The 72,089-nt window shown below is 40.4% G+C and overlaps 1 pseudogene; it reads right to left on the bottom strand.

The window, feature by feature from the left end:
- Nucleotides 1-19,228: 19,228 nt before the first annotated feature.
- Nucleotides 19,229-66,876, bottom strand: LOC149164641 (hyperosmolality-gated Ca2+ permeable channel 1.8-like; annotated as a pseudogene).
- Between the last annotated feature and the right edge of the window lie 5,213 nt (nt 66,877-72,089).

The raw sequence follows: 72,089 nt of genomic DNA, 5'->3' as shown, positions 1-72,089 counted from the left end.
AGGTGGTCTATAAAAGAAAGAACACAAGGCCGAGGAATCGTTGGACCAGACTAGGATTATCGTAAAGCTAGATTTTGTGTACCTTGGTGGGCCTAGGAATCCTCAACCAGTGAATGGCAAGATATATGGTAAATGCTAGAGGTGTGTTCCCTCAATCAGGCCTAGGAATCCTTGACCGATGAATGGCAGGATATATGATAAAGGGTGGAGGGTGGAGTCTTGATTAGGCCTAGGAATCCTTGACTGTTGTATGGTAGGATATACCATATAGCCTAGAGACTAGGAGATGAGTAAATTTCTCATGATGTAGGTGGAGGAATTTAGTGGCATCCATTCTTGTTTAGGGCCTAGTGATCTAGTGGGGATTGTGGTAAAGCCTAAGGAAACTTGGTTTGGTTTTTTTTTGAGTCCCACATTTATGCTTGGAATATGGCACATGGGTGAGTGGTTGAAATAAATATTTGGTTCAGCCAATCTATGATCGGGTGGTTCATGAAAGTCCCAAACCTAGTTCTTTTTTTCATTCATTAATAAGATCTCTTTCTCCTTGGTATTTCATGTGTAAATGTATTGGCTTATATGTGAATTTTATGGTTGTTCTATGCTTGTTATTTTTGTTTGTTATATGTTGGTTGTGAGTATGATTTATGATATACTTGACGTATGTCTCTCATCATGTTTTGATTTGCAAATAAATGTACAATGAATATATCACCTAATAGATAATAATGCAACTATTGTGATAAGGAAACAATGCTTCTTTACGAATCTCCGATAAGTATGAGACCCCTATGCTCAAATCTATTGTTATGACCTGTAGTTTACATATCTGTGGCATGTTTGACAAAATTCCTATCATGGATAGTAGGGATCAAGTCAATTCATTGATCAATTTTTGCATTAGTACCTTTGTTTCAATGTTATTTATCATTTCTTAAAGTTTCACAAAGTTCTTAGATGTGGCCTCAGTCCTGGCCCTGAAAAAGTGGCATAGAATCTGGGGTCGCTGGCTCAGAACTAGCTGAAGAAGTCCTCAGTCGTTGGCATGCAATTACTTTGGGAGAAACTGTAAGGCCTTATCTGCATGCATGACTTGTCATGGGAGTGAATAGGGGTTTATATTAGTGAAATTCCAAGTTGTCTCATGGGTTGGTCTCCTAGAAGGGTTGGTTGGCTCCTGAAGGTTCTGTAGCATGTGTGGAAGGTCAAATTGGTTTGGTGTTGTCATTTTCACTTCCTTAACTATACATGGGGAGTTGAATCACATCATAGTAGCCTCTCGTCACATTTTTACCCCAGTGAACATGTTATAGAGTGGTATCAGAGCATGGTTCAACACTTGGACTAAATGGGCAGAATGTGTTTATCATGCATAGATGTCAGTTGTGTATGCATTCTTTATGTTTGTGGGCTATGTGCTTATTGTGTATACATGGTGGTGGTCATTGTTTCCATTGTGTCGCCATGTGGAAGTTGATGATGTTTTTGTTAGGATGTGTTTGTCATGTATGCATGTCAGTGTCTATATGTGGTTATGCATGCATTGTCATGGTTATAGTTGTCATGCATGAGGTCATTGTAGGAATTTTAGGTCAGCATGATGTTGTTTGTATGGTATGATGTTGATGTGTGGGTTGAGATAGAGCAGATCATTAAAGTGAAGTTGTGGCATGAGACTTCAGGGTGAGAGCATATCGTCATATAGGTTTGTATGTTTGGAATTCAGGTATATGGTTAATGGTTGTTATAAGCATTAGGGTTACTTATATGCTTTTCATTCTATTTTTATTGTAGATACATGTATGATAAATGTTAGTTAATCAGTGTAGTCATATGCACATGTCAGCCACATATGCATTCTTTATGTTTGTGGGCTATGTGGTTATTCTGGATGCATGGTGGTGGTCATTGTTTCCGTTGTGTCGCCATGTGGAAGTTGATGATGTTGTTGCTAGGATGTGTTTGTCATGTATGCATGTCAGTGTCTATATGTGGTTATGCATGCATTTTCATGGTTATAGTTGTCATTCATGAGGTCATTGTAGGAATTTTACTTCATCATGATGTTATTGGTATGGTATGGTGTTGATGTGTTGGTTGAGATATAGTAGATAATTAAAGTGAAGTTGCATCACGAGACTTTGGGGTGAGAGCATGTCGTCATATAGGTTTGTATGTTTTGCATGCAGGTATATGGATGGTTGTTATAAGCATTAGGGTTACTTATATGCTTTTCATTCTATTTTTATTGTAGTTACATGTATGATAAATGCTAGTTGATCAGTGTAGTCATATGCACGTGTCAGATAGTCATGAAGGATAGTAACTTGTTATTATATGCATTGTTGTCATATGCATGATGGTTGTGGTTATTACAGTTGAGGTATTGATGTTATTATGTTTTGTTCTAATTTGGATTGACCTATGTAGATGATTATGGTTATAACATTTAGTTATGAGTTAATATTTTGTGATACTATGTCACACTAATCTAGACTGATTGTGCATATGTGATTGTTATGCCGAATGACAATTGTTTATGAGCTTATGAGGTGAACATGTTCGGTAGTTATTGTCATGGATATCATGACCTTATTTATGTTTTAGTTGATGTGTTTTGAAATTATATTTTGATAATCTAGATTGATTTTGTAGACAAGAAATACTCCCGTAAGATACATTAAGGTTGAGTTTGTTTATGTCATATGTTTGGTATTTGAATGTTTGACTATGTCGTTTATTTGGTGTTTGAGTGATTGGTGTCTATTATGTCATCTATTTTTTTTCTGAATGTTTGATTAATTGCATGATATGAGTATGTGTCTATAAGATTTCCTAAAGGAATGGTCTTGTTTAAAGATGATTGTACCAATTGATATGTACTTGAGTGTAAGTATGTGATAATTGTCGCATTATGTATTATGACTGATGAAGGTGAGTTGATTGTTGATGATGAAATGGTTGGTAAACTTGGTAAAAGTTTATTTCAATTAATAGACATGATGTTTTGATCCTTGGAACATATGATTGACATGTATGACCAGTTGCAGGAAACATACTTGGTATTCGCATGAGAAGGTAATAGTTGATTTGTTTATATAACTATCCATTGGTTTAGATGTGACAGTACATAGTAAGACTCAATTTCAACAAGGTAAAGGTAAAATAAAGGAATTTGGTGAGAATTCCTTTGGCTATGCTTGGAAACCACAATTCGAAATGAATGAATGCTTTGAATACAAGAAGTCTTATTAACCTATATTTTGTTTGATATTACGTGGATATAAGTTATATTCCTAAACATGTATTTGACATATACATTAAGTTGGTTTTCATCTATGTTTGGATTCATCAAGGGAATGGAGTCCCTTGATAGATGATATATGTATGATTTTAGTTACAGGTCAGCGTGTTGCGTACAACAAGGTAAGGTAACCAATGTATTGTTATATTTATTTATACACTAACAATTATGTGTTTATGAGAGTATGATGCATGGAAAAAGAGACTTCCATGGAATCTTAAATAACTGGCTCAGGTTGAATTTCCCTTGGCGGAATTGGGAACCCATGGGGTTGTGTTGGGAGCGGGATCCCCCAAGGGCAGTTTTGGGGCTAAAAGCCCATGTTTTAGTCAAGGTTTTGTAATATTATTGTAAAGACTCCACATTTTGTGGTCACAGAGCGCGAAGGTATTATGTGTCACAAAGGGTAGTCTGCCCTTAGTTTTGTAAAGTAAAGTCAGCTGTAAGAGGTCTACCCATGGTTCGCGAACCTATAAAAAGAGCTAAGCTCTAAGTAGTTAGAGGCATAAATCGATCAATGGAACGAAGAAGAGAGCCATCACTTTAGAGCAAGAAGTCTAAATCTTTGGTTGTAGCGTAGGTAAAGGCTCTGCAGCTGAGTACACAGAGGCCTAGGGTAGAAGTGCACAGCTGAGTGCGTGGACCCCTGCAGCTGAGTGCGCAGGGTGAATAAAGTTTGTAATACTTGGAAGATATTAGTAAAAGGAGTTATTTTACAATTTCTGTCTATTTGTCCTATTGAAGGGTTTGGATATTTTGTGTATGAATTTCCTTTATTATGCTTATATGATGCACGAATGAATGCAATTACATTGAATAATTGAACGCAATCATGAATATCTGCTTACGTGGTGATAACTTTAAGTAGTTGAAAATATAAGAAAATCACTTAGGATAATTGAGGAATCTGCACGGCTCACTTCCATAGTAGCGTGAAAGTACCTGAGCCATAGGTTAGGGTTGCACGAAGGCCAACTGTATACTTTCGTGAAGGAATTGAAGGCCGGAGTAAAGGGTTTGTCTTACAAGCCCTAGAGCGAGATTACTTGCATGAAGGCAGGGATAGAGAGACTAAACGACATCACAACCATCTCAAGGGTGTGTAAACTTGGTTCCAACATCCACCCATACTCTTTTGGGTGAGACTTTGGTCCACGCTCCACGGGCTGATGGTGAAAGGACTAGTAGTGTAGGGATTTGTTTGGCTAATTAACGATGAACGTGGGTCAAGCCCCCTCAAGCCAACAAATGGTTCCATTGCCAGGACCGGAATATGCATAAGAGATGTGTGATGTCGTATTACTAGAATCAAACTAAGACGGAGATTGGAGACTGGTTGGATAGAAATATCCACAAATTCGTGGAACAGGAGAACAAAATCCCGCGACTGACAAAGGAACAGTGGTTGGACCGGTACCTATATACAGAGATCCATGAGATCTTTTTCTACTCTTTCCCTATTGAGCTATACGAGTGGATCGTGAAGCTAGCAGATAGCCAAGGAAGGTGGAAACTTGATGGTCCTATTGTGTGAATCCCAGAGCTAGTGCGAAGGTTGGAAGCATTAGAGGATAAGATCGCCCGCGCTGTCGATGATTGGCTTGATCATATCATAGGAGGATTTATGACTAAATTCGTGGTCGACACCTCAGTCAGCTATAGCGAGGCAGAGTGATGCTTTTTCAAAGGACCACGAGGTAAGTACGTAAAATCTTTGAATACTTGGATTAAAATGTTTTTGTGTGAAAAATGGGTTATGCAGCTACCTTGATGTTCGGGACTACGCGAAGCGGAAAAACTTACAGGAACAAAGGAAATAAGGGCCCGAAGTATAGCCCCTTGATTTCACCTCTGCGAAGAGATGAATAAGGGATAATGAAGGTTTCTCCATGAAGTGTTATCCAATTAATAAGACAAGCATTCCCATGAATACCACCTCTGCCCACACCACCTCTGACTTCACCACCATCACCTCCGACTTCGTCCGTACCACCTCCACCTCCACCTCCACCGCGATTCAGTATGGCGAACACTGTGAAGTTTCCTTTGTTCAAAGGCTTGGGAAATGAGGACCCGGACTAATTCTGGTTCATTGTGAGGGTTGTATGGGAAGCTCAGGGTGTTACAAATGATCATATAAAGAAGGCGAAACTGGTTAGTGCTCAACAAGATCATGCGCTAACCTGGTATATTAAGTACTCTAACGATAACCTGAATGTTGGAGTAGCAGACATCCAGGCAGCACTAAATAGGGAATTTAGTAGGCCTAAGTCTGAGGTGCAGTCGATTGTGGGATTCAAAGAGATCATGATGCAAATAGGATAGACACCTTGGGAACTAGATCAGAGGCTGAAATGTACAATCCATGAATCCAACCTGAATTTGAAAGATGGACAACATCGTGAGTGGTTTGTGGATTCGCTACTACCACACTTAAGGAGTGCACTGTCGCAACAGAAGATAACAACTCAGGAAGAGGCCTTGGAGATTGCCATGAGACTACATGAGACTCTGATGTAAGATCCTAATCTAGGAGTTCAGCAGATCCATGCAGAGTTGAAGAACCTGTGCCTTGAGATGCAAAGTCTGAAGCAGGATAGGATGGTTCGTCCAAAGGTACGCGAGGAGGTATGGTGCTTGAAATGTAAGATTTAGGGTCATGACAAAGACCATTGCCCGATCTTTGAAAATTACCTTGTAGGAGATGGACCGGTGCCTTTATGGCCAGAAGCTCAAGTAGGACCTAGCGCGGGGCCTGCCTTATGGTGTGTTGTCTGTCAGGTAGCCAGAAAACATGCCACAGATAATTGTCACTTGCTACAGAAGTATGTACAAGCACAGAAATAGTTGGTTTGCAACTTTTGTAGGTCAGTAGGACATGATGAGCATACTTACAGGAGCTATGAATTGATGATGGATAGAACTCCTGCCTACAGGGTTTAGACTGAAACACGGCCCCTTGACCAAATTGCAGGGATGGTGCGAATAGGATTTTAGGGGCGTGGACGAGGCCGAGGTGGAGGAGGACTTAGTACAGGTCGAGGACAGTTGATTTGATACAATTGTGGAGGGCCAGGACACTATGCCTGCAATTACACTAATCCAACGCATCCGTCGTGCAAATATTGCATGTTGTTTGATCATGAGATGGAAGATTGTCCTACACTGATAGCTAGGGAACGTGACAAAGGGGCGCTACCACCTCCACCGACTTAGAACCTACAGATGATGAGATCTGAACCATGTGAGGAAGATCCAAATGTAAATATAGTACTCAGAAGTGGAATCGCGATGGGAGATGACAAAGAGAAACAACCAGAAGATAGTACATGGGTTTGCAAAGCCCCGATGAAAGAGACTGAGTTTGATTTGGAGCACGTTCATGAAGCATTCATGGAAGCTAAAAAGAGCTTTGTTGAGGCCTCCACCTCAGGAAGCAAGGATAAGCCTGTGCTGGAGATGGATCCCTCTATGCTCACAACTTTCCTGGAAACCTATATGAAGTTACTGTGCGACGTAAGGCTATGAAAGGGTTACAAGAACTCATCAATAGATGTGATGGGACCACGCCAGGTGAGTCGCGCATAGTACGAAATATTGGCAAGCACAAAACAAGGACGGGATGGGAGATGAGACTGACCGCACAAATAGGAGAGTATGAATTGGATCAGGCCATTTTGGACCTCAGGTTAGATGCAAATGTCCTACCAAAGCAGAATTTGGAGATAATGGGGAGACTTGCACTACAATGGTCTCCGATTCAGCTAAGGATGGAAAATCAATAGAAAATCATCCCCATGGGGCGGCTGCAGGGGGTGACCATGGATATTGAGGGAGCGAGCGCACTGGTTGATTTTGAAGTAATAGAGATAGTGGATGACAACAATCCCTACCCTGCGCTCTTGGGAATTGACTGGGCTACTGATATGAATGGGGTAATCAATCTGAAGAAGCGAAAGATCTTTGATAAGAAATAGCTGCGCATAATAATACCCCTCGATCCTGCTAAAGGATCGCGATATACTGAGCTTGTCCGTGATTATGAGAGTGATGACGACCTGGACTGTATTTATAAGATAACAGCGGGAGACCAAGATTGGTTGAATCCCATTGCGGATGGAAGAATTATGTGGGATCGCGAGAGTTCCTACACTTCAGACTCCGACGAAGAAATAGAACGCTGGTAGAATCTTACATAAAGTAACTACGTTGAATTACAACATGATGACCCGGTCGTTGTACTGTGTTTCATCAGAGGTAAGAAATCTGGCTAATTATGATGGTCTAAATGAGGTAGATATCTTTTTGGATGAATTTGAAAGGGAGGTACTAGAAAAGAAGCGCTTCCAAGCCTTGGACTGGGCACTACGCACTACGCCCAAAAGATGGTGGGGTACACACAAGGGAAGCTTTGATGATTGGTTCAAATGTAGGAGGATGATGAGAACATGATTTGGGAAGCCTAAGATGCAATTGACAGATGATTATGATGGGCAAAATGATCCGTGCACACATCTAGCCAAATGGACGCAGGCTTATGGGGAAAAGCCCTATCCTGAGTGGGTGCACCTGTTCTATCATACCCTGGATGTTATCCCAATGAATTGGTATATAGAAACAGAGCTCTGCCATGGGATAGGTGAATGGGATATCCTGCACGAAGGATTCATGATGACATTCAGTTTTGAGGATGGGTTTGACAGTATTGATGAAGCGCTACAAGAGGTGAAAGCAGCCAACTTTAGGATACCGCAGGATCCTTTAGACCTGATTCAGCCTAAATGGGCTACTTAGGTGAGTCACGCGCTCGAATTTTATAATGTAACTGCTGAAGATGAGGATGAGGATTCATGGAAGATTAACGTTCCAGAAACAGAAGGCCACCGAGAGGTTTAAGGACCGCAGATTGAGAACCTTGACATAACCGTGCCAGTGAAAATGAAACAAGTGAACATTGGTATGGAGGAAAAACCTAAATTCGCAAAGATTAGAGACTATTGGGGATGCGATAGTGAATAAGGTCACTGGATTTCTTCATGAATACCAGGACTTATTCCCTACTAGGTTTACAGATCTGAAAGGAATAATCAGAGACCTATGGGTGATGAAGATCATGTTAAAGCTCGACGTGAAGCCAATTAAGCAGAGGCCATACCACCTAAATCCTAAATACAAGGAGAAGGTCTGCTTAGAGCTATACAAAATGCTAGCAGTGGGCATCATTGAGCCTGTGGAAGAATCTGATTGGGTAAGCCAAATGGTGGTGCAAGAGAATAAGCAGAAGGATGAAATAAGGATATGCGTGGATCTCAGAAAATTGAATGATGCTTGCGTGCACGATCCTTTCCCGACTCCATTCACGGATAAAGTGTTGGACAATGTAGGTGGCTAGGAAGTAAATTCCTTTACTGATGGGTTCTCTGAGTACCACCAAATCAAAATCATACCAGAGGATAGGAGCAAGACAACCTTCACGATGGATTGGGGTTGTTTCCAATACACTCTAATGCCGTTTGGATTCAAAAATGCGCCTGCAATATTTTCGCGCATGGTTGTTGCGGCATTCAAGGAATTTATTCATAAGTTCCTAGAGGTATATTTTGATGATTGGACTATATTTGGGTTGGTTAAATGCCATGTAGAAAGCTTGCGTTTGATGCTGGATACTTGTCGAAGATACCATATCGCGCTCAATCTTAAGTAGTGTTTGTTTTGTGTTCGTTTTGGGAACCTATCGGGGCATGTGGTTTGTAGACAAGGACTAATGGTAGACCCCGCGAAGATTGAGGTGATACTGAACTTGGGAGCACCAAGGAGTGTGAAATAGCTACGCGCTAATTTGGGACATATGGGATATTACAGAAATTTTATCAAAAGCTATGCCCAGATCACCGTGCCGATGGAAAAATTGCTAAAGAAAGATGTCACGTTCTACTGGAACGATGACTGTAAGAAAAGCTTGGATATATTGAAAGAAAAGATGGTTATCACGCTGATTCTAGTCTTCCCGTACTTGAAGAAAGAGTTTCATGTACATGTCAACGTGTCATGTATAGCACTGGGGGCAGTACTAACATAGGATGGCAGTGAAGGCTTGGACCATCCTATCATGTGCGCAAGTCGCAGATTATCCAAAGAAAAGAAGAACTACTCTACCACTAAACACGAGGGGCTAGCTATGGTGTATGCACTCCAGAAGTACCGGCACTACTTGCTAGGAGGCCATTTTAAGATGTATACGGATCACTCCATGCTGAAGTACCTAGTCAATAAGCCTGTGTTGGGGGGGCGAATCTGCAGATGGCTCTTATTGTTCCAAGAGTACGATTTTGAAGTTGTTATGAAGCTGGGACGATTGAATGCAGGACCAGACCATCTGTCATGCATCGAAATAGGGGAGGAACCTACTAACTTGGAAGAAGGATTTCTTGACACACAACTATTTGCATTGCGTGTCATGGATGGTCATTTCAAGGATATAATACACTTCCTAACAACAGGAACTGCACTAGAAGGATACTTTGTCCAGTAAAAGAAGGCATTAGTGGTGCATGCGACAGATTTATCTGTCATTGTTGGGAATCTATACAAGATGAGGACCGATGAGATATTGTGATGGTATGTACCTGAGTTAGAACGAAGCAGCATCCTCGCGGACACTCATGGGGGTGTCGCAGGAGGACACTATGCAGGGAAAGCAACCACGCACAGTGTAGTAGCAGACTGCACATAGTTGTTTGAACAGTCGTTTGAGGTCCTGACTGGCTTGCAGGAGGACCCAAACATCCAGAGGCTCAAAATGGAAGCGCACGAACTCCAACAGTGCGATGACGAAGTAAATGGCACAGCGCACACTATCATGATGACACAGAGGTTAGCCAAGCAGCTGAAGGAACAGGTGGACGTAGTGCTACACAAGGAAGCAGTGTTGAAGGCATGACTCAAGCCCTAGCTGGAGGAAGCTTATGTGGTTACAGGAAACATTGATGACAAGATTGCAACTCTACAAGCGATGCAACAACAACTTCAGGCCGACAGGCAGGGGCAGTAACTAAGAAGACAATCGAAGATGCAAAGCAGGAAGCAGCTCAGTGCACAACCGAAGTTGTGGTCATCAGGGTCGAGCTGGATGAGCTTCATGCAAAGATCTTCGTGTCTACCAAGTGACTCGAGGGTGAGTCATGATGTTTGTGTTGGGGGCCTGTTGGGAGCGGGATCCCCCAAGGGAAGTTTTGGGGCTAAAAGACCATGTTTTAGTCAACTTTTTGTAATATTATTGTAAGCACTCCGCATTTTGTGGTCGTGGAGTGCGAAGGTATTATGTGTCACAAAGGGTAGTCTGTCCTTAGTTTTGTAAAGTAAAGTCAGCTGTAAGAGGTCTACCCATGGTCCGCGGACCATGGGATTGTATAAAAAGAGCTAAGATCTAAGTATTTAGAGGCATCAATCGATCAATGGAACGAAGATTAGAGTCATAGCTTTAGAGCAAGAAGTCTAAGTCTTGGGTTGTAGCATAGGTAGAGGCTCTGCAGCTGAGTGCATAGAGGCCTAGGGTAGAGGTTCGCGGCTGAGTGCGCGGACCCCTGCAGCTATGTGCACAGGGTGAATAGAGTCTATATTACTTGGAATATATTAATAAAAGGAGTTATTCTGCAATTTCTATGTATTTGTTCTGTTGAAGGGTTTGGATATTTTGTGTATGAATTTCCTTTATTATGCTTATTGATGTGCGAATGAATGAAATTATATTGAATAATTGAACGCAATCACAAATATCTGCTTACACGGTGATAACTTTAAGTAGTTGACAAGATAAGCAAATCACTTAGGATAATTGAGGAATCTACATGGCTCGCTGTCATAGCAGCATGAAAGTACCTGAGCCACAAGTTAAGGCTGCATGAAGGCCAACTGTATACTTTCGCAAAGGTATTAAAGGTCGGAGTAAAGGGTTTGTCTTACAAGCCCTAGAGCAAGATCACTTGCGTGAAGGCAGGGATAGAGAGACCAAACAACATCACAACTATCTAAATGGTGCGGAAACTTGGTTCCAACATCCCCCCATACTACTTCGGGTGAGACTTCAGTCTACACTTCACGGGCTGATGCCGAAAGGGCCAATACTGTAGGGATTTGTTTGGCTAATTAACGTTGAACCTGGGTCAGGCCCCCTCAAGCTAACAGGTTGAGTCATGGTGTTTTTTGCTAGTTTGTGCCTTCGGTATTTTGTGATTTGTTTGAGCTTGATTTATGGGTTTTTATTGTGTCTGGTGCAAGGCCTTACCACTTTGTTTGTGGTGTCATATTCTTATTAGTTTTCCATGGTTTTCTTCTTGTTTGTTTCTTGTTCTTTCCTTTTATGTTTTGATGGTCTTGGGATTTGGTTGGGGAAGGAGGACGGTTATTGGAGTTTGGGAAGAGTTGAATGAAACTCTACAGGTAATGTAAGACCCATACGAAGTCGGTGCATGTATAAGGGCGGCTAAAGGAAAGAATGTGACAACTAGTTGGATTGGCTAGGTCCATTAGGATAAATGGTCAGTGGAAGTATAGTCATGAGAAAGGTAACAAGAAAGGTAAAGTAAATGGATTTGAAGTGTCAAATATCTTGGCTAATTTGGGAACTCTTATTCTCAATGTTGTGCATGTTGTGCACGGATAAAGGGAGTTCTCTTAACCTTGACCTTATGATATTTGGTAATTATGTTGTGATCATGATTATGTTGATATATATATATATGTATACATGTATGCATCTATGTCATTCTCTGACACGGTGGTCATAGATCATGGTTGTTTAATGCTAATGTTTATTTGTATATATGTATGTATACATGTATGTCGTTGTCTGACAGGATCATGATTTTTTTATGCTAATGTTTATATATATGTATGTATCTATGTATCTATGTCACTATCTCACAAGGTTATCTGAGATCATTCTTGTGGAGGAATGATTGCTCATGCATGTGAATGGCATGAAAGAGGTTCCTGGTCTTATGGGGAATCAAGTGGGAAGAGTAGCCTTGAAAAAATTAGGAGGTCAGTATCATGTGGATATGAATTGATATTATTTGTTTGTACTATGTCTATGTTTAGGTTATGGACAGGCTATGTTGAGGGATACATCAGCGGAATGAAAGCAATATGATCTGCGACATGCTGGGACAACCATGGATGGTGGAAAGAAATTGGAAGCAAGGTTTCTTGGTAGAGACAACGTGGTTTTGGATGTGCAGTGCTACTGTTGTGTATATTTTGTGAATATTGTATATTCAGTTATTGTACCTATGTTGTTGTCTATCTATTGTATATATCGTGTTTTGTGTATATTGCATATGCAGTGTTGGGTATAGATGGTACTATGTGCATGTTGGATATGTGGTGTTGTGTACATATCATATTGTGAGAATGTTCGATATGTTGTGTTGTGTGCATATGGTGTTGTGCGCATGTTGGATATGCGGTGTTTTGTACATATGGTGCTATGTACATGTGGTGTTGTGTACATGTTGTACATGTGGTGTTATGTACATCTGGTGTTGCGTGCATGATTGCACATGTGGTGTTATGTGTAGGTGGTGTTGTGTATATGTGGTGTCGTGTACATGTCATGCATGTGGTGTTGTGCACATGTGGTATTATGTACATGTTGTACAGGTGGTGCGGTGTACTTGTGGTGTTGTGTACATGTTGTGCAGGTGGTGTTGTGTACATGTGGTACTGTGTACATGTGGTACTATGTACATGTTATGTTCTACCTTCGAAGACAACCTCTGGCTGAGGAGAGATTAGTGCCTAAGACATTTATTTAAAACTATGATAAAATAAGTTTGTTGTCCCATTGTTTTAAAACCCCAGAAATTATAATTATAAAGACAATGCCTCTTAATCTTCAATGGGAAAAACAATCATCCAAAGTGGCCTTCTGATGCTGAATACAATTTAAATGAAAGGGTAGTTTGAAAGGATAGTGGAAAGACTTAAAAAATAGGCTGCTTAATGCAGAATTTTTGTCTTTAACTTTAGAGGAAATATGTAATTAGCATGGAATGATATATAGAAAAGAGGAGCACATAATTAAGGTACTTTTAACTTTAACTCACAGAAATCTGATTTTTCGCAGAACTGTAAAATTAAAGGTCAGCAACTTCATTACTCTCTTCTATGAAGGAAAACATAAAATGAAAATAACAGGAAGCACATTTTGTACTCAACATGTGTCTAGAATCACTTGGAAATATTTATTCAAATCCACATGAAGATAGAGAATACAAGTAGTTTTTGCTTCTGAGGTTCAAAACTTGGAAGCCTCACTTCTCTTTCTAAATTGATTTTACACAAAATTTCAAAAGGGCAGTTAAGAAATTGTCAACTGCCAAAACTGTTAACTTCCTAAACTACTTTGGAATTAATATTTCTTTCGAACATTACATTTTGAAAAGAGAAAACATAAATACATCATTTCAAAAATATCTAAAAAGAAATTGTTCCATGATAGGTGGCGGATGGGTACGATCACACACGATGACAGAGCAATGGAAAAATGGATACACGGCGCCCGTTCTCGCTTGCTGAGGTAATATGGGGATAGACCTCTGTACGAAGGAAATCCTATGGAGCCCCCCCGTAACCATTATGAACCGTTGATTTGCAGTCAAAATAGATCTTGAAAATTCTTTGTGGAGGCACTCAGAGAGTTAACCGTCGGGCATGTACTGTCATCGGGTTTGCTCCATCCGATGGGTCCTGCTCACTTTCTATATCATGCCCAAAAATATAAACAACATTTAAAATTTTTGGCTTTGGCGTTGCCGACTTTGGTGTATGGGGACCCATCTGCTTTAATCTTAAGTATGCATTAAGATTTAACTACTGCAGCTTAATCCACCATTATAAATTAATCAAAATTCCAAATCAAAATTCTTTGCCTTTTGATTTTATTTTTCTTTTGATTTATTTTTTTGATATATATACATTGTATTTTGAACACAGAAAATTAAAATGAGCTACAACATCTGGCTCCACCTTGGGATAATGTTTTAAAAGAAAACATTAAGAGCCGCAGATTAGTGCCCTCACCTTGGGCATGGAGTCAAAATTATAGCTTGAAACATTAAAATGAAGAGCTCACAGAATATTCAAAATGATCAAACTGGTATATACAATGAAGAGATAAAATGAAATCAGTGTTGAGAGTAGTGTTTCAAATACTGCCCATTGACTGGCAATTGCAACAGTTCACCATCCAAATTTCCAAAATGAAAGTGTTATTGGTTCTGACTCATGCTATTCTAAAAGGACCAAACCATAAAGGATCAAACTTGCCATGTTTTCCTTTATCTTCTCTCACATCCCATCGAAAAACCAAATCTCCAAGTTGAAAAAGAATATCTCTGGCCTTTCTGTCAAATATTAACTTCATTTTTTCTTGGTAATTGATTATATTCTCCATTACTTTCTCCCTGTTTTCATTCAATTCCATAACAGGTTTCACTAACTAGCTAGGAAATAAAGTAGTTTCTCCATATACTAACTAAAAAGGAGATTTTCCAGTCGACCTCCTAGTAGTAACCCTATTTTCCCATAAGGAAAACTTCAGCATTGAATCCTAGTTCCTCTGATTCTCCGCAATAGCTTTCTTGAGTATCTTCATCAAGGCTTTATTTGAGTATTTTTCTAGACCATTCCCTTAGGAGTGATAGGTGGTAGAATGGGAGAGTATCACATTATATTTCTGGCAAAAATCAATTAGCTTTGTAGATCGGAAAACCTTAGCATTATCTGCTACTAACGTTTTTGGACAACCAAACATGCTGAAAATATTTTCTTCCAAAAATTTAATTATAACTGAATCATTAGCCCTCCTTGTTGGTACAAATTCTACCCATTTAGTAAAATAATTTGTACCTAACAAAATCCATCTATGTTGTCCAATAGAAAGTGTAGATTTATCTCCCTTATAAAACCTAGACCCCATTGTCTAAAGGGTTCCCCCACAAACACAGCGATCAACGGTAATGGTGATAATTTCTTCTTTTCAGCAAATATTTAGCACTTTTGACAACTTCTCACAAGTCCATAAACATCAGAAAACAAAGAGGGCCAAAAGAAACCAGCCTTCAAGATCTTATGTGTTGTAACCTTCCAAGTGTAGTGACCACCACAGAGGCATCCATGATATTCATTTACAACTTCTATAGTTTCTCCTTCTATTAAACAAAGCAATAAAATACCAGTTGGATCTCTCCAATACAACTTTGCATTTGTTATTACATACTTTTGAGCTTTGACTCTCAGAGCTTTATATTTTTTTCTATTTAAAGAAGAAGGACAACTAAGGAAACACATATAATAAAAAATTTCTTTATACCACCGAGAACAAATATACTTGTATTGAATTATGTCATCAGGCTCTTTATTCTTACCCTTCTCTTCTTTTGTCTTGGATTCAGCATCTTCAGCCAGCAAATTAATTCCCACAGCTTGATGATTAGCTTCTATAAATATTTTTTCTAATCCTTGTCCTTTCACCAGCTTAGTTGGCTTGATGTCCAAATCATATTCCTGTATTTTTGCAATCAAATTTCCTCTTTTCCCATCGCTATCACTTTGAGTCAACACATATTTGACAGCAGCATTAGGAACATAAGTAGTAATCTGAGATTGAATAATATAAACTCTAAAAGCCTTTAGTGCTTTTACTAAATCATAGCCTTGTTTCTCCATAATATTATAATTCAGCTCTACGTCCCTTAACACCCTATTGAAGAATGCTATAGGTTGCTCCATATTTTCCTTATTTCTTTGCAAAAGTACTGTTACAAGAGTAAAAGGAGAGACAAATGAGAATATGTAGAAAGGATTTTGATAATCAGGACTCACCAATACAGGGGATTCTTGAAAGGGTTCCTTGATCCTAGTAAAATATGGTCCACTTGACTTATGCATCCTTTTTCAACATGTCAAAAATTTCCTTAAGAATTTCTTGAAGTTGCGGCCCACTTGACTTATGCATCCTTTTTCAATATGTCAGCAATTTCCTTAAGAATTTCTGCTTAACTTGGGACAAGCCTTCCTAAAAAAATTATCTTTCCCAAAAAACTTTGAATATCCTTTTTTCTCCTCGGCAAAGGTATGTTTTTAATTTCTTCTACTCTTTTTAGATCTATCCTAAACCCTTCTTTAGATACAATATGGCCAAGTAATTTTCCTTCTTTTAAAGCAAAATGAGATTTCTTGGGGTTTAAGGATAAGCCATACCTTCTGGATTTTTCAAAATTTTGTTGCAAATGATTCAAATTCTCTTCATCTGATCTGGAGAAAACTGTAATGTCACCCAAATAAATTACCTCAAATTTCTCTTTTTCACCTACAAAGGCTATATCCATAGCCTTATGGAAGCTAGCACCAACATTCATTAATCCAAAAGGCATCTTAGCATACATGAAATTTCCCCATGGAGTGGTAAACGTTGTATGTTTCTGATCTTCTAGCTACCTTGAGATTTGATTATAAACTAAAAAACATTAATCATTGATAACCTAGAAGATCCTGTTACTTTTTGCAAGATTTGATCCATTTTAGGGAGAGGATAGTTATGCTTCAATGATGCCCTGTTTAAATTCTGGAAGTCAATACATAATCAAATCTCCTCGTTCTTCTTCCTCATAGGTACTAAATTAGCCACCCACTCAGAGTATCCCATAGGAACAATTATCTTAGCTTTTAATAATTTCTTAATTTCCTTCTCAATTGATGGCAACAATAAATGATTAATTTTCCCCAATTTTTGTTTATATGGATTGATCCCTAGTTTTAAAGGAATTTTATGTTGAATAATGTTGGTACCATATGTCTTCAAATCTTTGTAAGACCATGAAAATATATCAACATTTTCTTCAAAATATCTACATACCTATGTTTGAATTCTTTTGTAACATCTTTTGTCAATCTCGCCACCTTTGGTTGCTGCTTTGTTCCAAGATTGTAATCCTCAAGATCATCTTTTAAATATGTTTTCTTGATATTGATATCAAAATCATTAGCATTGAAAAATATCTCCAAGGGTACCAAACCTTTAGGCATCACATTGTTCTTCAACTGCATTATATTTTGATATCCTATAGAATCCTTTAAAGGAAATTTTGTGCTCGATTCATCTTCTTGAACTTCTTTAGTTTCATCCTCTTGGTCGATCTCCAAGTTCAAGAATTCACCTACCATTTCCAAAAATATTTTAATTTTTTCTTCATCTTCGAACACCTATCAATACTTTCCATTATCTTGAATAGAAGGCATGTTCCTGATTTCCACTTCATACCTGAGCCCGTGATTCAATGGAGACATAAAAGTATTAGTTTCAACTGCCAATGAATCAGCTAGTCTATTACCTTCCCTAGGTACAAACTATATATTGAAAGCATAAAAGAAGTTATCCACCAAATCCCACACTTCATTCCTATATGTATTAAGTCTTGGATGTTTGGATTGACATTGATTATTGATTTATTTAACTACCAATTTTGAATCTCCAAAAAAGTAAATGCACGGTATTCCTAAATGTTTTTCATCTTGTAAACCAAGAATGAAAGCTTCATGTTCATTAATATTATTTGTAGATTCAAATTCTAATTTATAGGAGAAGGGAATCATTTGACCTTTTGGAGAAAGAAGAATAATTCTAGCTCCATTCCCTTCTTTCGAATAGGCACCATCGAAATACAACTTCCAGACTCCATTGGCTACTAGCTCCTTGATTTTAATTGTTGAAGGGAGTAGTACTTTTGTATCTTTAGCAATTTTCTGTGATACTTGTTACATAAAACAGGAAAATTCATCATGTTCCTGACTATAAACAGGAGAATTACTTGAACCCTTCTTTGTGATGGTCTTTACAAACCTGGTCTCTTGATGAAACCTCCTTTCTTCTCCACCAAAAACTAGAATAATAGCATAAGTGAAATCCAATTTGAGTACTCCTCCAAGTTTGGCTCCCCAAGATCTAGAGAGAAACATTCCAAAGCGGGCTGGAATATCTGCAACAACCACGTCCATTACAATACTCCTGGTAGGAATTTGAGCCAATGACACCACCAAATCCTTAATCAATCCCACACATTTGACCTTTTTTGAATCAAAAGAATACACGTCTTTATAAGGCATTTCAATTGTCAAGTTTAGTTGCTTCATAATTGAAAGTGGCATTAGATTATGAGAGGCTCCTAAATCTAACATACAATTATGAAGTATGAAAGTATGCATGAGCAAAGAAATATAAAAAGGTGGTGTAGAAGTATCTTGTTCCTCCACATGAGGACCAAACATCACCACTGATCTTTCCTCTTGCAAATTAACTGCATCTGTTGAATGATTATCTTGTGAAATATTTATAAAGTCAGAGACTTTCTTTTTATAAATAGGAGTCTTCACTAGCTTAGTTAAAGGAATTGGAACTTTAAGTTTTTCTAATTCTTTTAATAAATTAAAATAATGACTTTCTTTCACTGTTTTCAATTGTTCCTCTTCATTTAAGTTCTAACTTGGGACCTTCTGTGAACTAACAATAGGTTTTTGAACATATTTGTGGATAATTCTTGAATCATGCTTCTTATTAGAAATTTCTCCTTGCCGAGTTGTAATTGTTGGGACTGTATTGATCTTTTTCTTTCGTTTATCAACTTGTCTTGGATATTGTTGCTAAACTGTCCAATATTTTTTCTCCTCTACATTGTCTTGGAGTCTTTATCTCTTTCTAGATATAAGATCGTATTTTTTATGCCACTCTTCTTGCATAAAATCTGTAAACTTCTTACAGTATTATTCAATTTCTTCATCATCTAGAGAGACCTAAAAACCCAAATTTGAATCTTCCCTTACGACTCCTTCTCCCTCCTCATCATATAATGTAGAAATCTGATTTTCCTATTCTTTAAGAGTTTCTTCCACTGCTTTCTCTGGTGTATCTTCGATATACAGAGGTGGTTGTGTTTGATCTTGGTCCTTTTTATCCCTTTGCATAATTTGCAGTGGTTGCCTCCTAAATTGAGGATTAAAATTTATATTTTGGCTGTGTTGAATTTTCCTTTGAGGATTTTTTCCTTGTAATTCCATATTCACCAATTTATTGGACAGATATCTAATGAATTTAGTCATTTCATCAATATTTTTCTCATGAGAATCTTTAGGCTGACTAACAGCCTTCACTTCTTCTTTTCCTTCGCTCTTATCTTCAACTAGTTCCTTTGATTTAATTTTCCTTGTGGCAGATAGATTTGCTTCAATTTCCATTGCATCAGTCTGGATTTGGTCTAAAGTAGGAGATCTCCTCTCTCTCAAAGTAAAACCAAAATCATAATCAAATGCCCCTGTAAACACCACTTTTTCTGCTACAGGTGGTGGTTTTATTTCTACTGGCAAACTATTATACAACTTATTAAATATTTTAATGAATTCATTTACATCTTCTTCTCATTTTCTTTTAATTGCATTAAATTCAGTCAAGAAATAACCATGATCCTTCTTTTCACCCCATCTCTATGTGAAAACATTCTCTAATTCCTCCCAAGTATTTATAGAATTAGTAGGAAGTGTTTTGAACCACTTCCTTGCTTCCCCATCCAATGACTAGATAAATAATATCATCACTACATCCAAATATTCAACATTTAAATTCTCAGCAAATGCCCAAAAATAATCAATATGTTTTTCTATTGGTACTTCATCTCCCCCTATAAACTTGGGTAACAATTTTAGATAATCTTGAGGCATAACATTCATTGGCTGAGGAATATTTAAAGGTGCATATATGTTCAAAAGAAAAGCTAGGATAGCCATATTTGAATTTGAGAAGGGAACAAAAGAACTTCCTGCCTGAAAAACAAATGATGGAGGTGGGATAACAGAAGTAGGATCTGGTTGACTGAAAATAGAAACAGTTTGATGTGAAAATGAAAAATCAACTATTTTAATCTCTTTGATTTATGGAAAATAAAAGGACACTGACTCAAATTATTCTCCTTCCAATGTGGAGTTTGAAAAAAATATTCTGAGGGGAAGACAAGATTTCGTGAGAAAATTTAATATTTTTTACAACTTCCTCTGAATGAAAAGTCTTAAGAAATTGTGGAACAGAACTTGTACCAGGAGCAGAAAAAGTAGGTTTTGGAGTTACTAGGGATTTTTCCTTCCAAACACTTCGATAAATTAATTTATCTGGATCAGAAAGGATAGGATCTTTCCAATGTGAAGTATTGAACCTTGTGTGGGGATTTTTCAGAGCTAGGACTGTTTTCTTGGTGAGAGACTTATCCTAAGCACTTTCTTTTCTTGCCAGACAAAGAAATGACTATATAGAAAAGACCCAAGGAAAAATAACTTCATGTCTCCATTCCTTGGCAACGATGCTAAAAATGTTGTACCTTGCAAGACAACCTCTGGCTGAGGAGAGGTCAGTGCCCAAGACATTTATTTAAAACTATTATTAAATAGGTTTTTTGTCCCATTGTTTCAAAGCCCCATAAATTATAATTATAAATACATTGCCTCTTAATCTTCAATGGGAGAAACAATCATCCAAAGTGGCCTTTTGATGCTAAATATAATTTAAATGAAAGTGTAGTGAAAAAGGATAGTGGAAAGTCTTCAACAATAGACTGCTTAATGTAGAATCTTTGTCTTAAAATTTAAAGGAAATGTTTAATTAGCATGGAATGATATATAGAAAAGAGGAGAGCATAATTAAGGTAATTTTAACTTAACTCATAGAAATCTGTTTTTTTACATAACTATAAAATTAAGGTCGGCGGCTTCATTACTCTCTTCTATGAAGGAAAACATAAAATGAAAATAACAAGAAACACATTTTGTACTCAACAAGTGTCTGGAATCACTTTGAAATATTTATTCAAATCCACATGAAGATTGAGAATACAACTAGTTTCTGCTTCTAAGGTCCAAAAATTGGAAGCCTTGTTTATCTTTTTGAATTGATTTTATACAAAATTTCAAAAGGAGAGTTAAAAAACTACCAACTCCCAAAATTGTTAACTTCCTAAACTACTTTGGAATTAATATCTCTTTCGAACATTACATTTTGAAAAGAGAAACATAAATACATCATTTCAAAAATATCTAAAAACTTAAAACAAATTGATGCATGACTGGTGGTAGAGGGGTACGCTGACAGATGATGACAAAGCGGTGGTAGAATGGATACACAACACCTGCACTCACTTGCTGACGTAATACGGGGGCAGACTCTTGTACGAAGGAAATCTGATGGAGTCCCTCGTAATCGTTATGAACCATGGATTTTTAGTCAAAGTAGATCTTGAAAATCCTTTGCAGAGGCACTTCACATTCTCCATCGTGCCCAAAATCATAAATGATACTTAACATTTTTTACTTTGGTGTTGTCAACTTTCATGTATGGGGACCCATATTCTTTAATCTTAAGTTTGCATTAAGATTTAATTAGTTCAGCTTAATCTACCATTATAAATTAATCAAAATTCAAGATTAAAATTCTTTGCCTTTTGATTTTCTTTTTCTTTTGACTTTTTTTTTGAAATATATATTTTTTCTTTTAAACATAGAGAAAAGTAAAACGAGCTACAACATGTTGTACACTTGGTACTAGTGTACAAGTGGTATTGTATGCATGTCGTCCATGCCATTTTGTGTACATGCAATACTACTTATGTGAATTTTTTAGTCGTGGCATCATGTCATGTGTATTTGATGCATTGTACTATGTGTATATATGTGTATTGTGTTGTGTTGTATGCTAGATATAGGTGTATGTATTGTGTGGTGTCATATGTTGTGTGTGGATATATGTGTTGTGATGTACATTGTTTATGTGTACGTGATTGAATAAAATAAAAAGGCACTGGGTGTTGTCAGGTGTGGAAACTGATCCAGTGTTTGTATGGAAAGGACGAAGGATAAAGGTAGAAGTGAAGGATTGATTAAGTAATAAGTATCAGCATTTTATTTTAGTTTCAATTATGCATATGATCTATGATTCTGGTTTATGATGATTTCATGTGATTCATGATTTTGATCTATGATGGTTGTTTTTTGAGTTGACCGAATGTGATATGCGTATACATGATGATTTGGTCAAGAATTGGTTTGGCTTGTTGTGACAAGGAAGTAAATAGAATTGAAAATGTACTTTGTTGATGAGCTACTAATGAGGTATGATTTGAGTTTATTTTAATTCATTTCAAATCTAATGGAAGTTATGTGCTTGGTACAGGAAAGCATGAAAATACCTGATTTGGGTGGTTGAAAATGACTGCAAGGATTAGTAGCAGCAAAAAAAGGAATTGAAATAGGCAGCAGTATGTTGGTAAAGCACTTAAGGAGTAGGGTCGTTGAGGGAAACTCGTACCCAATAGTGTTCATTGATTTCCATGTGCATGATATGACGAGTATGATGGTTTTGAGGCAGGTATATACCTTTCGATGTGAGGAACCCTTGCCAAGGGATGGATTTCCTAGGATAGTGTTTTCGTTGCGACAAATTCCCTCCAAAATTTTGCGTACACTCAAATTTTGGAGCCTTCTATGGATCTTATGATCGGTTTTTCCATAGTCACTTCTTAGTCAGTTGATGCTTTTGAGCTCCCTTCTTGGACTAGAAGAGTTAAAGTCACTTCCTCACACATGCTCACTCTGTAAAAAGTGCATGAGCGCATTCTTTTACGCAAGCTTGCACAAGCATAGCACTCTCCTATCAATACTATGCATGTGTGATGTCCAATCCATGTCGACAGTTAGTGTGCACTAACAATGACATTTTCTCACATTATAGCTACATATGTACTTCTACTTCGGTGAGTTTTGCAAACTGTAGCTCCCACGCACCTTTTTTTTCGTGAGTGTTGCTTTCATGTTTTTGGTTGTCACTTTCACTTGATTGCACTCTAACTAGTGTCATTGTCATGTTATCTTTCCTTTGGCATGTTTTTTTTTCACTATTGTTCATGTATCGCAAGCGGCGTTCACATTTTTATCTTCATATGGCAAATGTCATCTTTTAGCATGGGAATTGTCGCTTATCATGCAAAGTGGTTATTGGTTTGTTTCAAGGGGAAATATTTGTGATAATGAGTTTTTCTTATCATGTAGACATGTTTTCCACTCATTTCCAAAGATTCATGCACTGTCACACAAGTGTCATCATTATCATCATAAATTTTATCTTAAGTGTTGCACTTATCGTAAGTTTGTGCAAAGGTTGTCACAATGAGGAAAGTACGTGTTCATTTGTTCTGGAAGATATACGTTGTGTTTCCAAGTGTCTAATTTTGTGATCATAGACAAGTTTTATCACTTTTCACATCAGTTTTACTGATCCTGCACTTAGCCAAATTTTGGAAAGTTCCTAGCAGCCTAGCCTCATCCATCCCTCCTAAACTACGCATTGCATAGTCTCAACCCTTAAGTAGCAATCTAGTCTCTTGGAACTGCACATTTTTCACCCTTAGTGCTCAAGCCCAAGCCCTGGCTCCCAAGAATACATAATCACCCATTCACCTTTATCTTCCAAAACTATGCAGTTGGTTGAACCAATGCCCAACCCCTCAGCCTAGCTCATTGAGTTCTCAAACTATGCAATATTCTTCCTCAGCCCAACCTGAAATACGAATTGTGAAGTCTCAAAGCCCAAGTTTTACCCCTGTCTGCTTGAGCTGAAAAACTATGTAGTCAATGGGCCTTTCCCTTGTCCCACCACTCATTTCGGCTCAGTCAGCGGATCATCAAGCAACATCTTACATACGGGTTTATGAGATTGATGTCATCTTGTCATGAGTTGATGGAAGACACGGGAACTATACCATGTTATGGTAAGATGATAAGGAAGGACATGGGGAAGGAAGAAATGTTAGATGACACATAAGGAGATGAGGACATAGGATGATCATCAAGCAAGAAGACGAAGGATCAATGGAATATGATCAGGACTGCATGAAGACTCCATGTGATTTACAACCTTTTGGAGGATAGGTGTTAAAAAAAGGTGCATCTCTCATGAAGTCAAGGTAATAAGGACAACTTATCATTGCCACACCATTATGTCTTCGATGTCATGTATTGTCGCAAAAATTTGAAACTCATTTCATGTATTTTCTTTAAGTGTTTTGGTCTCGTTTGCAACATAGGAAAAGTGTCATATTTTCTCATACTTGCTATCGCACAGCATGTAAAATCCTATTCTAATGGTTTCAAGGGTTTATCTTTGTGTATATTAGTTTTCCTAACCATGTAAACACCTGTCACACTCACTCACAAAGTTTTGAGCATTGTCGTACAAGTGTTGTCATGGTCGTCACATAGTGTATCTTAAGTGTTGTACTTGTTATAACTGGTCATAAAGTGGTCACACGAAGGGAAATGTGTTGTTCATGTGTCATGGGTTATCTATTTTGCTGTGTCATCAAGTATTCTAAGGGTGAGATCACAGTTGAATTCTTATTACTATACACATCAATCTCACCGGTCTCATACTCAACCATTTCCGAAGAGGCTTCCCGACCAAGCAATTTGGCTACACTGGCCTACCTAGACTTTGCACTGTGCAGTTCCAGACCTCAAGGTAGGACCTTCCCTCTTAGCACTATGCAATGCATTGTTCCTACCTCCTAGTACTATTGCACTGCACAGTTTTTGTACCCAAGGCCCAGCGATGACCTCCAGGATTGCGTAATCATTCCTTCTAGCCTGGTCCCAACTATGAAAGTACAAGCCTCAAGCTCTTTCCTTGAGCCTTTGAACCACGTATTTGCACAGTAGCTCAGTCTCCCTTACCTCCTAAAACTTCGCAGTATGTCCTCCCAATGTCCATCCCCTCAGCCTGCCCCATTTCTACCCAGGACTATGCATTTTTTTCCCTCAGTCTAGCTTGAACTACACACTGCACATTCTTAGTGATGAAGCTTCAACCCTAGTGGCTTGAACTGCGTAATTGTAGAGTCACTGAGCCCTCTCTCCTAACCTTTCACCCAATCTCAGCTCAGTTAATGGATCCAAATGCACTATCTTATATTAGGGCGTTTTCAGATATACGTCGTCTCACCATGAGTGAATTGTAGATGCAGGTACTCTCTCACACACCATGACAAGATGATGAAGAAGGAGATGCATAAGGGAAGCATGCTAAAATGAATATTTGTAGCTAGACATGCAAGCTGACTAATCGAGGAAAAGCAAAGGGACACAAATTTGCAACCACAACCCAAGACTTGAGACCATTGAAGAATCCTTATCACCAATCCATGAGGAGGTGGAAGACAAAATCATTCTCAAGAAGATATCAGAGACATGGTAGTAGGAGTGGCATGACACTACCACATCATCAAGTATTCCATGTCAGTAGTGTCATGTCATTTCATGTCATGAGTTTTCATAGGCCACATCATCCTTGTGGATCATGTATGTTCAAAATGTATTGTAAAGTGGAAGTCCAAGGGACACACATGGAATATGAAGAGTCATGTAAGTTGAAAGGTCATAGAAAGTCAAACATTCATGAGGGTAGTCAAAGAGTCACAAGGACGGTGAAGCATCACCCCTTGGTTATATATACACCTTAATTGTATGAGCAAAAGGACTTTTCACCTCCGCTCCTCTCGCAAAGCATTAGAGAGATAAGCTAGTTCTTTTGGGGAGCAAGGAGTGGCTCCAACGCTCCACTATTGGACATATTGATGGACATTGTATATGTGTGTCTTGGAAATTTTAATTAATATCAGGATCCTTCAAGGCCAACAGGTTTTTCATGCATGGATTATGAATGTTTGTAAGACTATTCTACAGATGTTTGTATTTCATGTTTTCTTTCACATGTGCTAAGATAGTTGAACTATTTCAGTTATTTTAGTACTTAGCTTGTTGAGATTGTGTTGTAATTGTTATTAATGTTGTCCCATCCTTGTGGACTACTCCATGGAATATTAGACAAGCCTATCTCAATAATTGTTTGTAATGACCTTCACATCTATTCTGGACTATTTTTGTTGGATGATAGATAGATCCTTCTTATTTGTGTGTGTCTCTTATTGGGTAGTACTATTACCTCTCTCTTAGAGACTCACCTTTGCATTCCCCCCACAGTAGAACGACTTAGAAACATTTACAATTGAACACTCACCAGGTACATCTTCATTCTTTCCGAAGGCACCACACATTCCTCTCTCTTGCTGATAGTTAGAGCCAAGGAAAATCTATAGGGATACATGGGAATGGGCTGATATTCTGAATGGGGCTCCTAATCCAAATGGTGTGAGGTCTAATTAGGACTTCACATCGAGGAGACCCCTTAGTTGATGTATTTCCAGCACCATCAATAATGGCACTAGAAGGAGGGCTAGATGACAAGTTGAGCTCGTTGAATCTAGTTTGAACCTCTTATCTAAAATGGCTCATACTCAAATCTTACTCTCGGGGTGTTTCTCTAATTTTTCCATTTATCAATTTTCAATCCCCGATGAGCCTCTCTATCACTTGTCCCAGTTAAAGTTTGATGGTGAGGATGGAACATCCATAACCGAGCACATTTATGATTTTCTTAAATTTTGTGAATCTTACGAAATCAATGATGAAGAGTTTTCTTGTGTGCTTTTATTCCTCACCCTTGAAGGTCATGTTAATCGATGGTTCCACACCTACTTCCATCCATTCCCATCATCATTTCCTTAGGGAGATTTTTTGGGTGAAATATTCAAGGATATTTCAAGCATCCTTTTCCCCATTTTTTGCCATTTTTCGTCATTGAACCTATAGTTTCCCTAGTACAATGTCACTCCCTCTGATAAAGAAGCAACCTTTCTCTTCAACGTATTATTATTTTATTTTTTGCTAAGTATTGAATGAAATGATGCTTTCTTTGGGATGACTAACCAAGGTATCTTTGGAAGAGTTCTTTTGAATGTTTTTCTTTCAGGTGTTTCCATAACCACTCATAAACATGGGTGAACATTTGTTGTTGTTATTTTTTGTTACACAGTATGATTTGTTATTACACCCTGGGTTTGCCATTTTATGTTGTTACACCAATAAGTTGTTGTTACACTATGAATTTTCAAGACTGTAGCCGTCATTTTCAAAGACAAGTTATTAAGGGCCACATAAAGTAATTCCATGCAGGCAGTTAAGAATATTTGAGGTGTTACAATTGCGTATAAAAAAAAGTAGTGTAGCCACAAAAAATATTTATTAAAAGGCAATTTGTAACAATTTATATCATTTTATTATTTTTGTTAGCTTAATCAGCATGAGAATCGCAGATTCTCATGACTAATTCATTTTCCTAATTTTGGGGCTTTGTAAAGACTTTATAAAAGAGCTTAGTCTCATGTGAAGGAGGATGAAATAGAGATAATACTGAAATTTTGATCTTGTACTCTTCAACTATTTTTAATACGAGCATATATCTGGTGATGTTATTGCAATTTCTATGTTGAATCCTTAACTAGTTTTTGTTTTACTCCTGCACCCTGCTAGGGAGGAAGGGCCCTCCTCTTTAGCAAGGATCGCAGTGTTAATAGGATATTTGTTTTGTCATGTGTTAGTGTGGATTTCTTATTATTGTTGTACACATTTCATTGTGGGATAGATACACTTCTACTTTCAGATTTATGGTGTGTTTTTATATATGTTAATCAATTCTATGCTATTCAACTATTGTTATATCTTTAGCTGATAGTGTATGGTGCGCCTATATTTATTCTGAAGTTTTTATGAAGTGTGGATTCTTTCCTTGTTGAGTGTGTTTCATTTCTGCAGTGTGCCTTTTAATTCCTGCAAGCTTGTATTTCCATTCTGCAAGAGTACTTTAATTTCTACAAGCGTGTTCAACGACATCTTTTCTGTTTTACCTGGTTGTTACATGTATCAGCACAGATAGTGCAGACACCTTTGAAATAAAAATACTTACCCTGGTTGATAATTAATGATTTTGGGAAGGTTTTCAGGGAAGGTTGTCAATGATACAGCCAGTCATCACTTTCTTTTGAACTTCCTTTTGATGGAGTGTATCTAATTTTACCGGCATTTGGTAGTAAGACGAGAGGTAAGAAACTATGGATCGCTATAATATACCTGAGAAGTCTAACCACTGTAATAATTAGAACACTTAGGGTGTGTAAACTTTTCAATTTTCTTTCGATAGGGTGTCTTTAATTTTACAGGCGTTGGGCGATAAGATGAGATGTGAGAACCTGCGCATCACTCTAATATCCGTAAGCAGGCTCACCACTGTAATAATTAGGACACTTAGGGTGTGAAAATAGTTACACATAACGTCCATGCATATAATGTATGAGTGAAGAAGAAGAAAAACATGGGAACTCTAATAAATCTATAGGCAAAAGGGGTCACAAAAAGGACAAGAAAAATATTGATCAATGAAGAAAAACATTCATCCAAGAATTGATCTCAAAAGTAGAAAGAAAGCAATCAAAACCACATAGATACATGAGGAAAATAGGTGCACAGAAACCTACTGATTCTACATCAAAATTAGGAGTATCTGGTTCCTCTATTTTAGGACCCCATCTTCCTCAAACTAGCCTACAAACTCCCAAATATGTAAAATCAACTCAGGAATAACAAGGAGAAACTAGTGGCCAAGATTTTGGATTAGAAGGACAAGGGGAAACTATTGGGAAATATCAAGAACTAGAATCGGAAGAACATTCTTTTACTTTCCAATACCCAGACTCAGGTAGTGCAGTAAAATAGCCAGCCCCAAAACAATCTGATCAATTATCACAAGAATCCTCATCTACAGAACATTTGTCCAAACAATCTTTAGAAGGATACTCACCAGAACAAGAATCAGGAGAAATTCCAATGGGGGATAACAACAACAATAATGGGACAAATGCCACTATTACCACTTTTGAATTTCCAATAAGTGATATAAGGGGAGAAGCCCCTATGAAAAATATCCCTCTATCAGCCCTTCCATCTTTCTAGGGATTGACTATAGAAGATCCTGATACTTTTATGTTTGAGTTTGATGTTCTGTGTAGGAGTTATGACTACACTTCATATGCTCAGAAGCTAAAACTATTTCCTCCCACTCTAAAAGGAGCAGCATTAAGATGGTTTATGGGAATATATTCTACCACTATCTGACCATAAGGAGATATGAAGACTACGTTTCTGGAAAAACACGAGGACTATTGGCAAACTAGAGATCTAAGAGAGGAGATATTCAGAATAACACAGAAGGAAGAAGAGAATTTGCAATATTACGGGGAAAAGATCCATTATAATATACAAAGGTCCAAACATAGCGATTTGGATCCAGATATTTTGAAAATAATATTGATTCAAGGAATGAGATATGATTGCCTTGATATGTTGAACCTGTTATGAAAAGGAGATATATCTCAGGATCCATACGATGATATAATAAAAAAATTCATAAGGTGCTCGCGAGGATCATCACAAGGGAGAAGCATGGCACGGGATGCCTCTGTTAAAATATAGAAATCCGTGAATGGAAGTGTGACCAGAGCTGAGATTGGAAACTTGTTTGAGAATATCAAGACCGATATTTTCAGTACCTTATCTGCCTAATTGGTGACAGCATAAGTGAAAAAATCACAAGATGAAGCTGATAAGACCTTGGCCATGTTCTTCCCAAAATGTAAAGAGAAACATTCTCTGAAGGAATGTAGAGTCAACAACATTAACTTGTGCACTCTATGTGACCTAGAGCAATCTGATCAAATCTGGGACAAAGATGGTTGCCACCTGGTGAATAGTGATGTCATCAAGATCAGTGAAAGAAGTTGTCCTCACACTATGTGTGATCTGGTTCAATCTTCTGGATGCGATTTTATAATTTCGGAAAGTTTTGGGACTTGCAAGAGAGTCAGAACACTTCAACTTTCGTTGATGGTTATGTTAGGATCTCACAGCTATGGTAAGAGCCCCGACCTAAGTCATATCTAGTTTTATTCGCAAAACTCTTCTTTCTGCATAGTTTCACTCAATGTAATTTCTTTCTTGAAATATATTTGGCATTGCAGATATGATCTCTTGAATTTTTAAGATCTGATTTCTGATCGGATTCAAGATGTTTTATCTTTATGCAAGTCTCATGTAACAAAATCTAGTTTAGAATGCATATCTCTCATAAAATCATTGAATTGTGAAGTTTATTATCCTAAAGATTATCTTTGGCTGAAGGAGTCATATCTGTTACACTCTTTTGAAAACAATCAACTCCTCATCCTTCTTGTAAGTATTCTAATGCTAATAATTTTCTTCATCGCACCTTAAATCCTCTTGAGCATTAGTGAATGCATCGATTATTTGATGAATCAAATTATTCTTCACTTGTTTTACCCTGACTGGTTTCATGTTTTTGTTATACTAGCATTCCTATTCACTTCTCTTGATGATTACGATGCTAGTACAATGTGTAACCAGTCACAAGAAAATGGTTTGTTACACTCGTCACGTGAGGAAGATGATTCTACTATGTAGAGAATTTCTGAAACTGTTCCAATTGATTTACCTTTGTTAATTACAAGTTGGGAATTTGATGCTTTAATCATCTCATCTGATCATTATTTTGTCTTTCATGACTATCATTCGTTTTATCATTTTTTCACCAGTACATCCAATGATATTTGTTTTACATCCTTCGATCTTCATTGTTCAACATCTTACTATTCAGATTTTTGCTGAGTTGTTGAGGCACATCAGCCTTTGCTGATGGTTATGTTGGGTCCTCATTATCTCGACATGATTCATGAATATGATTAGATCTATTTTCCCTCACAAGATTCTCATTATAATCCCATGCCTCGAATTGAAAATCTATGTTTTCAAATATTTAAGGGTTTTCAAGAGGATCATTATGAACTTTATGATCCAATCACTAAATGGTTGGAGCAATCTTACTCAGAAAGCTCCATTTCAATAAACAGGTTTCAACCTTTTGTCATGCTTTCTAAGCAGGATGACATAGAAAAAGGTGAATTCGCAAGAAGTCTTCGAGGTTTGTTTGATTATATTTTTTGTTTAAAAGGTAAGAATGTGAATTGGATGAAATTAGCAGTTGTGACACATCTTTCTGCCCATAAGTAAGACCTTCCTTTTGTTGTGCAAGTTATTCAAGCTATTATATGTTCTCTTGCACACTTCTTTATATCTGTTTTAATTGATCGTATCTTTGTGTTTGCAGGTCAGGAACGATTACAGTGGCTACATTGGAAATTTCATTATACGTGACCCCACCCTATTAATTGTTAGATCAGAAGTAGGATTAGCTACATCTTAGTTTTCCCCTTTCTTGCACTCATCTTGTGCTTATTCTCTTTAGTCTCTCTTGTCTTTTCTTACTTTTCTCTTGCATTATGCTTTGGTTTAGCTTCTTTTGCTTGTAATTTGGTTTTTCTTTCTTGTTGTGTCGTGTATTTTCCTTTTGTTCATTAATAATACCTTGCATGAAGATGCTATGTTGGCTGATAAGGGAATGTGGCAAAATAGAAAAGGACTTTGTGACACACAACATTTGGCTAACTCTTTTTCCTACTTCCTTGTCTGGGTTACAACTTTTGTTCGATGATGTTCTGATAGAAAATATGATCCTTACATTAAGAAAGTTTTGTGTCAAACCATGAACTCCATATCTATTCTGGAAACCTTGTCCCTGCACTCGGGTTTTTATGTTTCGGTATTTTCAGGCTAATCCAATCAGGTAGAGAAGGATAATGGGAAAATATAAACGAGCAAACCAATATCAAATGTCTTATATATTCTTCTTTGAAGGGACAACCTCTCCTACTCTCAATAATTCAGGATCCCTCTTCCACCCATAAATAAATAAGTGTTGATGCACAATCCTCTTTAAATAAATATATAAAGGTGAAATAAGAGAAACGCTTCCTGCGCAAAAAGATGAAGCAAGCAACTCCATCGGGGTACTGTCCAGGCTCGATGGTAGTAGAGCAATGTTTGTGTTCCTAAAGTGACTCCGTCAGGGTACTCTCTAGGCCTACTGGCAACAAAGAAACACCATAGATGAAAAAAGATACTTTGAAAATCTAAAGCTCGCGAACTTAATTACCCTATCTTGATTCAAAACATTGTGTGATCGTTGATCCCATGGTTGTGTTCAACCGAGTAAAGGAATGAAGGGGACTATGTTTATGCATGGTGTAAGTGGGGAATCCATGGTAATCTCAATGATGAATCAATACTTCCTAAAGAACTAGACCTCGCATGAAAGAATTGATCAATCAGAGAAGCTGGAGTTCTAACAGTGTGTCGCCAAGTCTTGTCGTTGTGACAAACACCCTACAAAATTTTGCATACATTAAAATTTTGGAGCCTTTTATGGATCTTAAGATCATTTGTTCCATAGTCACTTCTTGGTCAGCTGATGCTTTTGAGCTCCCTTCTTGGACTGGAAGTGTTGAAGTCACTTGATCACATGATCAGTCTGTAACAAGTGCATGAGTTCATTCTTCTATGCAAGATTGGACAAGCATAACACTCTCCTATCAAGTTTGTGCTTGTTTGATGTCTAATCCATGTCAACAGTTAATTCCTACAAACAATGAAAATTTCTCATCTTATAGTTTTGTTTGTACTCCTATTTTGGTGAGTTTTGCAAGTTGTCACTCCCATACACCTTTGTTTTTGCGAGTGTCGCTTTCATATTTTCGATGGTCACTTTCGCTTGCTTTCACTCTAACTAGTGTCATTTTCATGTTATCTTTTCTCTGGCATGTGTTTTTTTCACCTTCATTCGTGTATCTCAAGTGTCATTTACATTTTTAGTTTCATATAGAAAATGTCATCTTTTGGAATGGGAATTGTTGCTTATCATGCAGAGTGGACTTTTGGTTTGTTTCAAGGGGAAATATTTGTGATAGTGAGTTGTTCTTATAATGTAGTCATGTTTCAAACTCATTTTTAAATATTCACGCATTGTCACACAAGTGTCATCATTATCATCGCAAAGTCTATCTTCAGTGTCGCACTTGTCGTAAGTTGTCACACCAAGGGAAGTATGTTTTCATATGTTCTAAATGATATATGTTATGTTTCCAAGTGTCTAAGTGTGTGATCCCAGTCAAGTTCTATCACTTTTCACACCGGTTTCACTAATCCCACACTTAGCAAAATTTTGGAAATTTCCTAATAACCTAGCCTCATCAATCCCTCCCGAAGTGCGCATTGTGTAGTCTTTGCCCTTAAGCAGCAATCTGGTCTCTTGGCACTACGCATTTCAAAACCACTGTACTCAAGCCCAATACCTAACTCCCAGAACTGCGTAATCACCCAGTCCCCTCTATCTTCCAGAACTTCACAATTGGTTGAACCAGTGCCCAATCCCTGAGCTTATCTCATTGAGCTCTCAAACTGTGTAATCTTCTTCCTTAGCCTAGCGTAAACTATGAATTGTTCATTCTTAGACACTAATATTTTCCCCTAAATTCCTTAATAGCAAAACTGCATAGTCAATGAGCCTTTCCCTTGGCCCACCACTGGTTTCGGTGCAATCAGCAGATCATCATACAACATCTTAGATAGGGGTTTATCAGACTGATGTCATATTTTTATGAGTTGATGGTAGACACAAGAACTATACCATGTTATGGAAATATGATAAGAAAGGATATGGAGAAGGAAGGCATGTTAGATTGCACCTAAGGATCTGAGGACAAAGGATGATCATCAGGCAAGAAGACAAAGGAACATTGGAATATGATCAGGACCGCATGAAGACTCCATCTGATTTACAACCTTTTGGAGAATAGATATGAAAACAAAGCATGTCTCTCATGAAGTTGATATAAGAAGGATATCTTATCATTTCCACATCATTATGTCTTCGATGTTGTGTATTGTAGCAAACATTGAAACTCATTTCATGTATTTTCTTTAAGTGTTTTGGTCCCATTTGCAGCATAGTCAAAGTGTCATATTTTTGCATACTAGTTTTCGCACAGCATTTAAAATACTATTTTGATGGTTTCAAGGGTCCACCTTTGTGTATATGATTTTTCCTAAGCATGTAAACATTGTTCACACTCACTCACAAAGTTTTGAGCACTATCGTACAAGTTTCGTCAGGGTCGTCACAAAGTGTATCTTAAGTGTCTTACTTGTCGTAACTGGTCATAAAGTGGTCACATGGAGGGAAATGTGTTGTTCATGTGTCATGGGTGATCTATGTTGTTGCGTCATCAAGAATTCTAAGTGTGAGATCACAGTTGAATTCTTATCACTATACACATCAATCTCACCGGTCTCACAGTCAACCATTTCTGAATAGGCTTCCAGACCAAGAAAATTAGCTCCACCTGATTTGCTTGGACTACGCACTACATAGTTATAGACTTCAAGGTGTGGCCTTCTCCCTTGGCACTGCATAGTGTGTAGTGCCTGCCTCCCAGGACTATTGCACTACGCATTTTCTGTGCACAAGGCCCAGCCTTAACCTCTAGGATTGCGCAATCATTCCTCCCAGCCTGGTCCTAACTACGCACTATGAAAGTACAAGCCTCAAGCTCTTTCCCTAAGCCTTTGAATCATGTATTTTCATAGTATCTCAGCCTCCCTTTCCTCCTAAAACTGCGTAGTATATCCTCCTAGTGTCCATCCCCTCAACCTGCCTCACTATCACCGAGGACTATGTCATTTTTTCCATCAATCTGGCTTGAAATGTGCACTGCGTAGTCTCAGTGATTAGGCCTCACCCATGGGTTCTTCAACTATGCAATTACGTAGTCACTAGTCCCTCTCTGCCAATCTGTCACCGAGTCATAACTCAATTAATGGATCCAAATGCACTATATTAGATTAGGGGGTTTTCAAACTGATGTTGTCTCGCCATGAGTGAATTGCATATGTAGGTACTCTCTCACGCCATGATAGGATGATGAAGAAGGAGATGCAGAAGGGAAGCATGATGAAAGACATATTTGTAGCTAGAAATGCAACCTGATCAATCGAGAAAAAGCAAAGGGACAACAATTTTCAACCACAACCCAAGACTTGAAATCGTTGAAGACTCCTTATCATGAAGCCATGAGCAGGTGGAAGACAAAATCATTCTTACATATATATCAGAGACACGGTAGCAATAGTGGCATGACATTGTTGCATCATCAATCAATCCATGTCAGCAGTGTCATGTCATGAGTTGTCATAGGCTACATCATCATTATGGATCATGTATATTCAAAATGTATTATAAAATGGAAGTCCAAGGAACACACATGGAACATGAAGAGTCATGTAAGTTGAAAGGCCATAGCAAGTCAAACAGTCATGAGGGTATTCAAAGGGTCACAAGGAGGGTGAAGCATCACCTGTTGGTTATATATACACCCTCATTGTATTATCAAAGGACTTTTAACCATTGCTCCTCCCGCAAGGCATTATAGAGATAAGCTAGTTCTTTTGGGGAGAAAGGAGTGGCTCCAACGCTCTAGTATTGGAGCTAGTGATGTACATTGTATAAATGTGTCTTGTAACATTTACTTAATATAAGGATCCTTCAAGGCCAACATGTTCTTCATGCATGGATTATGAATGTTTGTATTATTCTGCAGATGTTTTTATTTCATGTTTTCTTTCACATGTGCTAAGATAGTTGAACTATTTTTGTTATTTTACTACTTAACTTGTTGACAATGTGTTGTAATGGTTATTAATGTTGTCCCATCCTTGTGGACTACTCTGCAGGATATTAAATAGTCCTATCTCACTAATTGGTTGTAATGATCATCGCATCCATTGTGGACTATTCCGCTAGATGTTAGATGGATCAATCTTGTTTGTGTATGTCTCTTCTTTGGTGGTACTATTACCTCTCTGTTAAAGACTTGCCTTTTCATTCCCCCCATAGTAGAATGACTTAGACACATTTACAATTGAAAACTCACCAGGATCATCTTCTTTCTTTTTGAAGGCGCCATGTGTTCCACTCTCTTACTGATAATTAGAGCCAAGGAAAATATATAAGGATATGTGGCAACTGAGCCGATATTCTGGATGGGGCTCCTACTCCAAACAATGTGAGGTATAATTGGGACTTCACATTGGGGAGACCCCTTGGTTGAAGGATTTCCACCACAATCAATAGATAGGGGATGTTGGGGAACTTGGAAGATGAGTGACTGCACAGAAGGGGGTGACCAAATTTCCCAACGGACTATGTAACAAAGAAGGGAAGGTTGGGGTTGGATTTGTTTTGGCCACTAGCATTTCTAGATGGAATTAGATGTACATTGGGAGTGTGCCCTGGAACAATGAGTCGATAATTGTTCACTTAGAAGACAAGTGGAATAGGGTTGTGGTGTTCGACATTCGATGTAGCTTTGACATTGGTTGTGGATTCTGGACTTATTGGGCTACTTTTGAGGGTGGAGGTGTGAGCCTCTACATTTCCTTATTGCAAATGTAGGCATCGTATCCTTTTATTTTTTGATTAAAGAAAATGTACATATATGTATATGTGTATGTCAATGTAAATATTTTATCAAGTTGGATTTATAAATCTCCATAGACAGTATGATTATTTTCTGGTTGAAGAAAATGTGCATAAGTATATATGGTGGTTATTGTAAATAATGTAATGAGATGTGTTCTAAAGGTCCAATAAATGGTATGTTTGTCATGTTTAAGTAGGATGTCATTGTAAAGGTTGGAATGAGTTGTCTTATAAAGCTCCATGGGAAGTATGTTTTTCTTTTCAGCAGTCTTGGTAGTTGTAGGTGTCATTGAACATCGATGACTGTGTTCCCCCACGGGGGAGGGTTCTGTAACAACGCTGGTCAAAAATTCCATGTAATAAAGTTAATAAAGGTAAAATAATAACCAAGGTCATGGGACACATATTCCAAGTTCAATGTTGGGAAAAGAATCCTAGTGGGTATTCATTTCAATTATTGTGGCTAAAGGAAATTGGCAAAGGCAATGGAAAAGTCTTTGAAAAGGAAAAGTGGAATTAATTAGCATTTTATTTATGAAAATAATGGAAATTAGGAGAAAAGGAAGGTGAAAGGTGACAAGTTGCATGTGAGGAGGAAAATGAAGGAAAATAATGGAAAATAAAGAAAATAGAGGCCACATTAATAAAAAGGCTTCTGAGGATCAGCTCATGGCTTTTGTCAGTGTTAACCTTTTGTTAGTTTAGTTTTGGATCTCTCTCTCTATTCTCTCTCTCTCTTTCACTCTGGGACACTTAGAGAGCATTCTTGGAGCACTCTAGCATTGGATCAATGAAAGCAAAGGAATGACCAAGAAGTTAAAGGAAAGCAAATATCAAGCAAGGAAGAGTAGCATCTAGTAGCTACAACAAGATTATTTGTAGGTATCGATTTAAATGTGTGATTTCCTTGCTATATTTGGCATGCATGGTACATGCATGTTTGTATTTAGTTCTCTTATTGTCATTGGCATGGGTTTTTCCAGGTGTGGTAGTGTTCTTCAACCTTACCTTTCCATTTTCGGATAGCCATGGTGTGATGGGTTCTCTTTTATTTGGTTAAGTTGGATTGTTAGATGGTTTCAAAACTAAGTGAGGTGGTATCTGAAATAAAGAACACAAGGCCTAGGAATCCCTAGACCAGACTAGGATTATGGTAAAGATAGATTTTATGTGCCTCGGTGGGCCTAGGAATTCTCGACCAATGAATGCTGGGATATACGATAAATCTTAGATGTGCGTGCCCTCGATCAATCCTAGGAATCCTTGATTGGAGAATGGCGAGATATACGGTAAAGCATAAAGGGTGGAGTCTTGATTAGGCCTAGGAATCCTCGACCATTGTATGGAGGGATATATGGTAAATACTAGATACTAGGAGATAGGAAAACTCCTCATGGTATAGGTGGACAAATTTGGTGGCATCCATGCATGTTTAGGGCCTAGTGATCCGATGGGGATTGTGGTAAAGCATGAGGAAACCTAGTTTGGTTTGGTTTTGAGTCCCACATTCATATTTGGAATATGGCACAAGGTTTATTGGATGAAAGAAATATTTGTTTCAGCCAATCTATGGTTAGGTGGTGTGTGGAAGTCCCAAACCTTGTTGGTTTTTGCATTCATTAATAAGAACTCTTTATCCTTGGTATTTCGTGTGTAAATATATTGGCTTATGTGTAGTTTTTATGGTTGTTATATCCTTATTATTTTTGTTGGTTATATGTTGGTTATGAGTATGTTTTATGACAAACTTAACGTATGGTTCTCATCATGTCTTGATTTACAAATGAATGTACAATTAATATATGCACTAATAGATGATAATGTATCTATTGTGATAAGGCAACAATGCTTCTTTATGAATCTTAGATAAGTATGAGACCCCTATGCTCAAATTTGTTGTTATGACCTATAGATTGCATTTTTGTGACATGTTTGAAGAAATGCCTAGCATGGATAGTAGGGGTCTAGTCAATTCATTGATAATGTGTTTGCATTAGTACCTTTGTTTAAATGTTATTTATCATTTCTAAAAGTTTCATGAATTTCTGGGCAGTGGCCTAAGTCCTGGCCCTAAAAAGGTGGCAGAGACTTTAGGGTCATTGGCTCAAAACTAGCTGAAAAATTCCATAATCGCTTCCATACCCTTGTTTTGGGAATGACTGGAAGGACTCATTCACATGCATTCCTTTTCATGGAAGTGAATGTGGGTCCAGATCAATGAAATGTCAAGTTGTCTCAGGGGTTGGTCATCTGGAAGGGTTGGTTGTCTCCTGAAGGTTCTGTAGCATGTGTTGAAGTTCAAATTGGTTTGGTTTTGTCGGTTCAACTTCCTCAACTATACATGAGGATTTTAGTCACATCATAGTAGCCTCTCATCACATGTTTACCCCAGTTGACCAGATAACTTGGGTAAATGTGGGAGGAGGGCGTTACACAATTTTAGCATCAGCTGCCTTGAGGCTCTTAAGTTCATAGAGTCTGATCCACAAAGGAAGAGTGGACCATGGATCCTTTTTTCCTCCAATGGAGTTGTGCACAAAATTTGTTGTTAAACTAATAGGATACCTCCTATAAGACCACCTTATTGGTCACAAACTGTGGCATAAGGTGTGGGGTTGTCTAACACCAGAAACATATGATGTATGTTCTCTATAGTAAAGCAAACCAATTTGCAATTTCATAAAGTGACACCTTCACCTGATCAGTCATGCAAGGAGTTTTTGTCTAATATTATCGTGTACAATTCTACAAAGAAGTACTTTTCTATTTTGTCATAAACACCTCAAAAATTGGTTTTTAGTAATTGTCAACAATGGAGGTAAATAGGTAGCTTCCCTTGTGGGGTCATGTTCCATTTCATCCTAGTGAACTCATAACGAGCACAAATACCATCCAGTATATAAGCGGAGATGTCAAACTCTACTGCTTATTTAGGTTGTAAACTTGTCTTGGCCTATTATATATTATTTTGCAAGTCATGGGAAAGGATATATTCCCAATTGAAAAAATTTCTTCTTAAGAAAACTAGTTTGAGCAAGAAAATACAATTCTCCTGTACTTTTCATTCTTTCATCCATATAATATGTGTTACGGGTGGAATCACCCTAGGGTCTTAGGTTAAGAACCCCAATAGAGTGGAGGGCATACAACATAAAGAGACACACAAACAAGAAGTCCTAATACTTAAACTACTGAAGTAGGAAGACGAGGTATTACCCGGAGGTCCTACATTTGAGGTTGTTCCCATAGGGTCCAAACCCTATCCTTATTCCAATACCTTAAAACCTGTAGCTCATTCAAGAAAAGCATATACAATACTAGTAATGGAAATTGTCTTCATGATATAAGTGTTAGATCATATAAGCATGTGAGAAAATAAGCATTAACGTGAGAGTTTATAAGAAAATCATGGCATAAATTAATGCATAAAGACCATAATCATCAGGAACAAGACAACGCCTCTTTATTAATGTAAGCTAAAGAAAATATGAAAGAACTACAACCAGAGTTGTCCATTGGCTCCAAGCGAAACCATCCTCCGGATCTTTCCTACCCAAGCCTCAGCAATCCTCCTCCATAAATATACACAAGGATGTCATGAAGGGATGATGGACATGTCAAGAAGGAAATGGGGGTTTCTTATGACTTGGGAGTGTAGGAGGCACAAGGATATCTTCAGACTTGATCAAGGATGTAATCAACTATAATATCAATATCTAATCTTCTCTCCACCCTTAGGCCTTCCCATGGAGATGTATTTATACTTCTCCAAATTAGTTTTTTTAGTTGTGAAACAGTTAGGCCACGGGATATAGAAGGTGGGTATTAGGTCAAACTCATAAACCTCGCCTAAATTAAGGGAGATTATATATTTTTTAATGTTTTAACACATATACGTAGGTTGGGTATATGTTGACCCACGTGTACATGCTTTTAACACAGGGAAAAGTAGCGTATAGGAAATAAAACAATGTTTTTTAGATTTTGGACCAAGTGTGGAAAGGAAGGGTTGGCCTAGGCCATAACCAGAGCATCAAATCTACCAAGGGTGGAAAATGGTGCTATAGCAGATGCCCCCTAATATATGAGTCAAAAGGGGTACATGATGGCTGAAATGTATTAAGTGTATAGAAATAATCATGCAACGACTTGAGAGGAGTTCACCAGCTTTCAACCTGCCAAGCTAGTGGAAGAGATCAGAAAGAAAGTTGTTGTTTGAGGTGGGCATACCCATTCTCAGAGATAATAAAGCATGTACAAATATCAAATACAAAAGTATACCCAATATGTATACAAGTATAAAAGAATTGAAAATACATAGTGGATCATCTGATCATATCTATAGAAGCACATGTCACATTATCACATATAAAGAACTGATCAATGATGCTGAAGTAAAAAGTTGATCACTGAAGTCCTAAAGTTGATCCAAAATGTACCAAGTCAAATAGTGGAACAAATGGTACTGCATGAAACTCGGGTGCCAACATATAGGATGTTGCTATGATGAACTGAAACATATAAGGTAGATGGTGTCACTAGCAGAAACAGGAGGAACTAGCAAGTGAACCAACAAATGTTGATGCAAACCTGAGGTCTTCACTGACCGCTATGGTACATTTCTAGACAATGGGAATATATGACCTGAAGTCAACCATGTGAGAAATCATTTGATTACCATTCATTGATGTATACAGTTATCAAACGCGAGACTACTCACTGATAATGAGGATGAGATCTAAGGTACCCAGTACAATCTAACAAGTGCGAATAAATGATTTGAAGTTGAACACTTGGAAGAATCTATCAATCAGGAGACAATGATGTATTCCCATTGTTGATATTGAAGGAATCTACCACTGATGACTGCAATGTAGAAATTTTGAATAATTAATCACTTATTCACAGAGATTATTTCGATTATACACTATTGCGGAATACATGCACAATACATAACCTCCTCTATGTTGATCATCAATTTAGCAGCATCAAAAACAATGAAACATCAATCGCATGCACACATTAACACAGTATGTAACCCAGGGAAAGCATACAGCTGAAAACCCCACACTATCTGTATATTATAATGATAGAGAACATGTAAAAATACATAGTACAATACTCCTCACAAGTACTCAGTACTATCTCCACCTGTTACACACAAAACTAGCTCAGATCTGATCAATCACAGTTCAAATCTCCTCCACTGCTTTGGCTGCCTCCTTTGTGCAATCCTGCAAGGGAATCAATCACTCTGTGAAATCAAATTCCTTTGGTTATACTACGCAAGCCTCATGGGCAATCTCCATCCATGCATGTGCAAATCTCATGCACAACTATAGTCACATCTATAGTCACAACTGATAGCAATCTCAACCTCTAACACCTATCTCCACTGAACTATACATGCACTGAGTTAACTGATGTATTCTTCATTTGCTTTATGAGTTAATAATTAGTGAATTAATTAATAATTTAATTCACACAACTCATCACTAGAGTATTCTTTAGTTAGACTAAAATACAACTAGTTCAACCAAGTCAAACTGAACACAACTCCATCAACTCCACAATCAACTCCACCAAACTCAGCCACATGAGTTCTAACTGAAGTCCTGCATGCAATAGCTCAACTAACCCACAAGAAAAGCGTATTTCCTTCTAACAGCTGCATGTGCCACATCTGTAGCTCAAACTGAAGTGCTCCAAGAGGATAAGATAATGTTTATAGTCCAAATATTATTATGAGACAATAATATTCGACTGTTCTATTTTTAGCCTGGTAGTCTAAAAATAGAAACCTGCCCATATGTCTAAAAATAGAAGTCCATCTATTTTTACCAACATGACCAATCATCCACAAATAGCATCCTGCAACTCATAGTCCATGATCCATATGTCTAAAAATAGACTTTGCGCCAAAAATAGCCTGCGGGCCCACTTAGTGAAGGCGACTTCTTTCCACTAAGCTCCATCATCTTGTTGCATTCTCAACACTCCCTCTCAACAAGATATGGACTATCAGCAACCCCTATCCTGCCTCGGTGGTATTCGAATTTGCTCCTGGTGAGCGCCTTCGTCAAGATATCAGCATCCTGATCCTTTGTTGGAATGTATGAAAGTAACATGATTCTCCGCTACACACAATCTCTGATATGATGGTACCTGATGTCAATGTGCTTAGGTCTATCATGAAATACTGGATTAGCCGAGAGTTTAATGCAACTCTGGTTATCACAATAAATCACAGTAGGCTCCAAGTGAGAACCAAACAACCCAACCAGGATCTTCCTCATCCATATAGCCTCGCATGCAGCCAAACTTGCTGCCATATACTCGGCCTCTGCTGAACTAAGTGCCATGGATCTCTGCTTTCTGTTGTACCAAGAAACTGCTGTCGACCCGATACTGAAAATCCCTCCAGATGTGCTCTTTCTGTCCGTTGGGCTCCCTTCCCAATCTGCATCCGTGAAGCCACATAGCTTCACCTCATCCTCCTGTCTGTACCACAATCCATATCCTGATGTGCCTCTCAAATAACGCAATACATGCTTGCCTGCCTTCCAGAAGAGCTTGGTTGGCTTAACCATAGCTTGTGAAAGCTGGTTAACAACATAGCATATATCGAGTCATGTATTGACCAGATACATAAGCGACCCCACCAACTGTTGATAAATAGTGGCATCCACTTCTTCTGCTGAAGTGGCATCCTCCTTCCTCCAACCTCCAGGAAGAGGAGTATCAACAAGCTTGCAGCCATGCATGTTGAACTTCTCCAGTATCTCCCGAGCATACTTACCCTGAGAAACAAATAGTCCATCACTGCACTGCCAAATTTCCAATCCCAAGAAATAATGAAGGAGGCCCAAGTCCTTCATCTCAAACTCCTTAGCAAGATCATCCTTGCATGAAAGTATCAACAGCTCATCACCTGTTAGAATCAAATCATCTACATAAAGTACAATGATAAGCAACTTACCCTCCACCACAATCTGGTATAGGTTAGGATCCGCCTCACTCTTGGAGAATCCAAGTCCGGTGAAATAACTGTCTATCCATGTGTACCAAGCATGTGGTGCTTGTTTCAACCCATACAACGCTCTCTTGAGCCTGCACACATGCGACTCGCTGCTGAAGATCTCGAAACCTTCGGGCTGCTCAATGTACACCTCCTCCTCAATGACTCCATTGAGGAATGCAGTCTTCACATCCATCTGATGAATGTGCCACCCCATCTACGCTGAGAGAGCAAGAATCATCCGTATGGAAGAATACCTTGCGACAGGTGCAAAGGTCTCCTAATAATCGATCCCCTCTATCTGTGAAAAGCCTCGGGCAACAAATCTTACCTTGTACTTCTCCACACTCCCGTCAGCTGCCTACTTAACTTTGTAGATCCATCTCGAACCCATCACTGATTTCCCTTCCAGTCTTGGGACAATCTCCCATGCATTGTTTTTTACAATCGAATCATACTCTTCCACCATGGCATCTACCCATGAGAGATCCTCCACAGCTTCCTCGAAAGAGGATGGCTCAGTCACAACACATTTGCTCACAAGAGCCATGTATCCAGTGTACCAATCAGGTGACTGTCTCTACCTGCGTTGAGCTGTAGGTGGTCCTACAACTTTCTCTGCATCTTGAGCCAGTCGCTCAGCTTCTGTAGTGCGCTTTCGCCCTCTGATGGTTGGCGCTGCATGAGTGGTCTCTTCCACTCCATGAACTTCATCCTGTGGCTGATCCACGTCCTGAAGCTCATCCTTAGGAACTAATAGCTCCTCATCTGCATGCAAGTGTGGCTACCTCTCAAGCGAACACTTCATGGCTTTCTCCTCCTGAAATTTTATATCCCGTCGCACAACAGTCTTTCCACTGTCTGGAAAATACACACGATAGTTGTGGGGCGTATCAGTGTACCCCACAAATATCCCAGCCTCTGCGGTCGGCTCCAACTTATTCCTGGCATCCTTCGTCACATGCATGTAAACGTTAGCACCAAAAATCCCCAAATGAGAAAGATCAGGCTTCTTACCAGAATAAGCCTCCTCGGGTGTACTCATGCCAAGTATCCTGTGATGACAATGGTTCTGCACATATACTGCAGTATTTCATGCTTCCGCCCACAAGTGAAGGGGTAGGCCCTGATCATGCAGCATAGCTGTTACACAGTAATTTGTCACTGTCTCCCTGTCAGTCACCCTACTGTGTTAGGAATCCACAATAATCAAGTTCATGCCTTCTGAACTGGCCAGAAACCCACTTTTCCAAAGTTTTCCTCATCAGTGCGTCTATTTTTAAAATATCCGCGATGACTGGCGCTTTATAACAGACCGCGTGCGCTGCCAGCGCGGAAGCACACGCCTTTCCCGCGCTGATCGAATTTCATGACCAGCGCAGCCCCTGTTTGTATCTACCCACGCTGACATGGCCTTTTCCATTATGTCTTTGCGACGTCAGCGCACCAGACCAGTTATGCACCCGCGCTGATCCAGTTTTGGCGAATCTGTTCCAACAGCCAGCCTTCCAGATAACTCCAGACTTGGTTGTTGGCTTTGTGAGTATCGCCTCACTTCTATGGCATGTCTGTTCAACCCTTTGCAACTACTTCCCTTGAAGATAAGCTCATCCTTCCACCCTTTTAGGAGGCTCCTTCTCCTATATAAACTTCCACCATTACCATGAGCAGCTAGTTTTGGAATGGCTTGGATTGTGTAGAGCTTATAGTGCTCAGATTGCTGCTACTATAGGTATTTGGTGTGATAAGTGTGGAAGTGCATGATAGCTTAAGGAAGGTTGTGTTGTGTTGCTTGTGTGAGAGAGAGTTTCTTGTCTTGGGAGAATCATTTCCAAAGGTGAATGCTTGAGACACTTGCTGACTGGCCCCTCCTGAGAAGGATACCGACGTCAGAACATTTGGTTGTACTCTTCTTTGCTTGATTAATAATAGATGACTACTATTATTGTTCCATTCTCATTTGTCTATGCAATGGTTAAATGTGAATTACATCCTTTCTGACTGATGTATGGTTGCTTTTATTAGATTTCACTCTTGTGTTTGTTTCCCCTTCATGTGTGCAGGTGTCTGTTCGCGGAGATCGCGGAGGATCATGACCAGCCAAAGCGAAGGAGCGAAGGTGGTATCTCTTCATCAAACAGCAGCGCTGGAATCCAAGTAGGTGCTCTTTACCTCTTGTTTAATTGCAATTAGGAACTTGCATAGTAGCATTGACTAATTGTTGCTAGACCCTTGCTGGGCTAGTAGGGATCGCCTCTATCCTTAGAGGGGATTTACCTCTCCAACAATTTGGCGACTCCACTGGGGATCAGCCTTTTGTCTCTTGTGTCCATTCTTTGTGTTTGAATTTGATTGTTCTCTCTTTTCAAGTTTTGGGGATTGTTTCTCTACTTGTAGCCTTCCTGGGTCCATCTGGGAAGTGTCTTAATTGTTAAAAGAGTTTCTACCTTTGGTTTGGGAGTTTTTGCTTTGATTCTACTTGTTTTTACCTTCAGCGCGGTTTAATTCAAAACAGACGCGCTGACGTCGCACACCTACTTCTTTGTTTTCCCTGTCATCGCTCCTGTACGATTAACAGTCGCGCTGACCTCGTTTTTGAGACAACGCGCTTTATCCATGTGCTTCCGCGCTGACGTCGCAAAGTTGCTACAGGCCTTCTCTTGTCAGTGCCGAGTTGCTGAAGGCCACCCGCGCTGATCCTGTAGAATTCATTTTTGTCCAAATTAGCCTCCTGAACCTGTTGCTTTGACTTTCCCCTCTTCTCTCCACTTGGTTTGTGACTTGTTTTTCATTACCTGAACTCTGAGCTACTTGTTTGCAAAGTCTTGTTTTACAGGGTTTTGTTTTTGCTCATGTTTCGGTTTTACAAATACCTTCCTGTTTGCTTTCGCTGCTTGGTTTGTATTTCCGCCATCACTTTTACAGTTGCTGGATTGTGTTGAATCTCTAATTGACTGGTTGGGACTCTTATCCTCCGGGTGTTTGCTTTTCTCCATTGATTTCGCACTCTAGCCCTAGGGCATCTAGTGGCCGTGTGTGTGTCAAGCCTTCCGTAAGGATCTTGTTCTCTTGTTTGATCAGCCAACTTCAGATTTGTTTTTTACACTTGTTCAGCGATTGTTGAAGTGCTTTTGGTTGTGTTTCCAAGCAGTTTTTGCTTTTTCCCTTGCTTGCAATCCTTGCTTGTCTTGCCGAGCTTAGATCACATAGCTCGTGCGGAACTTGGTTTTCCTTTTGATTTGGAGATCTTTTTTGGATGTTTTGGGAACTTTGTGTGCTTTCATTAAGTGATTTGCTTGGTGTTCTTGTCTCTCAAAATTCGTTTTAAAGTGCATTAGTGCCATTGAAAGAGAATCGAACTAAATCTTTTGCATTCAATAGTTAATGAAAAGAAGAGCATTTTAGTGATTTGTGTTTTAAAAAAAAAAAAATTCATTTCTTTGTCATTAGCTGCATTAGGTTGTTTCATTGTTTGATTTCATTTTGTTTGATTGAAAAGCTCTTAACCTTCTCATAGTTAGAATTCATCGAACAAAATGGTATTCTTTGGCATATAGCTTGCATCTAGGAAATTGTGAGAGACCATACGATAGGGCCTGAAATCGAAACTTAATTTCAAGATCAACCATAAAATGAACCGAATGAATCTAAAAACGCATTGGAACTAAACGCAAACATCTAGAGGTCTAGGTTAGAGACGTGTTCCGGCGTCTTTAAACATAGTCACTGTTGTTTCACATTATGGTTGGGTGATTCCTCCTTCTGTGACTCGATAGTGGTCTAACACGGACTGTGCTCCCACGTACCGTCGCATATATAGGGACACCCCACTAGGCTTTTATCCTTTATCCATAGGAAGTCGAGTCTGCCGCCTTGTGAACCGTAACGCACCGAACACAGCATTCAGGAAGATTGACTGCAGTACGGAAAGTCCTTGGCTCTCATATGATTGCTAAGGTGTATAAGCAGTTTTACGGGTCGCTTGGTAAACCCTATACCTAGAGTCTCCAGAGCAGTCACTTTTGATCCTTTTCGGACTCCCTAAATGAAAAGGTGCCTGTGAGTGTCTTGTCACTTCGTGCTCATTAAACATTCGAAGGAGACTGGAGTCATCTTTTCGTCCTTTTCTCGACTCTTGAAACATGACAAGGTCAAGTTTGGTTCTTGTGTCTTAAAATTTATTCGACCACGATAACATCACCTGGTTAGATCTTGTGTGCGTTAGTTTTGAGTAGGGTCTTTATCGTTAGTTTGCTTTAGGTTTTCTAAGGGGTCTTGTCATCCTGGCTGACCCGTCAACTCCCGGTCCAAGTGATCAAGGTTCTCCATCTTCTGTTGCTCCAGAGGTACCAGTTGTAAGCGATACTCTTCCCATTGTCCCGAGTATCCAGCCTATCAACGTACGTGCCCCGGGCGACGAAGATTACATAGAAGATTGGAATCCTATCTGGGAGCCTGACAGCGATTATACCCCTCGTACTCCTCTCGGTATGTCGTCTCCGATGTCCACTTCCCCCATGGATGAGACATTTTCCAGCACAGGTGAGACACCCGTGGTGACAGACATTGAAACTCCGATCCCGGCTTCCTCTCCACTCCCTCCACGATATCAGTCAATGAGGGATAGGATAGCTGCTAGAACTACTTCTACGACTATATGGGATCCTAGTCTTATTGCCACCACGGGGCCGTTTATTTCGCGACCTCTTAATACACCTATTACTTCAGGTCTTAATACGCCTGTTACCTCAGTTCCCACCAATCCAACTGTTTGTGTAGCACGCCCGACTCCGGTCGTCAGTGCTGTGACAGCATCCTCATCCACAAACCCTGGAGCTGGTCCCTCTTACAACTAGGGCCAGCCAGGGGTTTCGTCTGGAGTCATTGATCCTGCATAAAGTGCTCAGCCCTCTTCTGGTGGTGTTCTAGGAGCAGGGCCATATGATGCCCATGGGCAGCCCATTGTGGACCCAGATTACCAAGGTCCACTCTTTTATTATGATGCTAACGGTTAGTACCTCGAGAACGTTTCGTCCCTGCCTCGTCGTCCTTTCGAGGAGAACCCGGAGCCGTTGGACGTTACATATGATCCCGTTACTCACGTTTTTCATGGGCGCCGGAATCCTCCCGGACAGCCCCAAGGACCACCCAATCAAGGCCAGCCGCCTTATGTGCAAACCCCGCAAGGGCAACCACTTTATGGCCCGCCTTACCCAGGACAATCTGGGGGTCCACAGGAACAACCCTACCCGGGACAACCCTCGGCCGTTGGAGTTCCGTCGTATTCATATCAAAGTCAACCTACTGGATATCCAGGGCAACCTGGTACCCAGCAAGGTTGCCAAACTGGACAACCCGGGCAGCCTTACATTCAACAAGGCCAACCCGGTTTCCAGCAAGGGTACCCATCTAGACAAACTGGGCAAGTTTATACTCCTGAAAATCAACCAGCAGTCCAGCAGGGATATCCTCTTGGGCAGGGGGGAAACCCTACTTACAGCAGGGCCAACCTACTGCCCAGTCTGGTCATCTTTCTGGGCAGGGTGGGCAACCCTACGTTCAGCAGGGTCAACCCACTGCTCAATCCATCCATCCTTCTGGGCAAGGGGGGCAGCCTGCTATACAGCAAGGCCGACCCACTGCTCAGCCTATGCACCAGGGGGGGCAGCCTGCTATACAGCAAGGCCAGCCCTCTGCTCAGTCTGTGCACCCTGGGGGGCAGACGGGCCAACCTTCTATGCAGCAAGGTCAACCCGCTGTCCGCCCTAATCATCCATCTGGACAAGCTGGCCAACCTCAGGGTCAACCAGCTGTTCAGCCGGCTCAGTCATCCGTTCCGCAAGGACAACCCTTGGTGGTCCACGGACAACTTGGCACCCAGCAAGTCCATCCTGCTGGCCAACCAGGTCCATCTCAAATCCAACCAAGTCAACCTTCGGGACAGATGATTCAACCCCAGCCGGTTCAAGGACATTACTCTGGGCCTCAAACTCAAACGGGTTATCAAATGCAAGGTGGGCCGCAGCCTCAACCTTCTTACCAGATGCAGCCTCCCTATCAGGCTCAATATGGGGCCCAGCAACCATATGGCTACCAGCAACCCCAGGGGCAAACTCAGTTTGCTCCTTATCAAAATTATCAACAACCACAGGTCACTCCTTACCAAAATTTTCAGTATGGTGCACCTGTGGGGCAAGTTTCTAATACATGGGGAGCTGGGGGGCAGACACAGGGACAGCCGTCCGCATATGGCCAGAATCCGTATGGACAGAACCCCTACGGACAAAGTCCCTATGCACCAGGCCCTTTCGGGCCAGGTCCATCGGGACAAAATTCTTACGCACCAGGCCCTTTTGGGCCAGGTCCGTCTGGACAGAGTTCGTGGGGGCAACCACCATCTGGTTGGAACCCTAATGTCGCCTCGAATCCGCAACCACAAATGTCCTTTAACTCGCAGTTACCATTCTTAGCAACGTTGGAACTACCTGATGTGTCCAAGTTAACAAATGATCCTATTTTGCATAATCCGTGTTGGCCACCGGTTCCGACCAAAATACCAGGTGATTGTCCAAAGTTTGATGGCAAAGCTGGTGAAGACCCTCAGGCCCATGTAATGACTTATCACCTTTGGTGTTCATCGAACTCATGGCTTGATGATTCTATCTGGCTTCGCCTCTTCCAGAGAACTCTCACTGGTTCAGCCGCTAAGTGGTACATCGAACTGAATCGCGGCATGTTTCAAGATTTCAACTCGTTGGCTATGGCCTTCTTGACTCATTTTCAGTTACCCATTCGGTACAAGACTGGGACACATCTCCTCACGTCTCTCAAACAGGATACGGCTACGCACATCTCTGATCATATACATGAATGGAGAAGGCGTCGTCGCTTGATTAAATTTTGGATTCCTGATCAACTCCTGACCGACTGGTTCACGACTTCCTTTGTCCCTAAGATTGCAAAAGACATCGCGATGGGAGCGTGTGTAACTGAAGAGCAAGCAATCGCGCGAGCTCAGTACCTCGACTTAGTGTACTCTCAGTCGGGTACTTTGTATGAGTATTTGCCAGATGCCCCGAGGCCTGGACAGCCCAAGGCTCCACCAAAGCCTTCTGTTGATGGAGTCATTGGTTCTGTGAATTCGTCATCAAAGAAATCGGCCGCGAACCCTGGGAAGCAGAAACAGAACGCCTCTAATGAAAATGCTTCTCAGGGCCAATCAATTTCTGGGACTACCTCCGAGGTAAACGTCGTCCAGTCCACCGCGGCGGATAAATCCTCGAAAGGCAAAAAGAAAGGGAAAGCTAAAGATAAATCTGGACAGCCCAAGCAGGACCCTCCTAAGCCTCCCTCCGAGGAAGGAGCTAAACGAAAGCCTAAGTATCCTTGTCTCATCTGCGATGAGGATCACTACACCAAGGATTGCCCAAGGCAGTCCGAGGTTAGTCGACTTTTGAAAGGTGCTCCGGGGCCTCCTGCTGTGCTAAAAGAGCCCTTCCCTTCCTAGCAGACCCAAATGGTGGTAGATCCCTCTCAATCCTCTTCCTCGTTCGGTTCTCAAGTGTTCATGGCTGGAACGATTCCCATCCATGTTTCAACTCGAGCGAAATATTATCCATCTCCAGCCGAGAAAGAGCCGGAGGTTTCCTCCAGTGCTCCTCCGTCCAGTTCTGGTCCCCTTCACATTGAACGACCCAGCACTGAGACGATCCCCCGACCCCCTCCCAAAGGTGTACTCAGGAAGTCATCTTATAACCCCAATGCTCGTGTTGCCTAGCACTATAGCATTGTTGAGGACTTAGCTCAGGCTCCATCTGCTATGTCCGCATTAGAAGTCCTCCAGAGCTGCCCCTCCCAGAGGAAGTCCTTGCTATCAGCCATTGGTGGCATCGACCCGGCAGATTCAGATTTAATTTCTTTTGATCTCGAGGGTTTCACACAGAGACTGCCTCACCAAGTGGCTTTCCTTATACAGGTCCTCATCAATGGAAAAACGATTCATCGTACAGTCATTGATGAGGGTGCCTCAACCTGCATCATGTCTGTTGCTTGCTGGAAGGCTATTGGTTCCCCTGCTCTGAGCCAGTCTCCTACGACCCTGGAAGCTTTCGATGGAAGAGAATCTCGTCCATATGGTATCCTCCCACGATTGCCTATCTCTCTAGAAGGGAAAACCGTAGAGGTAGAGGTTGAAGTTGTTGACGCTAATCTCACTTACAACCTCCTCCTTGGACGAAGCTGGACCTACGCCATGCAAGCTGTGGCTTCCTCCTTGTTCCGTGTCGTTCGCTTCCCCCATCAAGGAAGAATCATCACGGTGGACCAGCAGTCCTTTTTTGCTTCCTCTTCTAAAGGAAATGTGCCGTTTGTGGAGCATACCTCCAAGTCGTTAGTGTGTGGGTGCCGAACTGTTCAAAGATCCCTCCTTAATGGGAGTCTTTCCCCTCCCACCTCCGAATCTCGCCCTTGTTAACATGATTTCAGTACGTTCTGATCCATGGGTTCTTCCTCCCTTGAATCAGGAAGACTCTTGGGGTGATATGATGCCGTTGAGTCCTGCCGAGCTCAACTACATCGAGATTGTCACTGCATCGGCTCCCCCAACTGAACCTGCTTTTCTAAGCAGCGTTCCCGATTCATATGATCATTTCCCTTGGCTGGGAGATGAGGCCACTTCGGATCCCCTGAAGGAAACATTTCCCTCCGATGAGGCCATCATAGAGACTATGTCTCTCGAAGAGCTCCCTTGGTTAGATCACCACCATCACTCTTCGTTTCTCCCTCCACATTCGGAAATGGTCGCATGTCTCGAGCGGTTTGCTTCATGTGTCCCATCTCCGCCCCTCCAAACACCTGTTTAGCTGTATCAAGTGTCGTCGGAAGGCAATATGGGTAACATCACACAGACCCAACCTATCGACATTTCTGTCAAGCCAGGGATTGTCGAGAATATTTTCATTGGAGTCACATGCACTCCTGAAGAATTTCAACTTTATACCACTTTATTTCGTGAATTTCGTGATGTCTTCGCATGGTCTTACGAGGAAATGCCCGGCATCGACCCTAGTATTGTGGTGCACGAAATACCTACTTATCCAGGGGCTAAGCCTGTTTGTCAGCGCTTACGTCCAGTGCACCCTCGAAAGGCTGCAGCCATCAAGGCCGAAGTCGAAAAGCTTCTTCGAGCTGGTTTCATCTATGCCATCCCCCTCATGGAGTGGGTGTCCAATATAGTCCCTGTGAATAAAAAGCAGGGTACTATCCGGGTCTGTGTTGACTACCGCGATATCAATCATGCCTGTCCAAAAGATAACTTTCCTACGCCTTTCATTGATCAGCTTATGGATGACTGCGCAGGAAGTGAGATTTATTCCTTTATGGACGGCTTCTCTGGCTACAACCAGATCAACATAGCCCCTGCAGACCAGCATAAGACAGCTTTCATTTGTCCTTGGGGCACCTTCGCCTATAAGAAGCTTCCTTTCGGTCTCAAAAATGTCGGGGCCACTTTCCAGCGTGCGATGTCATATGCTTTTCATGATATTCAACACATCGTACAGCCTTACCTGGATGACCTCCCAGCTCATTCAGCTAAGCGACAAGACCATCCATCTCATCTACGCGAAATTTTTCTCCGCTGTCGACACTACCATATTCGACTCAATCCGCATAAGTGTGTCTTCTGCGTAGAATCTGGCCGACTACTCGGGTTCATCGTCTCCCGGGAAGGCATCCGTCTGGATCCCCTCAAAGTTGAGGCCATTTTGAATCTTCCTCCCCTTGCCTCTTTGCAGCAATTGCAGAGCTTGCAGGGAAAAGCTAATTTTCTCAGACGATTCATGCCGAATTATGCCGAGGTGGCTAAGGGTTTCACACGGTTATTAAAGCGAGACACACCCTTTCGTTGGGATACTATCGCCCAAGAATCTTTCGAGCGCCTTAAAGACCTTCTTGTCTCAGCTCCGCTCTTAAGACCTCCGAACTATCACCGTGATTACACTCTCTATCTAGCTGCCGCTGACACCACCATCGGCATGGTTCTAGTGCAGGATGATGATGCCGGCACTGAGCACATTATCTATTATCTTAGTCGCAACCTTCTGGATACGAAAACTCGCTACGCATATGTCGAGAAGTTGGCATTGGCAGCTGTCTGCGCCGTCCAACGATTCCGGCATTATATCCTGTTGCGCACAAAGACCGTGATCTCTGATTGCAACCCCATGACCTACATTTTGTCGCGTCAGCTGCTGGGGGGCAAATACTCAAAGTGGATTGTAATCCTCCAAGAGTTCGACTTGGAATTCACTGCGGCCAAGTCTAAGAAATCTCTGGTCTTTGCTGAACTGCTCTGTTCCTTACCATCTCACTCTGCACCATCTCGTTCGGAGGAGCATATCCTGGATGAAACATTGTTTCTCATCAGCACCCTCGACCCGTGGTACGGGGACATTATCGTATATTTGCAGACGTCTTCCTTCCGTCCAAATGTATCGAAAGATGCTCGACGGCGAATTCGTCACCAATCTCAACCCTATCGCATTTTGGGCGATACCCTGTACCGCCTTGGCATTGATTCTGTTCTCCGCCGATGCTTGACTCTCGAGGAGGCTGAGCGGGTGTTGAATGACTGCCACTCTGGTGCTTGTGGCGGTCACATGTCCGGATATGCTACCGCCCAGAAGATTCTCCGTGCTAGTTACTTTTGGCCTTCTATCTTCAAAGATTGCATTCTTGCCATTCGCGCATGCCATGAATGCCAAGTATACCACCGGAAAATGCATGCTCCCCCTGCACCACTGCACCCTGTTGTCACCGTAGGTCTATTTTCCAAATGGGGCATCGATTATACATCCTGTAACCCTCGTTTGGCCGGGGGGCATGGGTACATCATCGTTGCCGTGGATTATTTCACCAAGTGGGCCGAAGCGATGCCTACACTAAACGAAGACGGTTACACAGCGGCGCAGTTTTTATTCAATCATGTCATTACTCGTTTCGGAGTCCCTCAGGCTATCGTCACGGATCACGGAAAGCATTTCCATAATCACATGATGACGGAACTAACGACCCAACTAGGCTTGCGTCAAGATAGTTCGACATCGTACTATCCACAATCCAACGGTCAAGTTGAGGCCGTGAACAAAGTTTTGATCACTATGCTTCAACGCACCGTCTATACGCACAAGTCTAATTGGCATCTGATGTTGTTCCCAGCCTTATGGGCCTACCGGACTTCTGTGAAGGACGCCACCGGTTTCACTCCATTTCAGTTGGTTTACGGACTGGAGGCCACCCTTCCCGTCGAATGTGAGATTCCTTCGTTGAAATTAGCTGTCGAGTTGTTTCCCAAAATCACTCCGGTGGAGGAACGGCTTCTTTACCTAGAACGGTTAGACGAGACTCGTCGTTTAGCTTCTCTGGCTATCGAAGTGCAAAAGAAGAGAGTCAAGGCTCACTTTGACCAGAACATTCATCCTCATTCCTTCGTTGAGGGAGATCTAGTACTGCTCTACGATCAAGCTAAAGATAAGCTGGGGGCAGGAAAACTCGAATCCATGTGGCTAGGTCCCTATATCGTGAAAAGAGTTTTACAAAAGGGCGCATATGAGTTGATTGATTACGAAGGAAATCCTCTTGACAAGCCCCGCAACGGGCTGTATTTGAAGAAATATTATGCATGACTTCGTGCACTCAGTTTGTACATACGCGTGTTTAGTGTGTTTTGTGTGCATGATTTCATGTTTTGCTTTGGTGTGAAGGCATGTTTGCCTCTTATTGTGTTTTCTCCTTCTTGTGCAGATGTCTAGTGCACCTTATGTTGGTTTCGCTGATGGCGCCTGCCGTAGTACTTGCAATTTGTCCTCTGCAGCGTGGGCAATCTATGATCCTCACGGAGAGTTGCTAGATCTTCAAGGAGTCTGCCTCGGTCGTACCACTAATAATGTTGCCGAATACAGTGCCGTAATTGAGCTACTAGCCGAAGCAGTTGATCTCGACATTCGAGCAATGATGGTAAACCTGGACTCCCAGCTTGTCGTTCATCAACTCAACGGGCGATATTCCGTCAGAGATCAACGTATCCTAAGGTTGTATCTACGTGTCAGATTGTTAGAAAGGAATTTCGATTATATCACATATCAACATATTCCGAGACGATTAAACACGTTGACTGATGCATTGGCAAATCATGTGTTAGACAGACATTTGCGAAATAGATAACATCATACAAGAAAGCGTAGAAAGCATAATAGAGTAAAGCGTATGTAAATAAGATATTTCCCAAGCATAGTTTGCATGCGTGCCGTGTGTGCTTTTAAGCTTGCATTTAAAAAATTAAAATTTATGGATCATGTGTTGTGCAATTCATACATAAGATTACATTTGTACTGAACATTTGCATAGCATAACCAAAACATCATCATATGTAACAAGATCCATCCAAAAATCGGTATGTATATATATATATATATATATATATATATATATATATATATATATATATATATATATATATATATATCGTGTGGCGCACTAAGGCGCTCAAAAATAAGTGTGTATGTCAAAAATAGAGTCACTATCCTCAGTACATCCGAGACATATGTCTCTCAAAACGTCAGTGGAAGTAAACCTAGGCGACTAGTGTGTTGGGTTATGCTCTCTGTAGCATATAGCTGCTCGTGCCACTCGCCTCAAAAGGCGGTGCATCCTAGGTGCCACCCCCACTGTGTGGATCTGATGCTCTATAGGGACCTCCTTGACCCCCTGGTAATCCGGCACTCCCTCTAGCAAACCCTCAAGGTTGCGGGCCACAGCCTCCGACGTATCTACTCCTGGAGGAACTAAGGCCAAGGCTCCAGCTCCTTGCCCCTCTCTCCGTGCCGTTGGGGCTAGGCCAATGGGTCTCACAGGTCCCACATCTGCATACGGTGACATTTATTAAGACATATACATAAAAAACCAAAAACATCAAAAAATGTTAAAGTGAGATCAAGTGACATACCTCCATCATCCCAATGCTCTCCTGCGGGCAGTGGCATGTCAGGATCATTGCGGAAGTCCATGCCGGCATATGGCCAGTCCTCCACGATGACAACCTGGCGGTCCAACCACTCTCTGAAATACACTCCTCAAGATACTGGGCGGCCTCCACCTCCACGTGGCATGACACGGGCCCATCGGCTGGCCCTCGTCTCCCGGGGACCTCTAGGTGGGTTCACAACCATCGTTTGTAACTGTAAAGCTGGCACCCGCTCCAACATGAGCGGAAGAAGAAGCGACCCATATGCAAACTGCTTCGTCTCTCCACAACTGCAGTTGCTTAGTTGCCTCTTCATGCTAGTAGTCACAGCAGTCGCCCAGTCAAAGATGGTGGGCTGTAGGCACTCTAGAGCTAACAACAGTTGGTTCTTCGAGGCCTCATGATTGGCCAAGGAACCCGCTGCCCGTGTCACTAGGAAGAGTATCGTGAGGAGAGGCATGTCCCGCACTGTCAGGATAGCAACCTTCCCGCTCCGTGTCTTTTCAGCTCCTGGGCATACTCTAGCCATCAGCTGGTCCAGAGTCTCGCCGATGGGTCGCTGCCCCTCCAAGATGGGCCTCTGGCCCCGGCACGACAAACCAGTCAAGAAATAGATATCCGAGGCATCGAACTCGATGTCTTGGCCGCAGATGGTGAATTTCCTGTCTATTGGGTTCCAAGCTCTGATCAGGAACTCCAGCAAGTCAGGTTGCGCCCTCAGGCGGAGAGTCAGGAAGAACTTCAGGAAGCCGCATGCCCGCATTGCATTCCGACATTCGGCAAGTGCATATGCGGCTATATCTTCGTTATCTTGGGCTCTCTCTTGCCATACAAAAGCCATTGTGCCCTGCAAAGCCATGAAGAAACATTAGAATGCTGTTTGTGGAAAATTATACGTTCATTTTGTAAAAAATCAATTTTTTCCACGCCAGTGCCACTGTTTTAAAAAGAGTCGCGCTGAAAATGGCGCCCTTGTGTTTTTTCATTGGGTCAGCGCAGAAGGAAACGTGTTTTCCGCGCTGACCCAAAAGATGGTACGTGTAATTTTAAACCGATCAGCGCGACCCCGAGAGGGAAATCCGCGCTGACCGAGAGCGCATCCACGCTCAAAGAATTTGCCCAAAAGGGCGACTTCCACCATTAAAATGCTACCAAAAGGACTCAAACTGGAGCGCATAGCAAGAGGAACCTACCTGGATCAAGCTGTTCGATGAATGGTGTCCTCACGGGGAAGAATTTTCTCCGTCAACTTCACAGCTTCACAACGTTCTCAAAGGCTCAATATGGTAACAATCGTAAAAATGACTATTTACCCTTCTATTTATAGTAAAAATGGCTTAATTAACTATAGATTTTACAAATGTGGGTTTTTGTCATGCTTTTACCATGGATTTAGCACTTCTGTCAATGTCTTATACATGTTTTCATATTTTTTTTAACATGTCGAATGGATTTATGCGGGTATTTTTACTGTGCAGGTCCTCAGAAACAGTGAAGTCATAATGGTCCTAAAATCACTTGGTCCCAAAAAATGTCGTCTTTGAGCTCTTTTCCGACATGAAACAAGAAAATATGGCTGAGCTTCCTTTCAGCTCGTTAAAGGGAACGAGAGGCGGTCATTTTAAGCTCTTTTTTCCGACCGTGTAACTTAAAAAGATTGTCGGGTGTTTGTCGTTTCGCACTCGTTATTGGCTCTAAAACGACGTGTTTTCGACCGCTTTTTTACTTTTTCGGGTCGAAGGCACTATTTACGAAAAGTACTCCTCGATCGTAATGGTCGGGCGGTTCTTTCGAGCATTGTTTTATACTTTTTCGGGCTCGAGAGACACAACTTTACGAAAAAGGACCCCCCTGGAGTCTCCTTTTTCGTTGTCTTTTCAGACTCTCTAAACAAGAAAAGACGCCGAGTTTTTCCTTTGTCAGGCTCGTTAAACATTTGATGACATCGAACATCGTCGAAATGACACTCTTCAAGCATATGCTATCCCCGTCAAGCTTGTCATCCAAAAATAACCGGGGTACCTGCCAGAAATGGTGGGGAAAATGGAACTGCAATTGTTGCGTCGGCAGTATGTCGCTCTTGAACATGGCACTGGTCTGCATTCATGTCGGGTGGGAATTTCTCATTTTGTTTCACAACTGACCTCCGTGGGTACGGTTTATCCTATTTGGCCTCTCATTTGCTCATTGCCGTCATCATCATACCCTCTGCTCATTTGATGTCAAATACTGCCAAATCCACTGTAGTGCCGCCGATATGTTCAAGAGAAGTTGACCTCTGCAATAATACAACCTCCTCTACTATCTCACACAAATCATTTTACCTCTGTCTCGTGTCGATGATGTGGGAAACATTATGGCCCACCTTCGATCGAGGTCACTTCCTATCGACTTCAGCTCATTATCCAGGAAGGCGACTTAGAGACTCCCTTCAGGTGCCTTGGAGCCTGCATGCCTTAATGGCAGGTTCTTCATGTTCGACGCGAGGTTTACATCATTGGCCTCCGATCGAATGATCCCGTGGGTGTTCGACACCAGCTCATTGATTCACACGCCGCGGATTGTACCTATAGTACCTTGAGGACCATTGTCATTATTGGTGGTACCTCTCGCGTCTGTTAACAATTTTCATCACTGACTGGTAATCAGACGATGTTCATGCATGTTCGACTTCAGCCCATGTATTCACATGCTTGGACTTGTACTTTGTTCGGGTCGGGACGGAGCGCAAGACACTGGATCTCTATCTGTTATGATCCAGGTTGCGATTTTGTGGATGATCATTACATGACTCATTGATGGATGGTTGCGCCCATGCCTGAGTCTTCATGGATGGCTGCGACCATACCTTATCATTATTCTGGTCTCTTTAGCTGGGTGGCTGCGTCCGTTCCACAGACCTTTTCGCATGTCTTTCGGATGGCTGCGCTCATGCCTAGACTACATGTACTTGATTATCAGAGATATTCGGTCCTTCCTGGTGGTGTTCCAGTTCGGCGAGTGTTGTAAATCATTTCACCCCTCCCACTCTCTCGGTCTTCATGCTTTAGGGGGCATCTATTACACAGTAATTTGTCACTGTCTCCCTGTCAGTCACCCTACTGTGTTATGAATCCACAATAATCAAGTTCATGCCTTCTGAACTGGCCAGAAACCCACTTTTCCAAAGTTTTCCTCGTCAGCGCATCTGTTTCTAAAATATCCGCGATGACTGGCGCTTTATAACAGACCGCGTGCGCTACCAGCGCGGAAGCACACGCCTTTCCCGCGCTGATCGAATTTCATGACCAGCGCAGCCCCTGTTTGTATCTACCCATGCTGACATGGCCTTTTCCATTATGTCTTTGTGACGTCAGCGCGCCAGACCAGTTATGCACCCGCGCTGATCCAGTTTTGGCGAATCTGTTCCAACAGCCAGCCTTCCAGATAACTCCAGACTTGGTTGTTGGCTTTGTGAGTATCGCCTCCCTTCTATGGCATGTCTGTTCGACCCTTTGCAACTACTTCCCTTGAATATAAGCTCATCCTTCCACCCTTTTAGGAGGCTCCTTCTCCTATATAAACTTCCACCATTACCATGAGCAGCTAGTTTTGGAATGGCTTGGATTGTGTAGAGCTTATAGTGCTCAGATTGCTGCTACTATAGGTATTTGGTGTGATAAGTGTGGAAGTGCATGATAGCTTAGGGAAGGTTGTGTTGTATTTCTTGTGTGAGAGAGAGTTTCTTGTCTTGGGAGAATCATTTCCAAAGGTGAATGCTTGAGACACTTGCTGACTGGCCCCTCCTGAGAAGGATACCGACGTCAGAACATTTGGTTGTACTCTTCTTTGCTTGATTAATAATAGATGACTACTATTATTGTTCCATTCTCATTTGTCTATGCAATGGTTAAATGTGAATTACATCCTTTCTGACTGATGTATGGTTGCTTTTATTAGATTTCACGCTTGTGTTTGTTTCCCCTTCGTGTGTGCAGGTGTCTGTTCGCGGAGATCGCGGAGGATCATGACCAGCCAAAGCAAAGGAGCGAAGGTGGTATCTCTTCATCAAACAGCAGCGCTGGAATCCAAGTAGGTGCTCTTTACCTCTTGTTTAATTGCAATTAGGAACTTGCATAGTAGCATTGACTGATTGTTGCTAGACCCTTGCTGGGCTAGTAGGGATCGCCTCTATCCGTAGAGGGGATTTACCTCTCCAACAATAGCTCGTGCAGCACCCACGATCGTTATATTCTTCCGCTCAACAACCCCGTTCTGCTGTGGGTTATGGGGAGCTATGAGCTCTCTTTGAATCCCTTCTGCACTGCAAAAGTCCTTGAACTCACCAGAGATGCATTCACCACCATTATCGCTCCTAAGAGCCTTCACCTTCTTCCCCAACTCCTTCTCGACCAGTGCTTTGAACTCACAGAATTTTGAGTATGTCTCGCTCTTCTTCTGCATGAAGAAGATCCAGCACTTTCGAGAGAAATCATCAACAAAGATCTCATAATACCTGTGTTTTGTTGTCGAAGCTACTGAGAAAGGTACACACGCGTTTGTGTGAATTCTCTCAAGGATCGTCGTGGTGCGACTATCCTTCTCGTGAAAGGTGGCTTTCACAAACTTTCCCAAATTACACCCCTTGCACTGATCTGACTGCGCAAGAGTGCCTTTAGGAAGCCCTGTAGTGATCTGCTGCAGTATCTTCAAGGCTCCATGGTGAAGGTGACCCAATCTCCTGTGCCACAGCTTGCCATCATCCCGGCTCACCAATCCTTCTACCTTGCATGCCATTGCTGCGCAGCCATCTACATGCAACTGATAATGGTTCCTCACTCGAACCCCTATCTTCTAGGTTTCTCCAGTTGTCTTACTCCGCAGGAAAGCCTTTCCCTCATTGAAAACAACATCATATCCCTTGTCTTCTAACATCGCCATAGAGATAAGATTCTTCTTCAATCCTGGAACATGCATCACTTCCTTCAATACGAAGGTCTTACCAGACTCCCTCTCAAAGGAAATGGTACCGATACCGGTCGCACTATATCTACCATCATCGCCCATCTCGATGTGCACTCCAAGATCTTTCTCCTACAGATTAGAAAACAAATCTCGATCTCCTGTCATGTGAAAAGATGCACCACTGTCCAAGAACCATACCGATCCCATCACACTTGATACCAAGCATGTGATCAATGAAAAATCAAGCTCAAACTGCAAGGCTAGAGCCTCTCCTGCTGCAGATCCAGCAACTTGCTTGTTCTTCTTCTTCTGTGGACAATTAGTGGCATAGTGTCCATGCTAGTGACAGTGAAAACACTTCACCTTGGACATGTCCTACTTCTTGCCTTTCGCACTGGAATGAGAAGCCTTCTTGTTCTTCCCCTTCTTTGCTTTGGCAGCCAAAGCACAATTTTCTTCATCAGTTGCCTTTGATGAAGATCCATCCTTGGTATTCCGCTTGATCTTCTCCTGCACAAGATCTGACCAAAGTCTCTCCCATCCTAGCAATTTCTCCCAACCATTGACAGAGTCCTGATAGGAATGCCAACTCTTCTGAAGACCAAGGAGAGCCAAGCTCACCAAGTCCTCATCATCGACAGTCACCCCCACACTTCCCAGCTCATCCCTGCACTGAGTGAACTTTGTGAGATACTTGGGCATACTGTCTCCCTTCTCGCATTTAATGTTTCTGAGTTTATCCTTGAGCACCAGCTTCCTCTGATTGCTCTTGCTTTGGAATAGATCTGTCAATGCTTTCCACATCAAGTATGGAGAAGCCTTTCCATGCAGGCTGGACACAATGTGATCCTTCACGCCCTCCAACAGAATCCTTCGACACTTTGTTGTCTTCTTTTGCCAAGCATCAACTTGCGCAGTATCAGTAGGCTTTGGGACCTCAGCCTCTATGAAATCCTTCAACCCATTATCATCTAACACCGCCTCCATCCTATCCTTCCATGCAATATAGTTCGAGCTGCCCTCAAGAGCATACTCCAATCGCAATCCGTTGAAAGACATTGCCATGTTGATACCAAGAAAACACTGCTGCAAATTCGAATTCCACCAGCTCAAAACTCAACCGCCTCTGATCTAAAATTCATGAGAACAAATTATTTCTCATACAGAGATTGACTGTGTTATCTCAAAATCGGGCCCTGGAAGGCTGCAGACTAGGAAGACTTCAAGTAACTATTTCAAACCAATCTTTTAGCTAAGGCTTAGCCTCCTTAGCCTGAGAGGGTTCTCTCAAAGGATTAAAGTTTTTTGATTATGATTAAGATGGCTAACTCTTTGTGAAACAAATAGGAATAAAGCTGGTGGAATCAAAATTAGCAAGCATCCATTGGGCTTATGGAGTCATATGTCATTTAGCCTTAACAGTAGAATTGGCTTTGCAATAAAATCAAGGCATTCAGATTTCAATATAGGTAGAGTACACCAAACACAAAAAGGACAGTTTACGAGTATATGAAGGAAATTAGAACACTGAAAGTGATTTCTAAGTAATCAAATACTCATAATACTATAGACAACATGAAAATACAACAAAAGGAACTCATACATTTAACTCTCTATGATTCTTGAGCAGCAGAAGCCAGTACTGTATTACCAAAAGAAATAGAGTCTTTACATAAGTTTAATAACAGAGCTTTTTTACATAAATTTCCAACCCTTATTACATTTCCCTTTCTCCTATATATAGATTTATTCTACCTGACTGAGATTCCTCCTCAAACATGAGGGGAACTTGAAATCTACTTCTAATGACACCTATTCAACTTTTAACTGCTTATTAAATGTAACAAACTGCAACTAGACTTCCTAGAGATCTAAATCAAGTAGGAGTCTAACTCCATATTATGCTAATAATAGCCTTGATTACAATCATTCTCATTCCTTGACATCTGGTCCCTTTTTAGTTTGGTTGTGGTGGATGTTCAAAGCTCCATGCTGGTCTTCAATGTCACATCTTCTCCATTGCCCCTGAAACATAAGAAACTACCCCTGTTTATCGGTCTTTGGTTTGCCTAAAAATGTTCGAATCCAAAGAACCATGCCCTTCACTTTTGATTATCCAAAATATATCAGATTTCCATGTCCTTGATGTGTTGTCAACCTTTTCCATGTGTGAAGGCAAAAGATCTTCCAAGCTGTTTGACATATCTTGGACTGTAGTAAATGTGCTCACTTTATGACAAAAAGTTTAGAGTTGGATTCGGATACACGTTTCCTCCACCTGTGTTGACCTTGTTGAAAGTTGATATCTTCAGATGACCCCTTGAAGATATTCCCTTTTCAAAATTTCCACTTGTATTTCAAAACCGTTTGACTGAGATTAGATTGTGTAGCTTCAGCAGTTTCGTAGCGCGCTACGAAACTGCTGAGCGTTAGTCATCACCTTCAGCAGTTTCGTAGCACGCTACGAAACTGGTGTGTAATCACCAAAACACAGCTTAATACCAAAAGTTTGCTATCTTGGGCTTCCTTATATTTAAATATTCTTTTCAGCTGCTCCAAAGTATCCTTTGCCATGGCTTCCTCCAGTGGATATCTTCGGAAAGCAGGCTCAAAATGACTTTTACAAAACCTGTGAAACCAAATTGTCAACACTGGAAGGGCTAAAAGTATAGGCGTGGAGTCAGCTGCTTTTTTAGTGCTTAGCAGACCAAGTAGTGGTAGCTGTGATATTACTAATGCAGCAACTATACGACTATGAACATGAGGCCAAAATGCTGCTACACTCTCACACTCCTGATTATACACATTGATAACCTGATGTCGATACACAAAGTATGCAAATCCAAAAAGATGACTATGAAAGGCAGAAGTATTGGTGTGACCACTGCATACACAAGTCCAAGCAGAAAGTATAGTTGAAGTTGAGGAAGTGCTTCTGGGAAACCGACACTGCCAGGATCCATGGCATTCTCCCTATCCTTCTCAGTCTTCACCAAAAACATGTTCTTCAGATGAAAAATGATTAATGGCTTCAATCGGAGAATTTCACCAGCAATGCAAGCCCATCCATCAACCATGATATAAGTGATGAAAAAGGTAGCTTTCATTGGTATTGAAACTCCAATAGTCTTTGGTATCTGTGTTGGAGATTGATGAAGAAAAGCATGAAGCTGTTGAAATGTTGTTCCAGTAATTATACTTCCAAGAAATACATTCACCAACATAAAGTAATAATACTTTGCAGCAGCTCTCCTTTCAAGTATAAATGTTGTTGCATAACCTTCAATTTTTGTCATGATCATCAAGATAGTAGGAAGTAAAATAAGAAATATCTTCAAAACCAACCCTGGTAGAAATCCTTGAAGAAATGACTTGATAATTTTCACCTCTATTATTGGTTTCAGGAAGGGAGCAACCTTCTCAATTCCATCAAGGTTGGCCAATGACTGGACTGCTGCAATTGGGATCATGACGAAAAATACAAGGAAAAAGAGTGTAACACCCATGAGTAGTTTCCGAATTGCGATTGCAACAAATGGAATGGCCAGATTGCTCCAGTATACATCACGGCGGTAGTTGTTTTCTGCAATTCTGCCACGACCCTTGTACATTCTAGAAATCTTGAAGGCATTCTCCTCTCGAGGTGCTATATGTGTAAGCGGAAAATCCACTGGAGCATCTGTATTTTCTGAGGAAAGTGTAACTCTGAAAGTCACTTTACCGCAAGGTACATTTGGATCACCAAGGAGTTTAGTGGCTATGATTTCTTCATCTGTATATGACACATTTACTACTTCCACACCATGGGGGCCATATATTCCACTCCAAAGTCCTGCAAGCTCTTGACATGGTTTTGGCTCATCTACTTTAAACTTTGCATAAATAGACTTGTTGATCCTCGCACTGCTTGACAAGTTTTTCATCACTGGAGTTATGTTTGTTAATGCATATGACAACCTGAAATTTTGTAGGGCTTGATGCACAAAATGCTCTCCTTGTATCCATTCAGGATTACTGGTTGATTCTTGTTCCTGAGTTGCTATTTGCTGATTGTCATGAAAACGAAGAAACCTGTGTAGAAGTTGGTCTTGGCTTAAATGGACATTTTCATCAAGTATTTCATCATGAGAACCAAAGACACAACGATCTGGTGCAAGTGATTTCACTATCTTTTCCAAGTGGCATGTTTGAAGTATTTCTGGAGCTTCATAGGAAACATTCGAACTTGATTCATCAGCATTCACCCTGTCTCTTATATGCGCCACACAAGAAGCTTCACCAGGTTGGCATATCTTGAGCTCAAACTCTGTTTCTTCACTGGATAACCATGCTAGTTTGGCAACCAATACAAAGTCTGCATCTCCAGAAAAAAATTGAATCTTGAAAGAATCTAGGCTTAGGGGCCCACTCTGTTAACCAAATTGTTGGGTTCTTGCTTTGTTGTGTTTGTGCACAAACAACAGCTCCCCAGCGTGTATTAAATGAAACAAGTGCAACAGGCATGATTGCCTCAGGATCTTTCAGTACCCGTTCTCGTTCTTCTGCTATTTTCGTAACCAAAGTGTCAATTTCTGCTGTGTAAAAGTCAATGGCATCCACTCTTTCACCCCAAAGACCAAGAAAACCTTCCTTTGTTGTGGGCCTCTTTTCAGGATGTCTGGAATACTTGATCTGGTAGTAATCAAGCCATTTTTCTTTTTTAGTTTCTCCTTCTTCTTAACAAGCATTGTAGACAACCTGATGAGTGAGGTAGTGATCAGGATGGTTAACTCGGAAAAAAAAATGATCAACATGCTCACTAATTGTCTCATCGGTATCTGGAGGCACATTTCTGACTAGGGCACTGAATTGATCGGCACGACGACGTTGTGAAGCCAAGAAATGCAGCCTCATGCTTGCTATTTTGTCATACTCTACGTAAAGCACAAAACATGTCCATGCTGAAAACACATACGCCATTAATAGATGAGCCCAAAACCTTTGAGAACCACTCTGGACATTTGATATTGAAAGTTTGTCAATGTCACTAAAGACCAGCTTTTTCTTTAAGTTTACTAAAGTCCCTCCTGTGGCATTTACTGGAACAAGGATTGCACAAGCAAGAATTGCCAAAGCGTGTTTTCAAATGTTGAGGACTTCCAAGACAACAGAGCCGCCCCCCAACCATAATTCCAATGCATGTACAAAGGGCCTGTGCTTCATTCATGCTATGTGTTGTCAGGATAACTGTTGTTATTCAATTTGCATTATAATCACGAGCAAAGACATATGGCACATACAGTGCTGTCAAAATTTTTACGAGTATTGATGACAGAATTTGGCGAAGCACCCATAATCCACGTAAGCAAGAAAACCCATTTGCTTTGACTTGCTCGAACTTTATTCGCCAGCTGTCATCTGTAAGGAGTGCCATTTGACCCGGAAATACCAATTTTTTCCATATCTTGAGAAAGATAAACGTAAAAGCCCAATCCTGAGAGAGAAGAAACACGAGACTTTCATCCACAAGAACCCGCAAAGAGACTACCACCAGAAGATCAAACAAAGGTCTGATGAAACAGGTGTCATGATGATCCACAATGATAGAAGAATACAAGTTTTCAGAACTATTAAAGACCATTTTATGAACTGCATGAAAAGAACTCTGAAGCTGTGAACTCTTAAATAGTCTACTAAATATCCAACTCTAGCTGCCGCAACCCAAATGACATAACATCCGATATTGAAGGCATAAAGATCATTGCACTTAATGCCATGGGTAATTGGAAGCCGTGGAATTGAAGCCAACATTGCCCGCCCTAACGAAATAGGTATCACAAACATTGCTGAGTTGAAGCAGAGCATGGTGGTCACTGAAGAAAGCCCTGTTTCAAAAGAAAACTAAACTCGGACTAACACCAAACCTTTACAAAAAAAAAAAAAATTGATGTTCAAAATTTAAAATATTTTTTCTTGAGTGATAACAAGTTGTATGGGATTTTACCAGATATCTCACCTTCCAAAGGAAGGATGAATCCAGAGGCTACCTGGCCCGATTATAGACTCTGCCTGAAGAAATAAAATGTAAACACTTTCTGAATAGTAGATCTGATGATCAACAGCTCTGATACCATGTAGAAATTTTGAATAATTAATCACTTATTCACAGAGATTATCCCGATTATACACTATTACAGAATACATGCACAATACATAACCTCCTCTACATTGATCATCAATTTAGCAGCATCAAAAACAATGAAACATCAATCGCATGCACACATTAACACAGTATGTAACCCGGGGAAAGCATACAGCTGAAAACCCCACACTATCTGTATATTATAATGATAGAGAACATGTAACAATACATAGTACAATACTCCTCACAAGTACTCAGTACTATCTCCACCTGTTACACACAAAACTAGCTCAGATCTGATCAATCACAACTCAAATCTCCTCCACTGCTTTGCCTGCCTCCACTGCGCAATCCTGCAAGGGAATCAATCACTCTGTGAAATCGAATTCCTTTGGTTATACTACGCAAGCCTCATGGGCAATCTCCATCCATGCATGTGCAAATCTCATGCACAACTATAGTCACATCTATAGTCACAACTGATAGCAATCTCAACCTCTAACACCTGTCTCCACTGAACTGTACATGCACTGAGTTAACTAATGTATTCTTCAGTTGCTTTATGAGTTAATAATTAGTGAATTAATTAATAATTTAATTCACACAACTCATCACTAGAGTATTCTTTAGTTAGACTAAAAATACAACTGGTTCAACCAAGTCAAACTGAACACGACTCCATCAACTCCACAATCAACTCCACCAAACTCAACCACATGAGTTCTAACTGAAGTCCTGCATGCAATAGCTCAACTGACCCACAAGAAAAGCGTATTTCCTTCTGAGAGCTGCATGTGCCACATCTATAGCTCAAACTGAAGTGCTCCAAGAGGATAAGATAATGTTTATAGTCCAAATATTATTGTGAGACAATAATATTTGACTATTCTATTTTTAGCCTGGCAGTCTAAAAATAGAAACCTGCCCATATGTCTAAAAATAGAAGTCCATCTATTTTTACCAACATGACCAATCATCCACAAATAGCATCCTACAACTCATAGACCATGATCCATATGTCTAAAAATAGACTTTGCGCCAAAAATAGCCTGCGGGCCCACTTAGTGAAGGCGACTTCTTTCCACTAAGCTCCATCATCTTGTTGCATTCTCAACATGCAAACCCTAAGGTATTTCCAAATGGACTCTAGACCTTTTTCCCATAGCAATGAGTTGAAGTCGATGGGAAACGATCTGTTGGAAGGAAGGCATTAAGGCATCCTTCATCAATCCTGCACCAGTGTAACCTATAGGCCAATAATGTGGAAGGAATTAGATGAAGAAAGATGTAGTAACCAAACCGAGGCATGTTTCCGATGTACACAAGATGTGGCCAGCACACGATAGAAACCCTTTGAACCAACCAATAATGAAAGTTAACACAGAGGCGAGGAATCCACCAATAGGGTCAAATGGAAACCAAGGTACTACACAAATCCCAATGCATGATAGTGAAAGCTGACGTCGAACACAAGGGAAAAAACTCAGTCAAATACCCATGATACTAATCAATTCTGAGCATAAGGTCACCTATCAATGATGGAAATAAGGCCAGGGTGCAGCTCTAGGTTTACTCTTAGTGAAATTTTTTGTAGTCGTTAAGAGCAAGACCCACCAACAAGAATTCAATGGAGATGTTCTCAAACTAGCACGAGCAAAGGACCAAATAGCTAATGTGATAGTGAACATGACTCTGAAAACCAGGGATGGCCGATTGAAAATAAGTCAAGAGACACCATAGAAAGGTCGACTTAGGTTTACTTCCCTTGAACAAAAGCACGACTCAAAATGTGATAATATGGCAACATATGATAACTTTGTATAAGTTTTTCATGTAAGAGGTACAAACAAACTCTCCATATGGTTGGTAGAAGTAACCAACTGGAAGAGTACTAACTTAGTAACAAGGTTAAGGCTCTCCTAATTCAAACTAAGTCCCATCCCAATGGAGGAAAGACGTAATTTTGAGTGCTTTGTTCAAGGGCGACACAACTGACTCTAGCTGCTATCAATGATGAAAGTAATGTCCTGTTCACGCTCTTTTTGTAATATTTAATTTTTTTGTCTTTTTCATATTTAGAAAGCCTGGAAAAGAATAAAAGAATGCCTATGGTATAGTGGAAAGAATGAGTGTCCAGATATAGATGCACTAGTTCCTGGGAGGGGAACATTCCTATGCTCAATTCAGGGTGACGAAACTGGTCAATGAAACTCAAAGGAATGTTCTTTCCACAGGAAAAAGGTGTCAAGTTACAGAGGCTAAGTGATTGCAAGGTTGATTTTGCAAAAAGATGATATCAATTAAAAATTGATCATCTAGCCTAATTTACTAGACGGATTGAATTACACCATGTAAAGCCAATTTTACCATATTAAAATTGCTTTCACTATGAGAAATTACTTAATAAACCACCTTTTTAAGTAATTTATAGTCAAACCTGAAGAATAGTTAAATAAATCATTATTTATTAGATTTTCGTCTAGGAATAATTAATTTAACCATTGTTTTATTATTATTCCTTGTCATATTTGACCCAATCATGAAAAAGAAACAGATAAATCATTATTTATCTTATTTTTCTCTAAGAATAATTAATTAATTATTATTATTTTTTAAATTTGACTAAATCTCTTAGGAATAATTAAATAAATCCTTATTTGTTTATTATTCCTTAACTAATTCCTTGAGATGATAAATAAATCATTTATTTATTTATTATTTCTAAATAAAAGTTTAAATACTTTTTCCCTCCTAAACAAATATAATAAAATATTCCAAGTGGTTATTCCAAGAATGGGATCAATAATATTTTATTATTGCTCATTATTCGAGGATAACTCAATATTTTGTTATAAATAGAAGGGTTTTCCATTCATTATTCACTTTTGATTATTTTCATTGTTGCACTCACTATTGTAACTCTGATTATTTTCATTGTCACACACCATATTTTTGTTGGGTTTTCACATTATAGAGGAGAGAGACTCTACACAAGCTGAAGATGTTTGAGGATAGCTAAGAACCCATCCCATAGAGGGGGACTGGTAACATTTATTTGTTCTCTTCACAGGTGTTATAATAAAATTATTCTTTACATATCTGGTTTCCATTAGACGATTGGAGTTATTACTCTTTCTTTTTGTTGTTTAACTATGATTGTGGCATAGATCCAAACTTTCACAGGCTTTGTTTCCATCAGTTGTTGTAGATCTACAATGTTTAGCAACCATTTATATTGTTGAGATTATTTTGCATCCACAATATTAAGTGGGTTTTTTTCATACATCATTGAGAAGAAAACACTACAACAAAATTGACAACTCCGTTGGGGATTTATACTTCAAATCCAGAAACCTGGGTGACCTTTGGTTTTCAGCTTAGGGTTTTTTATTTTTTTAATTCTCTTAATGTTTCCTATTTTTTTAACCCTAGATCTGATAAATTTCTGACTTCAACAAGCTTTTTGGTTGTTTCCGCAGGTCACAGGAACTAGTCGCGACAAAGGCAGCTCTTTTTTCCGAGATTTACCAACCGGGATCCACGAAACAAAAATCACAGTTTTTTGCCAAAAAAGTGTGATATGGGCTCCAGAATGCACCTTTCAGACCAAAAAGTGTGATCCCTACATAGAAAGAGGTCAGTACCTACGATTTCTAGGTTTTAGGGTTTTTCTCATATCTGTTTCTTGGTTTTGCTAAGAGTTGTCTGTTGGGTTGTCTGACCTCTGACTCATCCCACTTAGGCCTTGATCCACACTGATTTACTCGTCGAAGTTGAATTTATCCTCCCCTAAGGCTTCTAATACGCTTCCACCTTTCTAGGAGGAGTTTAGTTGAGTGAGTAGTTTGAGTTTCTGCAGTGCTTTCAACCACATTTTTTAGATCTGTGCCCTTTTGTTTTAGATCTGTTAAGATAGGTTGATACATTTAAACTTGTTTGGTCATTTGCCTTAGGGTCCCATCGGTTGCCCTTGGTGTTTCACCCATATCCCTATCCTTTTACAATGATCTCCCCCTCTGGTTTTTTGTTGTTGTTGCACCACTTTCCAACATCTTAGTGTCACTTGACCCTAGTCACATTGACGTTTAGATCTCTTTACCATTTCAGTGTATTTTCCATCAGTTTAGCCACCTAGCAGTACAGTGTCTGCAAACCCAGTTTGGGTGGGGTTTAGTTAATTGTTTTGGTGTTCATTTTATG

This window comes from Pinus tabuliformis, chromosome 5_1 (genome assembly GCF_031772625.1).
Source record: "Pinus tabuliformis cultivar Carrire ecotype Pingquan chromosome 5_1, CPIR1, whole genome shotgun sequence".
NCBI classification, from domain to species: domain Eukaryota; kingdom Viridiplantae; phylum Streptophyta; class Pinopsida; order Pinales; family Pinaceae; genus Pinus; species Pinus tabuliformis.
Note: the sequence above shows the minus strand (reverse complement) of the source record. Positions and strands in the feature narration are given on the sequence as shown.